Genomic DNA, 72,089 nt, shown 5'->3' on the forward strand with positions numbered 1-72,089 from the left:
GTAAAGTATGTGCCTTTAAAGCCTTGATTTTGATCCTTCCTGGTCCATTGTGCATACCATCTTGAGTAAGTCTAATCACATAACCCTTTTAGTTTTGGACTCCTACATGGTTCATGACATATTCAACTGATGCTACCTAAAACCCCAGAAAGAAGTCTTTAAATTGGCCAATGTCCCCCCAAGGTGGTGACAATGAAGTTTGCATGTGTGGTCCCAGCTAGACCAAGCATTGGTTATGTTGTGTCATTGTTGCGTGCTGGATGGTGGGGTAGTCTCCTAGCCATTGCTTGTGTTTTTCCTATACTAAGTGGTTATGGCCTGGCTTCATACATTATTTCTTCTGCTCACTCATTGAGTAATAGGCATATGAATTGTGCTATGGTTGTGCATGTCGGTAGTCTCCATGCTTGATGCATTAGACTATCAACTTGTCATCCTCTTTAATCTCCCCTCATGTAGTCATCATACCCTAGGGGCGCAATTAAGGTATCAAGGTGCTTGGGCAAGTATGAGCTAAAGGATAGGTGCCTTGAAGTCAGGTACCTGTCAGGTGCTATCAGTCAAAGTCATGAGCAGGCACCCTTAAATGTGTTAATGTAGCAACGAGCCGAATTTGAGAATTATAATGGCTAAGAGATAGGTCACTAGGCCCTAAGCTAGCTGAAGAAAGCTTTTGAGATGGTTGAAAAAAGTGTCCCTGTTTCAGACAGTCTTACATTTCTAGGTAGGATGATTAGGAAATTTCTTAAACTTTTTATAAGGGATGACTGATGTTAGCTCTCCACCACCCCCTTGACTAGTAGGTAGAAGAGGGCCTGGCTAGTCTGGAGTGAGTAACTTTTAGGCATATGTGGTGTCTAGATGGGTGGGTATCATCGGGTCATGAGTATGGCATGATGCCTCCTTAGGTTATGGTAAACTCAAGGATAGTTAGAGTTAGTAGGCCTTGTATTATGCATTTGTGTTAAACCATGGGTTTAAATGCTAGTGTTTGTTATGCCCTTTAGTTTCCCTTCCTTGAGCTAGTTTAATGAGTAACCAAGGATCACGAGATGGTGTTTACATAAGAGTGCACCATCAAGCCTGAAGAATAAGTAAGCTAGCAAGCAAACACACTGCTAGAGCCTTATGGCCAATCGACAGAGGTGTGCTATAGGTAAGGTAGCACACTCAAGTTCCTTGAGGTGGGACAAGCCTCATGTCAAGTGTCCATCATGCATACGAGCAACCTAGGATAAGGCTAAGGGCTGAGGCCTTGAGATATGAGTTTCGTAAGATGAGATTAGCCAAGTGTGGCTTTAAGCTAGCTATTAACTAGCATCTATGTTGTGCCTTAGGGTTCAAGGCACAAAAGCTTGCATATGATGTAGGTTGGCATAGTGTTAAGTTCTCACATGCCAGAATGTGTGCACTACTATGAGCTAGGTGGGTTAGTGGTTAGAACCTCAATGCCTGCAAGTAGATGTGAATGTTTAAGGCCACCTGAGAATCATGGGTTGATCATGCATTGATTATGATAATGGGAGTTAGGTTCCTCCTTACCAAGTTTGAGATTATTGTGAGTAACCCACGAGGTTCAAGCTAAGAAAGGCTCACGAGTATGTACCTTGAAGGATAAAAAATGATCTATCTATGAAGAAAAAAATTTGAGAAAGGTTGACCTCAACTAAGAGTAGTCTTGGTGCTGCATGGACACATGATTTTGGTCTAAGAAATGTACGACCCATGACAACCAGCTTGTAGACTGTGACACATGCACATGCCTTAACCACCATCAGCACCAAATGACCCTCAGTGCATCTTTCATAGTTCACAAGCTAGTCCAAGCCTATGGATTCTCTTCAAGTTGAGTGATAGTTCTAGTTCTACAGGGATAGTGTCTGACAGCCAAGGGGATCAAGCCATGAGGTGCACTAGAGATCCAGGTTACTTAGAACTAGCCTAAAACAATGAGGCGGGTAGTGATTAAGACTCCAGAGGCTCAGAGAAGGTGTTCAAGTTCGGCAGGATTGAGCCAAACCTAGGGGTAGGTGCTGGTGAGAATACGGGGTCACCCAGTCAGACCCAGGTGGAAGCACGATGATTGTGGTGTGGGCATAAGGTTAGGCCTAGGTTTGGCCATGCCTAAACACAAACTTGGTAGGATTAGATTTGGAGGTTTCTAGAAGGCTTAGTGCTCAACATGAATTTTGCAAGTCAAAGATTGTTCAATAGCATCAAATCTCCTAGAATCAAAGGTTGTATCTTTACTCATGGAATCAAGGGATGGCATTCTCTAAAGTTTAGGAATGTATCTCAAGCACTAAATGTAAGGGGGCTTAGCTATAAATAAAGAGTCCTACACCCTCATTGTACACACACTAGAACCATTGAGTAATAACATCCTTATTCTTGACTTAAACCTTTTTGTTATTCTTTTGTTAGCTTTTTTTCTAGAACTTGCTATGCCCTTTTGTTTTGCAACATACTTGGTAGCCAAGCCTTGCAGTTTAGAGTATTTGTGCACTGTTTCTTATGTTAGTCTAATTTGGGATACAGAAGAGTCTATTCCTAGTCCTAGAGCTTGAGTCTCAATCCGTGACAAGTGGTGTCAGAGCCCAGTTCAAGAGAACCTTTTAAAGTAGGTAGGAAAACTAGATACCAAGGTGTATCAAAGCTTGGATCAGACTAGAGGCAGTGACCAAAGCCTTGGTTCAGAGTGTGCAATAGATCTCAACTTATGACATGAGGAGCTAGAGTTACCATGAGAGCCAGAATTGGCATGGGAAGCTAGAGTTGCCATTGATGTAGCTAGAGCGATTTGTGTGTAGGCATCTTGGTGTGGTGTGCATGCATCTTTCTATGTGTGTGGACATTTGACTATGTGGTGCAAGTAGTTTGCTGCTTGGTGCATGCATCCTAGAAGGGTTATTGTGCTCATATGCTGGTGAAACACTCTTGGTGTGCCAAGTTTGAGTGTACTAGAATGCAAGATAGGTTCTCAACAAGTTGTTGTTGTATGCTATAGGTAAGCTATGTGTCACGGTCTATGTACAAGTCCTAAGCCAAGTGGGTCAAAAGACGTAACTTATTTGAGTTGGCATGGGTAAAGGACCAGGAAAGAGTAAGACCAAGGTCTTAAAGGCGTAGGGCCTAGGCTAAGGTGTAAGGGCATGGAGAGTTAAGTAGCCTAGTACTAAGAATAGGGGCTACTCATTGAAAGGATCCTGAATGCCCCAAAAGAATGGCGCGGGAAGGCCAGTACAAAAGGCTCTAAATTAGCCTAGAGATAGGAAAAGTGTGCAACAACAAAATAGTTTAGAAAAGCTTGGAGGTAGGCTATGTGTGTAGGCACTGATGGTTTCAGAAAGGCTAGATGCAGGAACAATGGTAGGTACTATAGCACCTAGATGAGGAAGGCTTTAGAAGGCCCTAGCAACAAGCAAAGCAATGACTAGTCAAGGAACATTTTGGAACCCAGTAGGGGTAGGCACTCAGTGAGAGTGCCCAAACTCTTCCAAACCCGAGGGTTAGTAGGGAGCCTAGAATAAGCTGGATTCTACAAAGGCCATAGCCAACCTAGGAAGTGTCTAGTGACCATGGAATGGTCTAAAAGGCCTATGATGGCCACACACTTGGATCAATAAGGGTCATATGTGCTAGAAAGGCTTAAGTATAAATAGGGGCCCTCCTCCTCATTTGTAAAGAGTTAGAAGCTACACAAGTAAGAAGAACCAAGTCATAAACCTAGGCATTAAGCAATTGTCTATAGCATCAAGTAAATAGAAGTTACAATTGCTTTAACTCTCCTTCATAGCATTCTCCCAAGCTCCTAGAGAGCCAATGGAGTGCATGGCAAAAGTGTTTGGCATATAGTCAAGAGAAAGGCTAACCTAGGAATACGAACGATAGTTTCCTACCTAAGGCCACACGATCGCTAGGATTAAGCTCTTGGCCCATAAAACTATGTAGGTGAGCAAATGTACATATTGGAGCCTAACCAAGAGAGGCTTGTGTATTGAGCCATTATGCAGACCAGTGCCCGATAGTGTGTGCTATGTTGGTGTGCTGTATTGATAGACTAGTGTGCTGGCTTACAAGAACTAAAATCGGATTGCTTGAGTGCCTACTAGAGTTAAGGTAATCTTTTGATTTGTGCATTCATGATCTAATAGTTTGTGCATTTTGAGCTATGGTATAGCTAGGGAAAACCAAATAGGGGGCCTCAGTGAGGTGCTCGAGGAACACCCACCTACAAATAAGTGGCGAAAGGCTTCAACAAGATATGTGCTAACAAGCACTTGGTTAGCAAAGTGTGTAGAGGCCATGCTTCAGATAATAGATCAGTTTAGGACATTAAGGGATCCTTAAATAAGGTAATGGGAAAGCTCATATAGGGTAATGAAGCATTACAGTCCATAGTGACAACCTTATAAGAGGAGTTGGCCAGGCTCAAGATTGACCATGCTGCATTGTGAGCTATTATGGTTGCTATTACGGGCTAAGCTGAGAGTGGAGGTGCCTAAGCATTTCATTGATGGACCAAAGTCATGGGTAAAGGCTAAGCTACAATGAAAAGAGGTACAAGAGTCAAGTCAAGTGAAAATTGCTATTAATCATTGAGTCTGATTGAGTACACCAATTCTCCAAGGCCAAAAGGAAAAGGGCAAAGTGGGGGAGAACCGATGTTTATTCCTCAGAAGAGGAAAGGGTTATAGGGAAACCTAAATTTTGCAAGATCACTAGAGCCACCAATAGGAGCAAAAGGCTTTAAGTTACTATTTTTATGCCAGTCAACATCGGGTTAGGGAGTGATCGAAGCTTTTGGCCCTCAAACAAGCAAAAAGGCTATTTGAAAGCCAAAATGGAAGTGGTAAATAGCACCAGAATAAGCCCAAAGAAGAGCAGCCAGGTGCTAGTCAAGAGTACCAAGGGGTTAGGACCTCTTGAGGAGTTGATGAGGGAAAATCAATGGTAGTGGAGAGCCCTAACATGAGTCCTATAGTACAGGCAGATTCCTCACAAGAGAGTGTACCACAAGTAACTCAATGAAAGCATAGGAAACATCAGTAGCATAGATGGAAAGGGCCATTGTAGTAGAGTATTGAGGAACATAGGATTGTAGCAAAATGTTGAGGAACATAGGATCAAGAATAGCAAAATCCAACAAAGTACATGTTTAGGAATAGGACCAAAATGTTGGAAAATTGGCTCATAGGGTAGGACTCAATACCAGTGTGCAAGGTGGGTGCATCATTCCCTAGCAATAAAGGCATTGCTAGAATGAGTGAGGGAGAATGTCACAGCCCGCAAGTTAGTCCAAGTCCAAGGGTTCTCTCCAAGTCAAGTGACAGTTGTAATTCTAGAAAGATAGAGTCTGATAACTAAGGGGACCACGTCTTGAGCTGCATTGGAGGTCTAGGTCATGAGGAACTACCCCAAAATAATGGGATAAATAGTGATCAAGACTCTAAAGGCTCAAAGAAGGTGTTCATCTTTAGCAGGATTAAGCCAGGCCCAAGGGTGGGTGCTAGTGAGTGATGCACGAGCACCCAATCAGACCTAGCCAGTAGCACCGATGATCGAGGTATGGGTGCATGATCCGACCCAGGTGCGAGCATGCTTAAACATAGACTTGGGAAAATCAAATTTAGGGGCTTCAAGAAGGCTTGTTGCTTAAGTTGATTTTAGCAAGTCAAATATTATGCATTAGCACCAAATCCCCTAGAATCAAGGATTGTAACTTAGCTCCTACAATCAAGGAATTATAATCTCTAGAGTTTAGGAATACATCTCACACACTAAATGTAAGAGGGACTCAGCTATATATAGAGTCCCCCACCCTCATTGTACACACACTAGAACCATTGAGTAACAACATCCTTACTCTCACTTTAAACCTTTTTGTTGTTGTTTTGTTAGCCTTTTCTCTAGCATTTATTATGCCTTTTTGTTTTGTTCTGTATAGGGCAACCAAGCCCATAGTCTAGAGTGTTCGTGCACAATTTCTTATGTTATGCTAAATTAAGATGCAAATGAGTCCATTCGCATGTCCTGGAGCCACACTAGCCTAAAGCTTGAGTCTCAGCCCATGATAAGTGGGGTTCTCTCCAAGTTGAGTGACAATTTCAGTTCTAGCAGGATAGAGTCTAAAATCCAAGGCAACTATGCCCTGAGGTGCACTAGAGGTCTAGGTCATGAGGAACTAGCCCAAAACAATAAAAAGGTAGTGATCAAGACTCTAGAGGCCTAGGGAAGGTGCTCAAGTTTGATAGGATTGAGCCAAGCCCAAAGGCAGGTACTAGAGAACAATGTACAGGCTCTTATTTGGATCTAGACGAGTAGACTGATGATTGAGATGTAGGTGCATGGTCATTCCTAGGTGTTGGCATGCTTGAACACAATCTTAAAAGGATTAGACTTAAACGCTTCTAAAAGGCCTGGTGCTTAGCATGATTTTAGCAAGTCAAGGATTATGCAGCAACACCAAATCACCTAAAATCAACTTCTAGAATCAAGGGATTGTAATCTCTAGAATTTATGAATGTATCTTAGGTAGTTAATGTAAGGAGGACTCAGCTATAAGTAAAGAGCCTCCACCCTCATTGTATATACAATAGAACCATTGAGTAATAACATCTTTACTCTTACCTTAAACCTTTCTATTATTCTTTTGTCAGCTTTTCTTCTGACACTTGCTATGCCCTTTTGCTTTACAACATGCTGGGTAACCAAGCTTCTAGTATAGAGTGCCTATGCACCATTTCTTGTGTTAGGTTGATTTGGGACATGAAAGAGTCCACTTTTATGTCTTGGACCTACTTGAGCTTGGAGCTTGAGTCTTGGCCTATGACATGTGAACATGCATCGACCACTAGCGAAACTTGCTGGCCCTTTGTCTCGACACATGCCTCGACCACCATCGACACATCCTGGCCCTTATATGGGCAGTTCCCTTGAACACTGTCAGCACATGTTGGGTTGTGAACCACATGTGGTTGTCCTACGCTCGAGTCACACACCGTGTACACCATGACTAGGTAATAAATGGGTTCAGGCATATGTTCATACTTTTTCCATGCCAATTGCATTTTTATGGCTTGTAAATTCATATAATGGTCCTCTAACCTTTGTGTGAAGTTTCATGGCAAGATGACTTATTTTCTATTTGTCACAATTTTTAAAATTTTTCGCTATTTAGGATTTTTTGAAATTTTTTTAGGAGTTTTGGCCCCAAATTTGGTATATATGATCCTTGTATTTTTGTTGGAATCTATAAAAAAATTCAATTAAAAAAATCAAAATGTAGAAGATTTTGTGGCCATTTGAAAAAAGCATCCCTATTTTAGACACTTGAATGGTTACTGGCTGAGAAACTATAATAGCTTTTATACTCTTTAAGGGGGTGTGAGTTGTCAAGGTTCCTTAGGGGATAAAGGGCCAACATAATGGGCAAAGACTAGCAACCATTGCATATCATGTGTAAACACCCTCTGACCCCCCACCCCCAATCATCGAAACCCCTAATGCCATCAGTCAAGTTCTATAACGATGCTCCAACAATGGTTCCCTAGGTGAAAAATGTGGCACCAACGCATGCCTGAGCTCAGCATGTGCACCATGGCCTAGAATCAAACTTTAGTTAAGCCCTTGACCATCAATGGCACAAGTTGGCACATGGTGCAAGTACATGCCTTGACCATCATCGAGGGCATTTACCTTAACCACCATTGGCACAAGCTAGCCCTTGGTATAGCACTTGCCTAAACCACCATTAGCACATGCTATCCCTTGGTGTAGGCACATGCCTCGATCAACATTGGCTGAAGATGGCCTATGGTATGGGTAGCTGGCTTAAACACCATTGGCACATACTGGCCCTTGCAGCAGGCACTTACCTTGAACACCTTTGGCACATGCTAAGCCTTGGTGCAAGTACATACCTTGACCACCACTGGCACCTGCGAACCTTTGGTGCAAGATAACCTGTTTGAAAAAAGTGTTCCCATTTTAGACACTTTAATGTCTTTTGCTAGCTTATCTCTAAAACCTCTCATGCTCTCTAAATGGTGGTTGTCCTGGGCCTCCTCTCCCCCTACAAGGGGAGTAGGTGTGTGTGATGGGCCTATAATTGTATACATGCATGGCAATGTCCTTAGAGCAAATTCCAGGCTATGAATGTCTTTTGGCTATGTTGTCCTGTGGCTAGTTGCTTTAGTGACCCACAAATGCCCATGGCCTCTACAGATTGGCATACATGTGAAAAAAAGGCTCAGCTATGCCAAACTTAAGCCTATGCCTGTAGCTGATGTTGGCCTAAACACCAGACCAAGTCCTTAAATCAGGTAATGGCACCCTGAGGTGGGCAAGCAAAATCTACGACCATAGGCCAGGTCTAGCCAAGTCCTTTAGGTATTTGGTAGTCTCATGGTTATGGACCACAAAAATGCCTTAGCCTGGCCAAGCTTATGCATATGTCACACCCCACATGAGCACCGTCGAGGCCAAGGCTTCAGTGCTAGAACATGGAGGCTAGACCCTCACTAAAGCGCTAGGTCACATGAATGAGTCCCTATGAGAGTTACTTGATGTTGAACCTGATGACCATTTGAGAGAAGCTTTTCAAAAGCCCTAAAAAGGTGGTGTGGCACTATAGGTGCGAAGGCTCTAGATAAGCCTAGTTACAAGCCAAGTGCATGGGCATATAACCTTCTAAAAGGGTGAGATACAAAAATGGGTATGGTTACTACAACACCAGGTAGGAATGCTTCCAGAAGGCTAGAGGTGTAGGTACTTTGTGAGAGAGCCTAGAAACTTTTAGACCTGGTGCACCACAATGTGTATAAAACCAACTTCTTTTTAGAAATTCCCTAACCTTGTATGTGTTAAGAGCCTTGCAACCCTTTAGATTGTCTCTAGGGTCCAACAAGTCATTAGTGAGTGGTACACTCACTCAACTCGATTAAAGGATGACTTAGGCATATGTGAATGGTAGTTTCCTACCTAAGGCTACATGGTTCCAAAGCTTAAGATTGAAGCTTGTGATAGTTGGCACCAGTGCACAGTTTAGTGTGCGACCCCGATCCAAGACAATGTCTACTTTTAAAAGAGCCCTCAAAACACTGAGGGACAAGAGACTCATGAGACACACACTGTTGGAATGGGCAAAAAGACACCAATAAGCACATGATCTTAACCTTAGATGCTCAATTGGCCAAGGTGGAATTAGCCATGGCTAAAATACAAGACAAGTACGAAGACTAAATGGAAGAATTGGTCTTGGCTCGAAAAGAGATCATGGAAGAGTTAAAGCAAACTCTTTATGAAGAAATCAAAAGCCTTACCTATACGAACTCTACCCTAAAGGCCTTAGTGGAGGCCATGAGAGAGGAGATAAAGCAACTCAAGAGGAGGCTTTTTGTATACAAGGCAACCATAGGGGGTGGCATACTCACCATAGCTTCTAGGACTAGGAGGGAGGTTTCCAAGTCAAAGGAGTTCAAGGGGACATGATCTTCAAAAGACATAGCCAACTTCTTATGGGGCATAAAGTAGTATTTTCAAGCATTGGGCACCAAAAAGGATGTTGCTAAGGTAAGCATTGCCTCTATATACCTTGCAGACATTGCACTTCTATGGTGGCATTATAGGTCCAATGAGGTTAGGCATGGGGGTGCCACCATTAGAATATTAGAAGAGTTCCAAAGGGAATTTAGGTAGCAGCTTTACGCTAGATATGCTATAGACGAGGCACATACCAAGCTACGATAGTTCACCCAACATAAAGAGGTGCGAGACTATGTTCTGGAGTTCTAAGAACTCATGCTCCAAATTCCCAACCTTAGGGAGGATGAGGCCATTTTTGCATTTATGGATGGGCTCAAGCCATGGGCTAAGCAAGAGCTAAGGAGGATGGGTGTCTAGGACCTCACTCGAGCCATGACCATCACTCAATCCTTAGTGGAATTCAAGAAAAGGTATAATTTTGAGTCTTTCAAGCCCAAAGACAAGGTAAAGGTAGGGGAGACAGGGACAAGAGTAGAAATGGTAAGACACCAATACACAAATGGAAGTCCTCCAAGAAGGGACATAAAAAGAAGGACAAATAGTTAGTGACCAAAGATGGACCTATAACCTATTTTCTATGTGACAGTCAACACTGAGCCAGGGATTATCCTAATAAAGCCAAGCTCATGGCCATCATTAAGGGGTATGAAAAGCAACTCGAGAAAGAGGGACTAAAGCTTGGTTTGATCATGCTAAGTTCTATATTAGCAAAGAAAGGGCATAAGAGAAAAGGGCTCATGTTCGACAAAATCTCAATTATAGGTAAGTACTTGAATGCCTTGGTAGACACAAGTACATTTGATCTCTTCATGTTCGAAGGAGTGGCCAAAAGACTAGGGCTCAAGGCCTAGAAAGGTGTGGGATGGATTAAGAGCATGAACTCTAAAAAGGTTTTGATCATGGGCATGGCACAAGGAGTCGAGCTATAACTTGGAGCATGGAAAAGTAAGGAATCTCTTAAGGTAATCCCTCTCAATGACTATGACTTTGTTATCAATTTAGATTTCCTCTAAAGGATCAATAAACTTCTTATTCCTTTTAGCAATTGCATTTGATCTTAGATGATTAACATCTTGGACCATTGGTGCCAATGCATTGTCTCAATGAAACAAAAGCAAGGGACCAGAACCAAGGCACTATTCGTAATCTAGCTCGCCAAGGGCATGTGAAAAGAGAAGCCACCTTTTTGGTGGCCCCAAAGGAGGATGAGCCTTAAGAATTGAAGGACAACACCTCTTTAGAGGTGTTAAAGTCCTTCAAGGTTGTCATGCCAATAGAATTGTCCAAGAGACTACCTTCCAAAAGACATGTAGACCACAAGATTGAACTAGTGCTTGATCCCAAGCCACTAGCCTGAGCCCCGTATAAAATGTCACCCCCAAAGTTGAAAAAGCTAAAGAGATAGCTCAAGGAACTTCTAGATGCAAGGTTTTATCAAGCCTTCTAAAGCTCCATATGGTGCACTAGTCTTGTTTCAATGGAACCACAATGGGTCTTTACAGATGTTCATCAACTATTAGGCACTAAACAAGCTTACGGTGAAGAAAAAGTATCCCACTCCCCTTATTGTTGACTTGTTCAACTAGTTGGGAGGAATACGATGGTTTATCAAGCTGGATCTAAGATTAGGATATGATTAAGTGAGGATAGTTGAAGGTGATGAACCAGAGATAGCATGTGTGACTTGTTATGAGGCGTACTAGTTCCTAGTAATGCCTTTCAATCTGATGAATGCACCATTACATTATGCACACTGATGAACAACATACTACAACTATTCCTTGACCAATTTGTTATCATGTGCCTTTATGATATTGTTATCTATAGTCAATCATTTGAGGAACATGTGGATCACTTAAGGCAAGTGTTCCAAGTACTAAGCAAAAATGAACTATACATAAAAAAGGAGAAATATTCATTTACCCAGCAGGAGGTCTCATTCTTAGGCCATGTTGTAAGGAATGGCCAGATCCAGATGAATGTGACAAGGTCCATGCAATCCAAAAATAGAAACTGCCAACCAAGGTCACAGAGTTAAAGTTACTCCTAGGTCTAGCAAACTACTATTAACACTTCATAAAATGGTACTCAGCCATTTGTCGCAGTACATGCTTTAACCACCATTGGCACATACTGGCCCTAGTGTGGCTAGTTGCCTTTAACACCATTGGCATATGCTAGGCTATGCACCATGTATGGGTATCCTAGGCCTGGGCTGGGCACCATACACACCATAACAGGGCAATAGGTGGGTTTAGGCACATCTTCATATTTCTGCGGAGCCAATGCCATTTTTATGGCATTAAATTCATATAAATGCTCACCAGTGCTCACATTTAGGCTTGGCTCAATTTTACTAAACATGAACACCATGCCTAGACCATTATTCTGGCAAGTTCTATATGACCTGGGCCTCTAGTAGGCTTCAAGACCTTTTCCCCTAGCTATCAAACCCTATGTCACTAGAACTAGAACTGCTCTATAACTTAAAAAGAACCTTTAGGTCTGGAATAGCTTATGGACTATGACACATGCACATGCCTTGACCACCATTGCGACATGTTGGCCCTCGGTCTTGGCACATGCTTCATTCACTATCGACACATGCTTGCCCTTTGTATGGGCAGTTTACTCAAACACCAATAGCACATGCTAGGCCAGACACCATGCATAAGTATCCTGGGCTCAGACTGTACACCATTTACACCATAATTGGGCAATTGGTGGGTTCTAGCACATTATATTTGTGCTATGCTAAAGCCATTTTTATGGCTTGTAAATTTATATAAACACTCACTAGCACACACACCTTGGCTTGGTTCCCCTAGCTATTGAACCCTATCTTGCAAGAACTAGAATTGCTAATCGACTAAGAAAGAACCTTTAGGCCTGGACCAACTTACCGACTGTGACACATCCACATGCCTCAACCACCATCGGCACCTAAAGACCTGTGGTGCATGTACATGCCTTGACCACCATCGATAAATGCTAGCCTTTAATGTAGGTTATTACCTCAAACACCATCATCAAATGCTGACAATTTGTACGGCATCTGTACCATGACCCTTCCACCACTCTTTTATCCCTTCCAAGGCACTTATCTGCCCCTCAAGCACTGTCAACACAAAATGATGCTCAGTGTATGTGTTATGGGCTCTAGTCTTAAGCTAAAATCTGTGTGGCCTTAGATAGGGAATTGACTCTATGTGCCTAAGTTAGCTTACGAAGCTTAAGTGCTTAGCATAATTCTAGCTTGTCAAAGATTGTGCTATAGTACTAGGCCTTCTAGAAGCCTCAAAATCTTATCCTCCTAGGACTATGTTTAGGTGTGCTTGCACTTGGGTCTAACCATGTACCCATACCTTGATCATCAAGGCCATTGCCTGGGTCTGACTATGTTCCCGTGAATGTTCACAAGCATTTACACTAGGGCCTTTCTTAATTCTACTAAACTTAAACACTGTGCCTGAGCCTTTAGAGTCTTGATCACTACCTATACCATTGTTCTGTGCTAATTCATCATGACACTAGCCTCCAATAGGCCTCAATGCTTGGTCTCTCTAGTTTTCAGATCCTATCATGCTAGAACTGGACTACTCCTTAACTCATAGAGAACTCTTAGGCCTACACCAACTTACAGGTCGTGACACATGCACATGGCTTAACCATTATTGGCACTAAATGACCCTCGATGTATGCACATACCTCGACCACCACAAGACTTGTTGGTCCTTTGTCTTGGCACATACTTTGACCACCATCAATACATGCTAGCCCTTTGTGTAGGTAGTTCCCTTGAACACTATCGGCGCGTGCTAGATCACGCATCATACGCGTGTATCTCGGGCTTAGGCTACGTACCATGCGTACCATGACCTGGTAGTAGGTGGGTTTAGGCATGTCTTAATATTTTTTCCATGCCAATGCCAATTTTATGGCTTGTAAATTCATCTAATGGTCCCTTAAGCCTTCATGTGAAGTTTCATGACAAGATGACACATTTTTTATTTTTCATAATTTTTAAAATTTTTCATGATTCAAGATTTTTTGAAATTTTTTTAGAATACATTTTAGCCTTAAATTTGGTGTACGAAATCCTTGTATTTTTCTTAGCATCCAAAAAAAATTTAGGTAAAAAATCAAAGTATAGAAGATTTTATGGCCATTTGAAAAGAACATACCTATTTTGGACGCTTGAATAGCTGCTATCTATGAACCTATAAAAGCTCTTATGCTTATTAAAGGGGTGTGAGTTTCCAAGGTTCCTTGAGGGATAGGGGGCCAATACAAAGGCCAAAGACTAGCACCTATCACACATCATGTGTGCATACCCCTTAGCCCCTACCCCTTATCACTAGATCCCTAATGATATTGATCAGGTTCTCTGGTGATGCTTTGACGATGGTGCCTTAGACAAAAAAATGTAGCACCATCACATGCTCGAGCCCAGCATGTGTACTGTGGCTTAGAATCAATCTCCAACCAAGGTCTCAACCATTAATGGCACATGCCGGCACATGGTGTGGGCACATACCTCGATCATCATCAACACAAGCTAGCTTTTGGTATAGGCACTTGCTTGAACCACCATTGGTATATGCTAGCCCTTGGTATATTTTAGATGCCTCGATCAGAATCAATAAAAAATGGCCCTTGATGTGGGTAGTTGCTTTGAACATAATCAGTACATACTGGCCCTTGGTGCAAGCAGTTGCCTTAAACCCATTGGCATATACTAGGCCTTAGTGCAAGCACATACCTTGACCACCATCAGCACCTATGGACCCTTAGTGCAAGATTTGCTTGTTTGAAAAAAGTATCCCAATTTCAAAACTTTTTAATGTCTATTGCTACCATATTTGTAAAATCTCTCATGCTCTTTAAAGGGTGGTTGTTTAGGCTCTCCTCACTCCCTTATGAGGGGACTAGGTGTGTATAACGGGCCTATCATTGTGTACATTCATGGCAACATCCCTAGAGTAAAATCTAGGTTGTGCATGCCTTCTAGCCATGTTGTTTGGTGACTGGTTGCTATGGTGAACCACAAACACCCATCACCTCAACTAGTTGGCATGCATGTGAAAAAGGGGCTTGACTATGTTGATTTCAAGTCCATGCCTACGGTTGATGCTAATCTCAAGTCTATGCTTATGATTAATGCTACCTGAAACTATAAACTAAGTCCCTAAATTAGGTAACTACTCTTCAAGGTGGTGCAAGTGGAAGCTAAGGTTGTGGGCTAGGTCTAGCCAAGTCTCTTAAGTATTTGGAAGTTTCATGATCCCTTCTCATAGACCACAAAAATGCCTTGGCTGGCCAAGCCCCTACATGTGTCATAAGCTGGTAGCTTAAGCCTAGCTACCCTGTAACCTTAGGTGGGAAACTACCATCCATAGGCCTAAATCAGCCTTTCCCTTACTCTTTGCCAATCATTTTTGCCATACACTCCATTAGCTCCCTAAAAGCTTAGAAGAAAGCTAGGAAGGAGGGTTAAAGCAATTGTAACTTTTATTTACATGATACTATATACAATTACTTTATGTCTAAGTCTATGACATGGTTTTTCTTGTTTATGTAGCTTCAACTTGTTTACAAATGAAGAGAATGGCCTTTATTTATACTTGAGCCTCACCAACACATATGACCCTTATTGATCCAAGTGTGTGGCCCTTATAGGCCTTTTAGACACTTTCATGGTCCTTAAACACTTTCTAGGTCAACTAAGGCCTTTACAAAATCTAGCTTGTTCTACACTCCCTGCTAAGCCTCGAGTCTACAAGTGTCCGAGTACTTTCACTTAGTGCCTGTACTTAGCAGGTTCTAAAACCTTTCCCGTCTGGTCATTACTCCACATGAAGCTAGGGCCTTTTAGAGCCTTTCTTAATTAGGTGTTATAGTACCTATTACTATTCCTACCTTAATCCCTTTTAGAACCTTCAGTACTTATGCAAGTGGTTAGCCTTTAGGCTTATCTAGACTATTTTGCACTCGTGTACCTAGCGTATCTCTAGGCTAATCTAGAGCCTTCTGTGCCTGCTCGTCTATGCCACTTTTTTAGGGCATTTTAGATCCTTCAAATGAGCAATCTTCATTCTTGGCACTAGGCTGCTTACCCCACCATGCTCTTATAGCTTAGCCTAGGCCCTAATCTACAAACTTGGGCCTCGTATATGCCTTTAGGACCTTATTTTCAATCCTTCCCAATCTTTTACCCACACCAACTTGAACAAGCCACTTCTTTTAACCCATTTGGCTTATGATTTGCACATGAACTATGACACATGCAACTGATGCTACCTAAAAACCCAGGAACAAGTCCCTGAATCAGGTAATGTCCCTCTGGGTGCTGACAATATAGTTTACATGTGCGGTCCCAACCAGACCAAGCATCGATGGTGTCATGTCATTGTTGTTTATTAGATGGTAGATGTAGTCTCTAGCCTTTACTTGTGTTTTACTTGTGCATAGTAGTTGTGGCATGACCTCATATGTCATTTCCTCTGCTCACTTGTTGTATAATTGAATGGATGGGTTGTGGACTGATGTGTGTGGATGCTACCACTTATACACAATGGATATATGAGTGGTGCTATGGTTGTGTATGTTGGTAGACTCCATGATCGATGCATTGAACTATCAACCCATCATCCTTTTCAATCTCCCTCTATGAGGTCATCATACCTTAAGGGTGCCATCGAGATCCTGTGCTGCATACTAAATCAATGGAAACTGGATGTCTTGCCATCCTTTATTGGTTTTATGTCTTTTTGGGCTATACGTCAAACCTCAATCGTGCCCCATGTCCCAAGTGTGCCACGCAAACCTCTATAGCCACATTGGTGCATTAGTGTTTGATCATGCTCTTAGATGTAGAACATTTTGTAAGCATGGTCTCTTAGCCCTTATTCATCCAATTCTATGCATTTTATGTGCTTGACATGCACGATGCTTGTGCTCTATGTTAGCTCTCTCCGTTGTTTAGTCGGTGTGTTAAGGCCCATGTAGTGCCAACATCCCAAAAGAATGCTACCTAGTTGATCCTACCAGTAGTCATATGCTTGTCTAAAAGATTAAGCCATGCATGTGAAAGTTTAAACTAATTCAGACTATGAAACTATGAATGGTTCAACAAATTAGTTATAGTTTGTTTGATGGTATCTAGTACTCGGATAACCGTAGTAATTCTAGAGCTAATATATGCAACAAATCTTGACTTCTAAAAGGGATGCATTATTAGATAAAAGGTCAATGCAGGGTTTGCCTATTACTCAAATGATTCATGATAACATGATGGATCACATGGCCTTTGTATCGATGATGCATCATTCAAATTTTTGCCCTATCAACTTTTGATGGTAGGATAGTGGCTTACTATAGTGGCAACAAGTAACAAAGAATTAGGGTTTGATTCTAGAGAGGGATCCTAAGAAATGGTAGCAGGTGTGCAAATTACCCAATTCTGACTTGAGGAGGTAGTAACAATAAATAACAATACTAGGCTTTATGAGTCTGGTAATTGGAATGAGTATAGTCTAAAACCCTTAATAAGGATCCATTAGAGTTTAAGTTTAGTGCTAGCAGTTATAATAATTCCAGCTCTAATAGTGTATATTTATGTTGTTGCAATTAAAAAACTTGTAGTTAGAACTAAGGTTGGGTTATTCGGTCTACCTCATAGTGAGCATTGGTCTACTCATCCCTGCTGCCATTGATGTACTCTTGGCTTTAACTAGCCGAGTCATTACTTTAGAGTTGTTACTTTGAAGAAATTAGAGTGCTCAAAGCAAGCCTAAGATTGTATACATTAGCATGGATAATATCATAGGATTTTAGTCCTACTGTGTTAGCCTTTGGGATTAGAGTAATGATTAATAGGGATAGTCAAGCGCATTCATATTTCATAGTCAGAGGTGAAATTTTTGGATTTATAAAAAATGAACAATTACAAAAGCATTTACCAAGGATGTTTTCATTAATCAAGAATGAAAGTTGAGGGCTCAAAGACAATCAGATATCATCCTAGTCTCAACCATAAACAATGTTGACCAAGGATCAATAATGTTACTTTTAGAAATCCATCAACACATTATGAGAAATCAAAGTCCTTAGGTTTCGAGGGGAGTATGGTTGCAAGGCTGAAACTTAAAAGGATTGACATAAGGGTACCACCAAGAGTAGAGCCTGTGGCTTAATTTGACTTAACATGGGGGAACTTACCAGGTTTAGACATACTAAGGATTGATAGAATGAGAGCTCTTTCTTGATTCTATAGGTGGTGGTGCATGGCTGTTCTTGGTTGGTGAAGCAATTTGTCTAGTTAATTTTGTTAACAAATGAGACTTCAGCCTACTAACTAGCTATGAAGAGGTGATCCTTCATGGCTACCCTCTTAGAGGGACTATGGTCACTTAGGTTAAGGAAGTTTGAAGCAATAACAAGTTTGTGATGCCCTTAGATGTTCTAGACTACACACACACTACACTAATGTATTCAACGAGTTTATATGTCACTGTCCATAGGAAAGACCAAGCCAAGGGTTCTCATTGAGATAGGGAGCATTTCTAAAGCTAATGAGACCAAGTCAATTTGTAAGGTAGACTAGGCATAGAGGTGTAATAGAGGTCCCAGGGGTAAGACCATGACCCAAAATGGATGCATAGGCACTGAAATGAACTCAAGAAGCTTAAGCCAGTGGATTTGGTTTAGTAGCTTTCAGATAGACCCAGGCATGGGTGCAGGTGTATGCCTAAGCATAGGTAGAACCAAACCTAGCACAAGCCCAAAAAAGGGCCCTACATGGGCACTGCTAAAGAATGAGTCCAATATAATTCAAACTCCTTTGTAATAGAGTCCATGTAAAAATAGAACTCTTTAATGTAATCCTATTGTAATGTCCTATATATATTGGACTCTTTGTAAGCTTAAGATAGGAACTATGTCAACCATTGATTCAAAGGAGCCTTAGTTATAAATAGATGGTGCCCTCAACCTCATTATACTCTCCACAACTTGAGTAATACAAGTTTACTCTTGCCTATCTCTGTCATTCACTATAGCTTTCTATTAAACAGTTTAGGTATAGCCTTATCTAATAGCAGATTGGGGCAACTAGCCTTGGAGTTTTAAGTACCCATGCATCTGTCTAGTTAAAGGATTATCTAAGATACTAGATAAGTCAATTCCAGGGTCTTAGAGCCATACAAGTCAAAGAGTCTCAACCTATGATAAGTGGTATTAGAGTAGGTTTAGAACTGGTTCAGAGTCAGCAAAAACTATTCCAGAGTGATTAATACTATGTGCTGCTGGAACTAAATTTAACATTGGGAGAGGTTTCGAACGTGTTGGTGTAGGCATTCAATTTTTTGGTGTGGGCATCGTAGGTCATTTTTGTGCTTGTGTGCTGGTGATATGCCCCTTAGTGCACAAGATACATGTGTACAAGAGTGTAGACTAGGTGTTCAATCGATTACTATTATGGTACTATAGAAATGCTAGGCATGGTGTGTAGCTGCATAGACTGGTGGCTGACCAAGAATGCAGGGCATGTTAAGCTAATGTGTAGATTGGTGCTTGACAATGTGTGTGTGTTGGTGTGTTGTGCCAACAGATAGGTGTGTTGGTTCATAGGGACCAAGACTAGATCACTGGAATGTGCAAAAGGTTGAGGTAGTCTCTTTGGTTTTGTAAATTGTTTAGGGTTGTTACATCACTAGGGAAAACTAGACTGAAGGCCAGGGTAAGGGCCTTGATAAGTGCCCACCTATAGATGAAGAAAGGAAGGCTAGATTGAGAGACATGGTGATGTCACTAGATACCTAATTGTAAAAGTTCAAGGTAACTATTGTTGAATTAAGGTATAGGTTCAAGGATAAGGAAGGATCCTTGAATGAGGCATTAGAGGTGCTCATGCAGTGGAATGAGGCATTGGAGGCCATGGTGTCAACCTTGCAAAAGGAGCTAGCAAGGCTTAGGGTTGATCATACTACATTTCAAACTGCCATAGTTGTTGGTAAGGGCTTAGGACCTAAGGTGGTGGTCGCTAAGCAATTTTTAGATGGTCAAAAGCTAGGAGTAAAGACCATGCTGCAACAAAGAGGTATGTAAGAGTCAAGTTGGGCTAATGTTGTTGTGGAATCGAAGACTCGGGTTTAGTGTACCAAATCTCCAAAGCTTAGGGGAAACAACCAAAGTAGGGAGACACCAATGTTTGATCCTTAGGGGAGGAAAGGCCTATGAGAAATCCCAAATTTTGCATGGCCACTATTGCCACTACTAGGGGCAAGGAGAATAAACCCTTGAGTTGTTTTTTATGTAACAATTAGCATAGGGTGAAGAAGTGCCCGAGGTGTGCAAGGCCTTCAACCATCAACTACTCAGAGAAGTTGTTTGTAGGCAAGAGTAGTAGTGGTGATGAGCACTAAAATGAGCCTAAGGTGATGCAACTTGACACTTTTTAATTTTGTTGAAAAGGCAGAACCTCTCTAGGAGATGATAGTGAAGTGGTAATGGAGTGCCACAGCATTAGTCCCAAGATGTAGCCATATCCCTCCAAAAAAAATTTTGTAACAGGTAACTTAAAGAAAGTAGAGGGGACATTGGGTGTGTAGGCAAAAAGGACTAGTGCAGCACAAGGTTAATGATACTCGAAGAACAACAGTAAAGTACTTATTTGGGTATAGGACAGACACATGGGAAATCTAGTTCGAGGGGAGAAGACGAAGTTGATTTGCACAGAAGCATGCAGTTCAAGTGTAGCATCCCTCTAGCAATGAGGGTGTTGCTAGAATGAATGGGAGAGAATGTCACAGTCCATAAGAAGGACCAAGCCCAAGGGTTCTCACTGAGATAGGGAGGGGTTCTAAGGTAATCAGGACCAAGTTAGAATGCAAGGAAAACTAGGCCCAGAGGCGTAATAGAGGTCTTGGTGGTAAGACCATGACCTAGAATATATGCATGGGTGTCGAAACAAGCTTAGAGAGCTCAAGCTAAGGGATCTAGTTTGATAGCTTTCAAATAGACCTAGGCATAAGCACGTGAGTAGGCCCAAGCATAGTAGAACTAAACCTGCAAAAAAGGGCCCCATATGGATATTGCTAAAAAAAGAGTCCAAGCTAATTCAAACTCCTTTCTGATAGAGTTTATGTAAAATTAAAACTCTCCAATGTAATCATATTGTAATGTCCTATATATATTAGACTCTTTGTAAGCCCTAAGATAGGAACTATGTTAGCCATTGGTTCAAGGGGGCCGTAGCTATAAATAGGAGAAGCCCCCCACCCTCACTATACACACCACAATTTGAATAATACAAGTTTACTCCTTCCTATCTCTATCGTTCTCTTTAGCTTTCCATCAAGCAATTTATGTGCAGCCTTGTCTAGAAGTATATTAGGATGGTTGGCCTTGGAGTTTCAAGTGTCCATGCATTAATCTAGTTAAAGGCTGCTCTAGGACACCGAATGAGTTAATTCTTGGGTCTTAGAGCTACACAAGTCAAAGCTTGAGTCTCAACCTGTGACATATAGCCTTGGCTAATAGGCCCAAGTAATATTTGAAATTTCATCATCATGGTGATTGATCATTTTAATTCTTGGTATTTAACGAGGAATTCTTAGTAGGCATGAGTCATCAGCTCACACTAACGACATCCTTGCCCTTTGTACATACCACCCATCACTCCTACTGATTGAATGGTCTGATGAAGTGTTTGGATCATGGCAATATGATAGTTCATTGCCTATGATGTCTCGAGAAGTCCACCGAACCTTACATTTAGAGGAAGGAAAAGTGATAACAAGGTTTTCGTATGTGAACTTGTGAAAAGATCATTATTGAAACTTGCTACAATGCATTAACAAAACACTAAGGGGGTAAGGGTACCTTCATGTGTCAAGCCCCTTCCTGTTCTAGCTGTGCATGACAATCGATTCATTTCACTTCCTAAGCGGGTGAAACTATTAGTCTCATTGCTTACGGCTGAATAACGAACCCTTGGTGCCAAACACCCTAGTGAGCCAGAATGAAAAAGAGTATGTGTGCCTTCTCCATCCTGTTCATGGTGCATACATGGGCGACATCATGACTCATTTTTTCATGAAAAACAAAAACAACTCTCAGCAATGGATATCTCAACTCTCACATCGATGAAGAATGTACTAAAATGTGATACATGGTGTGAATTGTAGAATTTCATGAACCATTGAGTCTTTGAATGCAAGTTATGCTACAAGCCATTAGGCCGAGGGCACGCCTGGCTGGGTGTCATGCATTATCTCCCCCTCTAAACCCCCACCCATTAGGCTCTACAGTAAGGGGCTGAAAGTTGCCCCTCATGATCTCATTGATCGTGGTTGGCCCAAAAGCGAGTCCCCGACAATGATAGCATTGTGGTCATTGGTGGTAAAGCTCTTGGCATGCCTCAACTCTAGTGATGCATGCTCGTTGTCCATCTAGACCCCATTGGACCCCTTACATCACTTGATTGATGCTAGCATCATAACCCCAGGTTAAGTAAGATTACATGATGAATTTAAGCATATATATATGCAGAGAAAAAGAAACTTACCAAGATTCCCTTAGCAATAAAAAGCAAACTAGAAAGAGCCCAACTTGAGAATCGGGTGCCCACGGTGTCTGAATTGTAGTTTACAGACGAGTCCTCAGTGGTGGACCAGGCCCAAGTCTCTAGGAATGGGGAGCCAAAAAAGCTGAGAGCCCAGTTATGCCTAGACCCTATCACACCATAAGGCACTATCTGTGGGTCAGGTTGTTTGGGTATGTAGCCCTAATAAGGTAGTAAATTCCATCCAAGGCTGAATATGGGTGAGAAACTGATAGAGAACAAGTATCACGAGGGAAAGATGAAAAGGACTTTGAAAAAAGAGTCAAAGAGTTCTTGAAATTATCAAGAAAGAAGTGAAATGGGGGCCAATGATGCATCTTGGTTAAATGTGGAACAATGATAGCTGATCCGTCGATCGACTAGGGGATGGGCCATTGTGGGTCATGGCGGTGGCCCAAACCTAAGCTTTCAATATTCCTATGGAGACATCGTTACCACAATTATAAAATGTAGCACATGCCATCTCGACATGCCTCAACACTCACATGCTCCTGACATAGGCTTGTAGGTTCCTCATCTGACTTATCTTGAAACATGGACTAAGGAGTCTAACATGTGTGTGAGTCAATGGGGTAGAAAACCTATAAAACACAAAGAAGCTGATTGATGGGATCCCTCATGAGTGAGCTACTGATCGACCTTGATCTTTTAAGAAGGGTTCGAGTGTGAGCATGATTGTAAATACCTAAAAGATAAGGAACTATGCCTAAGTGGGACAAAGCCAAAGGAAACTATGGTGGAGGCCCACAATGATACTATCATGTAAATTGTTCAACTAACTTGTGAATAGGGGTGAAAGACTAATCAACAATTTAATAGCTAGTTCCCTCTGAAGTTGTCCTAAGGATAGTTGGAGCCCTTAGTGAATTCCATCAGGTAAAGCTAATGATTAGAGGCATTGGTGGTAACACCCTCGACCTATTCTTAAACTTTAACTAGGTAGGATAGTGTAGCTTCATTAAGCCATGCCACGAAATTGAGAGCTCCAAGTGAGCTATTTTTGGAAAGTAGAATTGGTGATGCAGGATGAACCAAAAGCCAAGTTATGGTGCCCAACTTTGCACTAACCTAGAACCCAAAAATTGTGTTGGTCGATTAAGATAGTATAATAGTGGTCATGGAAGTTAAAATTTGCTAAGGAGTGTGTAACAACTCACCTACTAAGTCAACTGGCCTTGAAAATGGATGACGCTTAAGCACATGACCTATACTCAACTATCAGGGCAAGGGCCAAGCCCTAATAAGTAACAAGACACATGGTCACTATAAAACCTGAGGCATGAGCTTGGGTGGAGCAGCTCTTAATGTAGATCTTGGCATTAGTAGTAAATATTCAAATGAAAACTTTCAAGGCCAAAGAGAGGAAAGGTTCCATGTGAATGGCACTTGCATATGGGTCAGTTAATCTTAAGAGATGGGGGAAGATAGTCTAATAGTGCATCTTGAACAAGCTTTTAAAAGGGAATAAAGTTAAAATTCTTGAACCGAGATACAGCGATTGATGGCAACATTAAAGAATCTAGAGACATTGGTGGGGTCCTCGAAAAGAGTTATCTTTTCTATTCCATGGCCTCCCTACCTTGGAAATGACTCAACTGTAGGTAGGGTCCAGTAGCCAAATGAGCAACGTATGTTGCTTGCTGTCTGGTGCACCCTTGGCAAGTCTTGAAAATTTGGAGCACCGAGTGCCATTCGTGTATGATCATACTCATAACCACATCAGGTCTCCAAGGTAAACAACCATTGGTCAATGGAACAATGTATGCAAGGGAAGTCAGCAAAATGGATTCGTAACCTCGAGAAAAGGATTAACTCTAAGGGCTATGCATGGAGGTCCTATTTTTGAACCCGTCGACTATCAATGCACTACTGAGCTACTCCCATGGTAAGAGCAAGTCACCATGTGCCAGTTAAGAGCCTTCCCTAAACAATGAATAGTCAACTTTAAACTAGTATGGACTAAGGGAATCTGACTACTTAATTAAAACAAAAAATTGTGATAGTCCCTACAAATGTTCACACAATGTAATTTTTACCCAGTGTTTTTAATGTTAAAGTGAAAAAATTCAGCCAAGCGTAGGCAAATGGTGAGAGTAACTATGACTTTCTTAAGGTAGCCAAATGCCTTGTCATCTAATTATTGATGCGCATGAAAGGATTAATGAGATTCCCACTATCCTTGTCTACTATCTGGTGAAACTACAACCAAAGGAATGGGTTTAGCAGAATCAACAAGGAAAGAAGACCCAATTGAGCTTAACTCTAGTCTGACTTTGTGAAATGACTTGAGAGGTGTAGGGTAAGTGGCAGCCCTTAAGTGAAATTAAAATACCACTACTTTTAATGCTACTTTACTTATTCTGTAAATCAAAGGTAAGGTACGACCCCTTCTTCTAAACCTAAAGCCAGCCTCGATCAGTGAATCTAGGTGAAAAACATTATCAAGTAGAGAGTTTGGTTGGGTGGTACATATGTTAAAAGATAATGCAAGTATCCTAAGATGAGCTCAATGAGAATAGAAATCTCATGTAGAACAAAAGGGTAAAAGCTCATTTGCTTTTGATTTCTAGTACAAATACAAACTATGAAAGAATGGCCTATCGATCCTTTAGACCATCAGAATTTGAAGCTAGAGGTGTTAGAAACCACATGGATAATTGGCTTGTGGCAGCCAAGCATTCATAGTGACTTTGCTTCTTTATCTTTCAATGTTAACTTTTTTGATCATTATGAAGCAAAATTCACCAAGTGTTGGATTGTTCACCAGCCATTGGGAACGTGAACTAGGTTTAGACTATCATGAGATAGGTTAGATTTACCTTACTAATTATAGTGTCGCAATAGTAATTCAACCTAGTATGAAAACAATTGTTTATTTGCACAATAGGTCATCACATTTGGTTGAAAAGCTAAAGGTACAAAGCTACCATGTGCTGGATTATAACCAAATGCCTTCAAGTCAAAATCTAGGCTAAAAGTGATGCATGTGCCTATCACCCAAATGTTGACCCACAGTAGGGGCCAATGCCCCCAAGGGCATGTGTCCTAGGTGTAGCCCCCATGGTGAATAAGCCACACAAGCCTCCTTGGAGCTCAGTTCCCATCGAGTGGCAAGTAGAATCTTTTATAGATGACTTAAATACATGATAGGATATTGTATGTGGTAGAGTAGCCTTGCTACCATATCCATTGAGATTCAACCCTTTATTGCTTCAATTTTTCCCTCCCCCCACCACACCCATCGAAGTCCTTTTATTTTATTTTTTTACACCGTACCCTTCTAGGGTTGGGGATGAATGGGGTTCTCCATTGCAATAGATTTGATCAAGAATTTGTTATAGCCACCAAGTAAACTACAATTGAATACCTTTGGTAGTTGTTATAATGATAGCCTCACCCTTGGTGTTGGCACTTGCCTTGAACTCTATCAGTGCACACCAGCCTCTAGTGTAGGTTGTTGCCTGGAATAGCATCAATAGCATGTGGCCTTTGGTTGGAGTAGGCAATCGCATCCAATACCATCTACTGATGCTGGCTTATTGTTACCCCGACACCATTAATAGATGTTGGCCCTTAGTGTAAGATGTTACCTCGAACACCATTGCCAAATGCTGGCACTTGGTATAGGCACTTGCCTCAACCACCGATAGTGCAAGTGAGCTCTTGGTATAGGTTGTTGCCTTGAACTCCTCTTAGTAGATGCTGGCACTTGGTGCGACTTGTGTATTGTGAACCTCCCACCCATAACACTTACGTACCCCTCGATCACCATCAGCACCAAATGATGCTCGATGCATGTGTTACATGCTCCAATCTTAAGCCAAACTTCATGCAACCTTGGATAGGGAATTGACTTTGTTTGCCTAAGTTAGCCTACAAAAGTCAAGTGCTTAACATAATTCTAGCTTATCAAAAATTATGCTGTAGTATTAGGCCTTTTAGAAGCCCATAAATTTGATCTTCCTAGGACTATGTTCAAGTGTGCCCATACTATGTCTGACTATGCACCCATACCTTGGTCATTAGTGCCCATAGCTGGGTCTGATTGTGTGCCCATGCATCATTCACTAGCATCTACACCTAGGTTTGGCTGAATTCTACTGAACTTGAACACTATGCCTAAGCCTCTAAAGTCTTGATCAGTACCCATACCACTAAAAAAGGCTAGTTCCTCATGACCTAGGCCTCTAGTAGGCCTCAAGGCCTAGCTCCCTAGCTATTGAACCTATCTCACTGGAATTGGAACTGCTCATCGACTCAAAGAGAACCCTTAGGCCAAGGCCAGCTTATAAACCATGATACATGTGTCACTAGTTAAGACTTAAGCTTTGACTCTTAAGGCTCCAGGACCTAGGAATGGACTCATCCAACTTCCCACATTAGCCTTCAACTGAATTCGTGCACAGACACTCAAGACTTTAGGGCCAACCACCTAAGCTACTGCTAGACAAGCCTTCGTATAAGGTGTTTAATGAAAAGCTAAAGAGAACAACAAAGATAGGCAAGAGTAAACTTGTATTACTCAAGTTATGGTGTGTATAATAAGGGTGGGCACACCTTCTATTTATAGCTAAAACCCCCTTGAATCAATGGTTGACATTATTCCTATTCTAATGCTCACAAAGAGTATAATATGTATAAGACATACAATGGGATTGCAATGAATAGTTCTAAATTTACATGTCTACACCTACTTTGGTTTTGCCTGCACCTAGGCTTACTCTCACACTCGTGCTTGGGTTTGTCTAAAAGTTGCCAAACTAGATCCTTTGGCTTAAGCTGCCTAAGCTTGTTTCAATGCCTGCACACCCATTCTAAGTCATGGTCCTGCACATAGGGCCTCCATTGCACCTTTGGACCTAGTTTCCCTTACATTTTGACTTGGTCCATGTTTTCTTAGAACCGCTTCCTATCTTGGTAAGAACCTTTCGAGAGCAGAATGCATACGCAAGCATCAGAACCACTCATGTAAGCTCCCTAAACCAAGGTTAACACTTGTAAATGGGCCTCAAATGGACTAAGCCCCGGTGCAAGTGGACTAGGCCTTGGTGTAGGCACATCATGCCATAGTAGACCTAACTATCATCAGGCCCAAGTAGACCCAATAGGTAGAACTTTCTAGAAGGATCTGGAGACTCCCATGATAATATAGTTCCTTACACAATTCAAACTTTTGACGTATATCTCATGTAATCTCTTTGTAATCTTGGATACTGTAATAGCCATTAGATTAAGTCAATCCTAACCATTGATTCATGGGGGCTTCAACTATAAATAGAAGGCTTCCCCACCCTCATTTGGTATACAAAAACACTTGAGTGAATACAAGTTATAGCATTTCCAAGCATCTCTTGCTTTCTAGCCTTTTCTAGCTTTATAGTGCCTTTCAATGTTGTTTTAAGTGCTCATTGCTTGAAAGTGTTTGCATGCTAACTTAGGCATACAATGAGGGAGTCCAGCCTAAGGCCACATGGAGCATTTGGTTTAAGTCCTAGGCCCATGACACATGTACATGCCTCAAGCACCATCGGGACATATTGGCCCATGGTCTCAGCATATGTTTCGACCACCATCAACATATGCTGGCCCTTTGTGCAAGTAGTTCCCTTAGACACCATCAACATATGTTGGGCTATGCGTACACCATGATAGACAGTATGTGGGTTCAGGCACATCTTCATATTTCTACCATGCCAATGCCATTTTTATTGCTTGTAAACTTGTATAAGAGCTTACTGGTGCCCATACCTAGGCCTGGTTCAATTTTGCCAAACATGAACATCATGCCTGAGCCTCAAGAGTCTTGATCACTACCCATACCACTACTCTAGGCTAGTTCCTCATAACTTGGGTCTCTAGTAGGCCTCAATGCCTAGTCCCCCTAGCTGTCAGACCCTATCCCACTAGAACTAGAACTGCTCTTTGACTTAGAAAGAACCTATAGGCTTGGACCAGCTTGCAAACTATGACCCATGCATATGCCTCAACCACCATTAATACATCTTGGCCCTTGGTCTCGACATATGCTTCATGCACCATCAACACATGTTTTGTCACGCACCACGTGTGGGTATCCTAGGCTCAGGAGGTGTGTCATGGGCTCCAACCTAAGACTCAGAATTCATGCAACCTTAGGCTTGGAATCACCTCCTTCTAGCCTAAGTTAGCCTAGAACACAAGTGTACAGGCAATAGAACAATAGGAAGGACAGAATGCTCAAGTTTGAGAAAAACAAAAGAACAAGAGAATTGTTGGAATATACTTTGTATTTTACTAAAACTAAAGTGTAAGATAATGTACAAAAGAGGGTGGGGCAACCCTCTATTTATAATTGAGGTCCCAGCTACACTTATGGCTAAATCCCTAGAATCAAGGAATTACAATCAATCAAGGATCACATAGATTACATTAATACACAATTTTGCTTTCCAATTTTTAAGGTCAACCAAATCTTCCAAAAGGCTTCTGCTGATCTTGTGTGCTTCTAAAAAATCTTACTAGACACTTCCTCTCCTGTGCCTTCTTGGATATGGTGTGGGCATCTTGTGAGCCTAGCCTTAGCCTTGCGAGCTAACCTACATACTATATAGGCAGTTTGAACTCCTCTCCAAGGGCTAGTGTGCAAACCCTCACCAATGCTCCTAGTGCACGAGCCTCAACCTCAAGTGCTTGAGCTTGTGTGCCTTGCACACCCACCCAGGGCATGACATTCTCCCTCACTTCATTGCGTAATGCCCTCATTATGTCTTCTATATGGTGCTGCTTCATCTAGTCCCAAAATTGCCTAAGTCTTCTGCTAGTTCACAACTTGCCTCACTATTTGGAAGTCCTTTTCAGTGCACCAATAACTCTTGTCTTTGTTGGTAGTTCTTCTACCTTATTTTTTGGTCAACTATGATGTTGTGGACCTCCTTCTCATATAAGACCCTAGCTCCTAATGGCGTATGCTTTGACTCTGCCCATCCTGGATCTCTTTTATCTTCACGGAATGGCTTGAGCATGCTAACTTGGAACATCGGGTGTATTTTCAGCTTGGGTGGCATATCTAAGTTACAGGCAACCTTGCCTACTCTCTTCACTACTCAAAAAGGTCCCTTATACATCTGGACTAGGCTTTTGTGTAGCCTCTTGTGGTGCACAATGGGGTGCAGCTTCACCAACACCAAGTCTCCTACTTGGAACTGTATGTCCCACCTATTCTGGTCTACCCATTTCTTTGACCTCTTTGTCTCTTTGTGTAGATAGACTCTAGCTAAGTTAGCTTGCTCTTGCCAAGCCTTGGCAAACTTGTATGCTACTGGATTTGGCCTTGTATAACTTACAGTAATCAAATCGGGTGTTAGCGATTGCTAACCTATTATGATCTCAAATGGAATCTAGTTCGTTACCTCACTCTTTTACAAGTTGTAAAAAAATTGGGTGACATCTAACAGCTTTGGCTAGTTCCTTTGTGTGGTACTCACATAGTGCCGAGGTAGACCTCTAATACCCTATTCACATGCTCAGTCTGCTCATCGGTCTATGGATGTATGCTAATGGAAAAGTTCAAGTCTGACCCTAAAAACTTGAACAACTTAGTCCAGAACCTACTCGTGAAATGCCTATCCTGATCACTAACAATGGTCCTTGGCACTCCCCAATACTTCACCATGTTCTTCAGAAACAACTAGGCTACTTCTCAATTGGCACTCTTTGGTTAATGGAATGAAAATCCCATACTTGAAAAATCTGTCCACCACTACCACGATGCTTCCAAACCCCTTTGCCTTAGGTAGACTGACTATAAAGTCCAGAGTGATGCTCTCCCATGGTCGCTTTGGCACTGGCAATGGCTCTAAGAGACCACTTGGTTTCTTGAGCTTCACCTTGTCCTATTGGCACACAAGATAAGTCTTCACATAGGCCTCCACATCTTCCCTCATGTACGGCTAGTAGTATCAGTCCTCTATTAAAGCTAAGGTACAACTTACCTCTGGGTGTCGAGCCAACCTCGAATCATGGCACTCTTGCATGACTTCCCTACAAAGCGTCTTATACTACGACACAAATAGCCTACTGCCTTCAGTGTACAATAAACCATCCTACAACCAAAATCGCCTAGTCTTACTTTGCTAAGCGTACTCTATGAAAGCCTTAGCTGTAGCATCATGCACAAGGCCTTCCTTGATGCGCAGCACCAAAGACTTCTTTTGTTGGCTAATGGTAGCAAGGTTTGCCTTTCTGATTAAGGTGTCAACCACTAAGTTCACCCGTCCTGGCTTGTACTCCATATAAAATTCAAACTCCATAAGAAAATCTTACCACCTTACCTACTTTAAGGATAGCTTCTTCTGTGACTGGAAGTAGTTGGTCACCACATTATCCATTCTGACCATGAACCTCAACCCCAACAGGTAATGGCGTTAAGTACACAAGTAGTGCACCATTGTAGTCATCTCCTTCTCTTGGACCGTGTATCTACACTCAGTCTTATTGAGCTTTCAGCTCTCGAATGCAACTAGATGTCCTTCTTACATCAACACACCCCCTATTGCATAATCTAATGCATCTATATACACCTCATATGACTTGGCATGGTCTAGCAAGGCTAAGACTGGTTTCTTGGTCACAATATGCTTCAACCGATCAAAGGCTTCTTGGCACCCTATGCTCCACTCCCATGCTCTTTCTTTCTTAAGCAAGTTAATAAATGACATGTGGCTGAGTGGCTTTTGATAAAGGGCCTATAGCAGTTGACCAGCCTAAGGAATGATCAGTGACCTTGGTTGGTGGTTCCCATTCCAAGATGGCATGCACCTTGCCTTCATCCATGTGAATCCTACCACCTCCCACTATGTGGCCTAAGAACAAGATCTCCTGCTAGGCAAATGAGCACTTCTCCTTATTGACATACAGCTTGTGCACTTACAACACCTTAAACACCTGTCTCAAGTGGTCTACATGCTCTCCTAACATCTAGCTATAGATCACAATGTCATCTAGATAAATCATAACAAATTGATCAAGAAACGACTGAAGTACCTTGTTCATGAATGTACAGAAGGTTGCTGGGGCATTGGTAAGTCCAAATGGCATGACCAAGAACTCATACAAGCCATACCAAGTGACACACGCTATCTTGGGCTTATCTCCCTCCATGATCCTAACCTAATAGTAGCCTGACCTCAAATCCAGCTTAGTGAACCACCTTGTGCTCCCAAGTTGGTTGAACAATTTCGTAATGAGTGGGATAGGATACTTGTTCTTGATGGTCAACTTATTCAAAGCCTGGTAATCTATACACAACTGCAATGACCCATCATGCTTGCACTGGAATAAAACTATTGCACCATATGGCACCTTAGATGGCCTAATAAAGCTAGCATTAATCAACTTCTTGAGCTACTTCCTTAACTCTTCAAACTCTGGTGGGGACATTTGGTAAGGGGCTCTAGCTGGTGGCTTGGCCTTGGGCACTAGCTTGATTTTATGGTCTACCTTCCTCTTAGATGGTAGCTTGCTAAGCAACTTTGCAGGCATCACATCACTAAAGGACTCCAGCTCCTTTAGCACCTCCAAGGGGGTATTAAACTCCTCTTCTCTTGGCTCTTCATACTTCAGAGCTGCCAATAAGGTGTCTTCATCCCTGTTCACTGCCTTGGCAAATTGAATGCTAACACCACTTTAGACCCAATCTAAAACCCTTCCCTCAATGGTACAAGGCATTGGCACTGTGCATCCATAATGCAAATACAATTGGCAATAAGCACAAAGAGGGCATTAATTTGAACAAGGAAATGCAACCCAATCACAAACTCATAGTCATCCAAGGGTATTACCTCATTGGTTTCTTTACCCTTCCAATCTCTAAGCTATAACTCCACTCCTTATGCTACTCTAATGGCTGAAACTTCCTTGGAGTTCATCGTCTTGATGGTACTAGTTCTTTTCTACACCTTTAATATGAGCTTTTAGGTTCAAACCCATGAAATAAACAAGTGTGAGGCATCTGTGTCCACTAGTGCACTCACCTTCTGACCTGTAACCATCAAATCAGCAAACATCAAGCCTTTGGTTTATAGCTCCCCTTACTCTAGATAGCATTGAGCACCAATGACCTAAGCTTTGCTGCCCTTACCTTTGACTCCTCATCAAACTCTTTGTATACAATAGCTAGCTTGCCTTTCTATGGGTAGTTACATGTTATGTAGCTCCCTTCACATAGGTAGCATGCAAGCGGCTTTTGATCCCTCTTTGCCTTCCACTTCCTTACTAATGGCTCGCCATCTTTGTCTGAATGGTCTCGGTCCCCATCCTTGGACTATTGGTCATAGTCTCTTCTCTTGGACTATTTCTCCCTGTCTCTTTTATCCTTACCCTTACCCTTTCCCTTGGGCTAGGATGACTCAAACTTGTTTAATGGTTTGAACTCCACCAAGGACTCCGCAGTAGACATGGCTTTAGCCAAGTCATGAACTCCCTACCTTTGTAGCTCATGCTTCTATCATGGTCCTAAAGTAAAGTCAAGAATCCCACATCAGTTAAGTACTAGAGCTGGTCTTGGGATATAAAGGTTCACACCTCTTCCTCCTTGTGAGGCACCTTTTATGGGAAAAACCCATGAGGCCAAAAGAGCCAGAGCAGACAATACCTTACAAGGGTGTGAACTGTAGTAAGTAGGCTGATCTAGGATGCTGGATAGTGCATTATTGAGTCTTGGAGCCATATAGGCTTGGATATTAAGTCTTGGTCTATGACAAGTGGAATAAAAGCCAACTCTATAAGGTACTAGAGATATGCCATGAAGGATGGTGGGCCCTCATTAGAGTGGGGAAAGATGTCATGGTCTTGAAGTGAAGTCAAGAATCCCACATTAGTTAAATACTATAGTTGTCTTGGGATATAAGGGTTCACACCTCTTCCTCCTTGTGAGGCATCTTTTGTGGGACAAAACTATGAGGCTAGAGGGGCCAGAGCGAACAATACCTCACAAGGGTGTAAATTGTAGTACGTAGGCTGATCTAGGACATCGAATGAGTGCACGTCGAGGCCTTGGAGCCACATAGGCTTAGAGATTAAGTCTTGATCTGTGGCACTTCACCCACAACTTTAACCTATCCATGAAAGCAAGTAGGCCCTTTATCTCACTCAAATCTTAGATCTGAAGCATCAGTTCAGAGAATTTTTAAACATAGTCCCTTATCTCTCATTACTGGGTAACCCTACACAACTCTGCCTGTGCCTCATCATTGGCAGACTCTGAGTTGAATTGCTCTTTAAACTTTTTTTTAAACTCTACCCAAGTTCCAATCATGGCACCTCACACCTTACATCATTACACCCGCACCTTCACCACAACAAGGCAACATTAGTAAGATACATTGATGTAATGCTTACCTTGGTAGCCTCATCTTGCATGCTCGTGGCCTAGAAGTACTGCTCCATGCCCTATAGAAAGTTGTCTACTTTCCTGGTTGCCCTGGTCCTCTTGAACCCTTTGAGCTTAGGGATCTCCACACGGGTCTTAGATGCTCCAACAAACATGCCATTCCCTATGGCAGTCTTGCATGCAGTGAACTCGTTCCTGAGCTCCTCTATCTCTTTGAGCATGGCCTGCATCCCATCATGTATGGTCTCTACCTAGGCCTCCAAAGTCTTATTCCTTTGGGTGATCAAATCCAAGCCTTGATTGAGAATAGTTTCTAACTCACCCTTGAGCTTTTCCTCCAAAGAGTCTAGCACTTTAATATGAGCCTCCATATCATCAAGCTTCTCTTTCATGTCACCCACGGTCACCTCCACCTTAGATAGCCTCCCATCCATGGCAGACCAGATGTCTCTTGAACTGGCCTTTTTTCCCCTTCTGTGCCCTTACTCTTAGGCCTATGGTTGTTGGCTAGCCACATCGTTCTGGGATGCCATCTCTTTGATTGCAATCTAACCTGCACATACATAAACAAGCAGAACCAAAACTACTCTGATACCAACTGTCACAGGCTCCGACCTAAGACTCAAAATCCATGCAACCTTAAGCTTGGAATCACCTTTTTCTAGCCTAAGTCAGCCTAGAACACAAGCGTGTAAGCACTAGAACAATAGCAAGGATAGAATGTGCAAGTTTGAAAAAAACAAAAGAATAAGAGAATTGCTAGAATATGCTTTGTATTTTACTAAAGCAAAAGTGTAAGATGATGTATAAAAGAGGGTGGGGTGACCCTCTATTTATAGTTGATGCCCCTAACTACACTTACGACTAAATCCCTAAAATCAAAGAATTACAATCAATCAAGGATTACATATATTACATTAATACAGGATTCTATTTCCTAATTTTTAGGGTTAACCAAATCCTTTAGAAGGCTCATATTGATCCTATATGCTTCTAGAAGATCTTATTACGCACTTCTTCTCTTGGGCCTTCCTAGACGTGGTGCGGGCATCATGTAGGCCTGGCCTTGGCCATGTAGGCTATCCTGCATCCTGTGTAGGTGATCTGGACTCCTCACCAAGGCCTAGTGTGCAAACCTTGACCAATACTCTTAGTGCGTAAGCCTCAACCTTGGGTGTTTGAGCCTGTGCACCTAGTGTGCTTGCCCAGGGCGTAACACATGCACCATTTACACCATAACTAGGTAATAGGTGGATTTAACCACATCTTCTTATTTTTGCCATGCCAATGCCATTTTTATAGCTTGTAAATTCATATAAGTGCTCACTAGCACCCATACCTGGGCCTAACTCAATTCTGTCAAACATGACACCATGCTTAAGCCTCTAAAATCTTGATCACTGCCAATACCTTTATTCTAGGCTAGCTTTTCACAACCTGGGCCTCCAATAAGCCTCAAGGCCTATCCATCTAGCCATCAAACCTTGTCTGGCTAAAACTGGAACTACTCCTTGACTTGTAGAGAACCTATGGGATTAGAATAGCTTATGGACTGTGATACATGCACATGCCTCAACCACTATCGGGATATGTTGACCCTTAGTCTCAGGTCATTCTTTGACCACCTTTAAAACATGCTGGCCCTTTATGTGAGTAGTTTCCTTGAACACATGCTAGGCCACTCACCACACATAGGTATCTTAGGCTCGAGATATGCACTATGCATACCACGATCAGACAGTATGTGGGTTAAGGTACATATTTATATTTCTACCATACCAATGCCATTTTTATGGCTTGTAATTCATATAAGCACTCACTAGTGCCCATATATAGGCTTGGCTCAATTCTACCAAACCTAAACACCATGCTTGAGCCTTTAGAGTCTTTATCACTACCTATACCACTATTTTGGGGTAGTTCCCTACAAAGCCTCAAGGCATGGTCCTTGTGGCTGTCAAACCCTATCCTACTAGAACTAAAACTATTCATTGACTTAAAAAGAACCCCTAAGCTTGGACCAGCTTGTGGACTATGGGACATCTCATGCCTTGACCTCTATCGACATTGAAAGACCCTTAGTGCATGCACATGCCTCAACCATCATCGGGACTTGATGGCCCTTTATCTCAACACATACTTTGACCCCCATCGACACATGCTAGCCTTTGTGCAGGCAATTCCTTCAAATATGATCAGCACATGCTGGGCCCACACTATGCACAAGTATCCTAGGCCTAGGCCACACACCATGTGCACCATGATTGGGCAATAAGTGGGTTCAAGCACATCATCATATTTTTGTTGTGCCAATGACATTTTCATGGCTTGTAAATTCATATAATGGTCCCTTAAGCCTTCATGTGAAGTTTCATGGCAAGATGACTCATTTTTTATTTTTCATAAATTTTAAAATTTTTCTCAATTTAGATTTTTTGATATTTTTTTAAAAGGAGTTTTGGCCCTAATTTTGGAATACATGATCCTTGTATTTTTATTGGCTTCCCTAAAAAAATTCAGCTAAAAAATTGAAGTGTAGACGATTTTTTGGCCATTTGAAAAAAGTACCCCAATTTTAGACTCTTGAATGGCTACTAGCTGTGAACCTGTAAAAGCTCTTACGCTCTTTAAGTGGGTGTGAGTTGTCAAGGTTCCTTAGGGATATAGGGCCAATATAAGGGTCAAGGACCAGTGCCCATTGCATATAATGTATGCACACCTCTCCCTACCTTCAATCGTTGGAACCTCTAATGGCACCAATCAAGTTCTCCAACGATGGTGCCGTAGGTAAAAAAAAGTTAAAACAGCACATGCTTGAGTCCAATATGTGCACCATGGCCTAGAATCAAACTTTGACCAAGGCCTTAACCATCAATGGCACATGTTGGTGCAGAGTGCAGGCACATGCCTCAAACATCATTAGCACAAGTTAACCTTTGGTAGGGGCACTTGCCTCGACCACCATCGACACAAGTTGGCATTAGGTATGGGCACTTGCCTTGACCACCATTGGCATATGCTGGCCTTTGGTGTGGGCACATGCCTCGATCAGCATTGGTAGTAAATGGCCTTCGATGCAAGTAGTTGCCTTAAACACCATCACCACATGCTAGGCCTTGGTGTCCGCACATACCTTAACCACCATCAAAACCTATGGAATCTTGGTGCAGGATATACCTGTTTGAAAAAAGTGTCCCTATTTTGAATGCTCTAATGTCTACTACAAGCATATTTATAAAACTCTCATGTTCTTTATAAGTTGGTTATCCGAGCCCCCTTTCTTCTTTATGAGGGGAGTAGGTGTACACTATGGGCCTATCATTGCATATATCCATGATAATGTCCTTGGAGAAAAATCTAGGCCATGCTTACCCTCTCATCATGTTGTCTAGCAATTAGTTAGTCTAGTGACCTGTAGGCACCTATGGCCTTGACTAGTTGACATGCATGTGAAAGAAGGGCTTGGTTGTGCTAAGCTTAAACCCATGCTTGTGTCACAAGCCAGGAGCTTATGTCATGCCCTGAACGGGTGCGCCAAGCACATCAGGTGCACCAATAGGTGAGCCAAGTGTTGAGGCTCGCAGACTAGGTGCACTGGCGAGTATTTACACGCAAGGCCAAAGAGATGAGGCCAAAACGCCTGCCCAGCTTGTAGGCCAGCCCGTGAGGCCAAGGCCTGGCATTCAGGCTACCCACACCATATCCAGAAGGGCCCAAGGTGCTAGATATGCAAGTGAACATTCTGAAAGCTTGTAGGATCAGTAGGAGCCTCCTGGCAGATTTGGTTGACCATGGAAATCAGGAGTTAGAATCCTGATTGATTGTAATCTGTGTAATCCCTTGATTTTAGCCTTTATTCTAGGGATATTGCCATTAAGTGTAGCTAAAGCCTCAACTATAAATAGAGGGCTACTCCACCCTCATTTGTACACCATCAAACGCTTTTGTTTCAGTGAATACAGAGCATATTCCAGCATTCTGCCTTGTTATCATGTTTTTCTTTAACTTGCATAATCAGCCTTTCCCATTATTCTAGTGCCTGCACGCTTGTGTTTTAGGCTGACTTAGGCATAAAGGAGGAGATTCCAAGCCTAAGGCCACACGGATTTGAGTCTAAGGTCGGAGCCCGTGACAATTGGTATCAGAGCAAGTTTGGTTCTACGTGTTTATGTTGTGCAGGTTAGATCGTGATTGAGGAGATGGCATCCCAAAGTGACGTTGCTAACCAACAACCTGAGGCCCAGGAGCAAGGGCATGGAAGTGGTAGGAAAGCTAGTTCAAGAGATATCTTGTCTACCATGGACAGAAGGCTGACCAAGGTGGAGGTGACCATGGGCGACATGAGGGAAAAGCTTAAGGAAGTGGAGACTCACATTGCATCGCTAGACTCCATGGGGGAGGAGATCCAAGGTGAGCTACAAGCTGCTCTTAACAAAGGCATGGACGTGATCACCTAAAAGAATGAGGCATTGGAGGCTGAAGTGCCAACCTTGTGTGATGGCATAGAGGCCATGTGCCAGCGGATGGAGGAGCTTGCCAGTGAGCTCGTTACTTGCAACACTACCATTAAGAATGGCATGTTTGCTGGAGTGTCCAAGTCCAAAGTGGATGTACCCAAGCCTAAGGAGTTTAAGGGGACTAGGGTGGCCAAGGAAGTAGACAACTACCTATGGGGTATGGAGCAGTATTTCTAGGCCATGGGCATGCAAGATGAGGTGATAAAGGAAAGCACCGTTGCTATGTATCTCACTGATGTAGCCTTATTGTGGTGGAGGCACAGGTGTGATAATGTCAAGCGTGGGAGTGCCAAGATTGGAACTTAGGCAGAGTTCCAAAAGGATTTCAGAGAGCAATTTTACTTGAAGTATGCTGATGATGAGGCATGGGTAAAGTTACATGGGTTGAATCAACAAGGGGACATAAGGGAGTATGTCTAAAAATTCTCTAAACTGGTGCTATAGATCTTGGATCTAGGTGAGATGGATGCCTTATTTGCTTTCATGGATGGGCTGAAGCTGTGGGTGAAGCATGAGCTACAACAGAGGGGAGTTCATGACTTGGCTAAAGCCATGACTACTGCTAAGTCTTTGATAGAGTTTAAGCCTCTGAACAAGTTTGAGTCTTTCAAGCCCAAGGGTAAGGGTAGGGACTAGAAGAAGCAGTACAAGGGGAAGGATCATGATTGGGAGTCCAAGGAAAGAGACCGAGACCGTTCAATCGAGGATGGTGAGAGGAAGCCACCAGCACGCAAGTGGAAAGAAAAGGGGGACCGAGAGCCATTAGCATGTTACCTATGTGGAAGGAGCCATATAGCACGTAATTACCCACAAAAGGGCAAGCTGGCTACTATAAACAAGGAGTCTGACGAGGAGCCAGAGACAAGGGTAGCAAAGCTTGGGTCGTTGGTGCTCAAAGTTGTCCAGAGTAAGCGGAGCTACAAGCCAAAGGGCTTGATGTTTACAGATCTGGTGGTGGACACAGGTGCCTCACATCTTTTTATTTTAGGTGATGGAGCCCAAAAGCTCAGACTGAAGGTGCAAAAAGGGACTAGTACCATTAAAATGGTGAACTCCAAGGAGGTTTCAGCCATTGGAGTAGCATGAGGAGTCGAGTTACAGCTTGGAGACTAGAAAGGCAAGGAGACCATAGAGGTAATACCCCTTGATGACTATGAGTTTGTGATTGGGTTGGATTTCCTTGTTCGGATTAACACCCTCTTTGTGCCTTTTACTGATTGTGTTTGCATCTTGGATACACGGTGCCAATGCCTAGTGCCATTGAGAAGAGGGTCTGGAGTTGGGTCGTGGGTGGTGTCAGCCATCCAATCTACCAAAGCGGTAAACAGGGAAGAAGACACCTTTTTGGTAGCCCCAAAATATGATAAGCTAAGGGAAAAGGAGGTCGAGTCACCCTTGGAGGTCTAAAAGTGTTGAAAACCTTTAGTGATGTGATGCCCGTAAAGCTGCCTAGCCAGCTACCACCTAAGAGGGAGGTAGACCACAAGATCGAGCTGGTGTCCAAGGCCAAGCCACCAGCTAGAGCCCCTTACCAAATGTCCCCACCAGAGTTGGAAGAGTTGAGGAAGTAGCTCAAAAAGTTAGTTGATGCTAGCTTCATCAAGCTATCGAAGGCACCCTTGGTGCACCGGTTCTATTCCAACGCAAGCATGATGGGTCGTTGTAGCTGTGCATAGACTACCAAGCTTTGAATAAGCTGACTGTCAAGAACAAGTACCCTATCCCACTCATTGCAGACTTGTTCAACCAACTTGGGAGTACAAGATGGTTCACTAAGCTAGATTTGAGATCGGGCTATTATCAAGTTAGGATCACGGAGGGAGATGAGCCAAAGATAGTATATGTCACTTGGTATGGTTCGTATGAGTTTTCGGTGATGCCTTTCAGACTCACGAATGGCCTAGCAATATTCTGCACCCTTATGAACAAAGTATTTCAGTCATTCCTTGATCGATTTGTTGTGGTTTATTTAGATGACATTGTGATCTACAGCCAGATTTTGGGAGAGCATGTAGACCACTTGAGACAGGTGTTTGAGGTGTTACGGGCACACAAGCTATTTGTCAAGAGGGAAAAGTGCTCATTCACCCAGTAGGAGATCCCATTCCTAGGCCACATAATGGGAGGTGATAGGATACGCATGGATGAAGGCAAAGTGCACACCATCATGGAGTGGGAATCGTCAGCCAAGGTCACTAAGTTGAGATCATTCCATAGGCTGGTTAACTACTACAGGTGCTTCATCAAAGGTCACTCAGCAATAGCCATGCCATTGACTGACTTGCTCAAGAAAGGGAAAGCATGGGAGTGGAGCGTAGGGTGCCAAGAAGCTTTTGATAGGTTGAAGCAGGCTATGACCAAAAAGCTAGTCTTGGCCTTGCCAGACCATGCCAAGCCATTTGAGGTGTGTATGGATGCATCAGGCTTTACCATAAGGGGTGTGTTGATGCAAGAGAAACATCCAGTCACGTTCGAGAGTAAGAAGTTAAACGAGACTAAGCATAAGTACACGGTCCAAGAGAAGAAGATGACTGTAGTGGTGCACTGTTTATGCACTTGGCGTCATTACTTGGTGGGGTTGAGGTTTGTGGTTAGGATGGACAATGTGGTGACTAGCTACTTCCAGATGCAGAAGAAGCTGTCCCCTAAGTAGGTGAGATGGCAAGATTTTCTTACAAAATTTAATTTCCAGATGGAGTACAAGCCAGGACAAGCGAACCTAGTGGTAGATGCCCTAAGCAGGAAGGCTAACCTTGTTGCCATTAGCCAACCAAAGGGGTCACTTGTGTCGCACATTAAAGAGGGACTTGAGCATGATCCTACAACCAAGGCTCTTATGGAGTATGCCCAGCAAGGTAAGACTAGGCAGTTTTGGATGCAGGATGGTTTGTTGTACACCAAGGGTAGTAGACTATTTATGCCGCAGCATGAAAAGCTCCGCAAGGAAGTTTTGCAAGAGTGTCATGATTTAAGGTGGGCTGGACACCTAGGAGTGAGCTGCACCTTGGCGCTGATCGAGGACCGGTACTATTGGCCGCACATGAGGGACGATGTGGAGGCCTATGTGAAGACTTGTCTTTTGTGCCAATAGGACAAGGTGGAGCTCAAGAAACCAAGGGGTCTCTTGGAGCCATTGCCAATGCCAAAGTGACCATGGAAGAGTGTTTCTCTAGACTTTATAGTCGGTCTACCCAAGACAGAGGGGTTTGGAAGATTATGGTAGTGGTGGATAGGTTTTCCAAGTATGGAATCTTCATTCCAGCAACTAAGGAGTGCCCAACCGAGGAGGCAGTTCGGTTGTTCTTGAAGAATATGGTTAAGTACTAGGGAGTGCCGAGGACCATTGTTAGTGATCGAAACGGGCATTTCACGGGCAGGTTCTGGACTGAGTTGTTCAAGCTGTTGGGGTCAAACTTGAACTTTTCCACCAGCATGCATCCATAGACCGATGGGCAGATAGAACGTGTGAATGGACTATTGGAGGTCTACCTCAGGCACTATGTGAGTGCCACACAAAGGGACTGGCAAAGCTGCTAGATGTTACACAGTTTTCCTACAACTTGTAAAGGAGCGAGGCAACAAACTAGAGCCCATTTATGGTTGTGACAGGGCAACAACCACTAACACCCGATTCGATTGCTATAGGTTATACAGGGCCGAATCCAGCAGCATACAAGTTTGCCAAGACATGGCAGGAGCAAACTGACTTGGCCAGAGTTTGTCTACATAAGGCGGTAAAGAGGTCGAAGAAGTGGGCAGACCAGAATAAGCGGGATGTGCAATTCCAAGTTGGAGACTTGGTGTTGGTGAAGTTGCATCCCATTGTGCACCACAAGGGGCTGCACAAAGGCCTAGTCCAGAGGTATGAGAGACCTTTCCAAGTAGTCAAAAGGGTAGGCAAGGTTGCCTACAAGCTGGATATGCCACCCAAGCTGAGGTTACACCTGGTGTTCCATGTAAACATGCTCAAGCCGTTCCATGAGGATGAGGGAGATCCAGGATGGGTAGAGTCAAAGCGTGTGCCATTGAGAGCTAGAGCCTCATATGAAAATGAGATCCACAGCATCATAGCTGATTAAGAGGTGAGACAAAAAAACTACCAACCAAGATAAGAGTACTCGGTGCGCTAGAAGGGACTTCCAGACAATGAGGTGAGTTGGGAACCAGTAAAGGACTTATGGCAGTTCGGGGACCAGATCAGGTAGTACCATACAGAAGATGCAACAAGGGCATTGCACAATCAGGTGAGGGAGAATGTTAAGCCCTGGGTAGGCATGCTAGGCACATCAGGTGCACCAGCAGGTAAGCCAAAGGTTGAGGCCCGCAGACCAGGTGCACTAGCGGGTATTTGCATGCAAGGCCTAGGAGACGAGGCCAGAATGCTCGTGTAACTCACAGGCCAGCCCGTGAGGCCAAGGCCTGGCATTTAGGCTGCCCGTACCACATCCAAAAGGGCCCAAGGTGCTAGATATGCAAGTGAACATTCTGGAAGCTTACAGGATTAGCAAGAGCCTCTTGGCAGATTTGGTTGACCATGAAAATCAGGAGTTAGAATCCTGATTGATTGTAATCTGTGTAATCCCTTGCTTTTAGCCTTTATTCTAGGGATATTGCCATTAAGTGTAGCTGGAGCCTCAACTATAAATAGAGGGCTGCTCCACCCTCATTTGTACACCATCAAACACTTCTATTTCAGTTAACATAGAGTATATTCTAGCATTTTGCCTTGTTATCATGTTTCTCTTTAACTTGCATAATCAGCCCTTCCCATTGTTCTAGTGCCTGCATGCTTGCGTTTTAGGCTGACACAGGCATAAAAGAGGAGATTTCAAGCCTAAGGCTGCATGGATTCTAAGTCTAAGGTTGGAGCCCGTGACACTTAAGCCTAGCTACCATGCAGCCTTAAGTGGGGAACTATGGTCTGTATGCAAAGTTAACCTTTAAACCAACTTGGTGCCATGCACTAATTGACTATGTCATACACTTGTGCTAGAACTTGACTAACATCCTAAGAGTTTAGAAGAAAGCTAGGAAGAAAATGGTCAAGGCAAGAGTAGTTTATTTACTTGATTAGGTATGTACACTTGCTATTGGAACATAGTCCCTATGTGTTCTCTACAAAGGCTTTCAAGGCCTATGTCCCTAATGCTCACACTCTTGCTTCATTATGTTGTCACTTGGTTATGGTTTATGTACAAATGAGGAAAAGGCTCTCCTATTTATACTTGAGCCCCCTTGGTACTTATGGTTACAATGAATCCAAGTGTATAGCCTTTAAGAGCTTTCTACATAGTTTTATGGTGCCTACACTTTAACAAGGTAGGCTAAGACCTTTTTAGAGATATGCTGGTTTCAAGCTCCTTATTAAGCACTTGGGTTTGGAAAAGCCCAAGCATTTTCACTCAATGCCCATGCCTAGTGTGTTCCAAAGTCTTCTCTATTTAGGTGCCACTCTACCTATGGCTAGAGCCTTCTAAAGGCTTCTTCATCTAGATGCTACAATGCCCATCACTACGCCTGTGCTTGGTCTTTCTAAAACTTTTGGTACTCGTGCACCTAGCCTACCTATAGGCTTGTCTAACCCTTCTATGTTCTAGGCCTTTATATGTCTAACTACCTACACCACATCCTGGGGTATTCTAAACCTTTTAGCAGGCAATCCTCATGCCTGACACCTTGTAGCTCACCATGAGGGTACTCCTACACTCTAGCCTTGGCCTTGGCCCACACACTTGGGTAAAGTATGTGCCTTTAGGAACTTGGTCTTAAACCTACCTAATGCTTCACCTCACCATCTTGAGCAAGTCCCATTATGTGACCTTCTTGGTCGATGACTCATGCACGATCTATGACATTCTCCCTCACTCGTTCTACCAATGCCCTTATTGCTAAAGGAATGCCAATCCTTCACTATACGTGCATGCTAGATCGATGTTTGCCTCTTATCCTAATGGCCTTTGGCACTTAATCATGATTTTTCTATTACCTTGACACTGATATGTCTACTATTAAATTGGCTTTCTCTTTAAAGTCACCCACTGTGCACTTTGATAAAAAAGGTTTAGTTGATCTCTTTACTTTGAGTGGTGGCTCTCCATGTCCACACTCTACTGATCCTATTGGCTTGATTGGTGGCTCTTTGTAGCTATACCATTATCACTTTCATCAAAAGCTTGAGAGGTTTGCTCAGTTTGGCTCAATTGAAGAGCACTAAGCCTCAACACACCATTGGACTCTTCAAGGTGCTGATGCTACCATTATTCTTGCCATTAGACTCTTTATAAGTCTTTACAATGGCTACAAGCTTTTTCTATTATGAGCAATCTCTGAGCCTATGTGATCTTAAATAGAAGAAGTATGTAATGGCCTTCTTACCTTTGTCTTTGTTAGATTCCTTGACCATCTCTCTGTGAAAACAAAGTTTCTTCTTAACCTCATCTTTTGATGAAGAGTGATTACTCTTGTCTTCCCCACTTAAGTTATTATCCCTAGTCTCAGGAGACTTGGTACACTCATACTTGACCAATGATTTGGAAATTACAATTGCTTAACTCAAGTCTTAAACCCTCTGCCACTTTAACTTGATTCTTGCCCATGGCTTTAACCTATCAAGGAAGTAGAACAATGCTTCTTACTCACCCACGTTGGGAACCATAAGTGACAATTCTAAGAACTCCTAACAATAGTCTTACACTCTTTCCATTTGAGTGTGTTGACGAAGCTTCACCCAAGCTTCTTCTTCTCATACCCTAGTTTAAACTATCTTGTTAGTTCCCTTATAAATTGATCTCATATGGTGTTGTAGTCTCCCCTCACTGCATGTTATTGCACCTTTGACAACACCATAATAGGGCCACATCAATTAAGTTCATGGTAACAGTGCTTACCATAGCCTCCTCTGCTATACTAGCCACTCAAAAGTACTACTCTATGCCCCACATAAAGTTGTTGACTATTTTGGTTGAGTGACTTCTCATGAATAGCTTTGGCTTAGGCACTTTCATCATTGGTTTGAAACCCCTGTTTGCAACTATGGTAGCTTGAAATGCAATAAACTCCAATTCGAGTTGCTTTATTATTTCTAGTAAGGCTACCACTTAAGCCTCTAGAGCTTTATTATATTGCATGAGCACTTCTATCTCTAGAGTCAAAGCATCGTGCATCTCTTCTTTGAGCTTTTACTATATCAAGTCTAACTCTTGGATGTAATCCTTAGTGTCCTTGAACTAATCCATCAAATCTCCCATGGGTAACTCATATTTTACCAATTGAGAGTCCATGGATGACAATAGATCCTTCGAACTAGCCTTTTTCCTCTTATTGTGGGACTTGACTAACCTCCTAGGAGTTTAGGAGAAAACTATGAAAGAAATGGTTAAGGCAAGACTAGTTTATTTACTTGATGAGGTATGTTAGTCCCTATGTGTTCTCTACAAAGGCTCTTAAGGTTTAAGTCCATAATGTTCACACTTGTGCTTTCATATGTTTTTATTTAGTTATGGCTTTACTTGAGCCCTATTGGTACTTATGGTTACAATGAATCAAACTATATGGCCATTGAGGCCTTTCTAGATAGTTCTAGGGTGACCAAGCTCCAACAAGGTCGGCTAAGGCCTTTTCTAGAGATATGCTAGTCTTTGGCACCCTACCGAGTCCCTAAGTTTGGAAAAGTTCAGGCACTTCTGTTGAGTGCCTATGCCAAATGGGATCCAAAGTCTTTTCCATCCAGGTGCCACTCTACCTATAGCTAGGGTATTCTAAAGGCTTCTTTGTCTACGTGCTACAGTGCCTATCCATGTGCCCATGCCTAGCTCTTTTAAAACCTTTAGTGCCCATGCACTTGGTCTACCTCCAAGCTTCTCTAAACCCTTCCATACCTACATGCATGGCCTATAGGCTTTTCTATACCTAACTATTTATCTTACATCTTGAAGCATTCTAGAACCTTCTAGCAAGCAGTTCTCATGCCTAGCACCTTGTAGCTCACTATGAGTGTACTCCTACACTCTAGCCCTAGCCTTGGCCTGCACATTTAGGTAAAATATATGGCTTTAGGACCTTGGTCTCAATCTTTCCTAGTGCTTCACTTGCACCATCTTGAGTAAGTCCCATCATACGACCCTTTTGGTCTAAGACTCATGCACAGTCTATGATATTTTCCCCCACTTATCCTAGCAATGCCCTTGTTGCTAAGGGAATGTTGATCCTGCACCTCACATGCATGTTGGTTCATTGTTTGTCTTTTATCTTAATGGTCTTTGGCACCTGATCATGATCATCCCTTTCTCTTACTTTGACAATGACATGTTTGTTGCCAAACCAATTTTTGCTTAAGTGTCACCCCTGTACACTTTAATGAAAGGGTTTGCCTGATCTCTTTGGTTCAACTAGTGGCTCTCTATGACCACACTCTACTAATCCTATTGGCTTGACTGGTGGCTCTCCGTAGCCACACCATTATTGCCTTCATCGAGAGCTTGAAAAGTTCACTCTTTTTGGTTTATCTAAATAACACCAAGCCATAACACACCATTAGAGTCCTCAACGTGTTGATTGCTAGCCCTAGCTTTGGCCTGCACACTTAGGTAAAATATGTGGCTTTAGAACCTTAGTCTCAATCCTTCCTAGTGCTTCACTTGCACCATCTCGAGCAAGTCCTATCATACGACCCTTTTGGTCTAAGACTCATGCACAGTCTATGATATTCTTCCCCACTTATCCTAGCAATGCCCTTGTTGCTAAGGGAATGTCGATCTTGCACCTCACATGCATGTTGGTTCATTGTTTGTCTTTTATCTTAATGGTCCTTGGCACCTGATCATGATCATCCCTTTCTCTTACTTTGATAGTGACACGTTTGTTGCCAAACCAATTTTTGCTTAAGTGTCACCCCTGTACACTTTAATGAAAGGGTTTGCCTGATCTCTTTGGTTCAACTAGTGGCTCTCTATGACCACACTCTACTAATCCTATTGGCTTGACTGGTGGCTTTTCGTAGCCACACCATTATCACCTTCATCGAGAGCTTGAGAAGTTCACTCTTTTTGGTTTATTTGAATAGTACCAAGCCTCAACACACCATTAGAGTCCTCAACGTGTTGATTGCTACCACTATTCTTACCATTGGACTCCTTATAAGTCTCTATAATGGCTACAAGCTTCTTTTATTATAGGCAATTCCTAGGTATATATGATCCTGAACATAAGAAGTAGCTAAAGGTAATAGCCTTCTTACCTTTGTCCTTGTCAAGCTCTTCGACCTTTGCATTGTGATGTCATGGCTTCTCCTCAACCTCATCCTCTAATGAAGAGTAGTTACTCTTGTCTCCCTCATTTAAGCTGCTGCCCCTAGGCTTATGCTAATACTTAACCAATGATTTGGTAACTGTAATTGCTTGACTCAAGTTTTCAACCTTACATTGGTTTAGCTCAATTCTTGCCCATGACTTTAACCAGTCAAAGAAGTAGAACAAGACTTGTTGCTTGGCCATGCTGGGAACCGTAAGTGGTAGTTCTAAGAACTCTCGATAATAGTCTCACACTCTTTCCTTTTGAGTGAGTTGGTGAAGCTTTGCTTAAGCTTTTTCTTTTGCATACTCTAGCTTTATCTTATTAGTGCCCTCACAAACTGAGCCTAAGTGGTGATTGCAATGTACCTTTGCTACATGCTATTGTACCTTTGATGCCACCACAATAAGGCCACATTAGTTAAGTACATGGCAACATGCTTACCATGGCTTCCTCCATTGTATTAACCACTAGGAAGTACTACCCCATGCCCCACATGAAGTTGTCAACTTCTTTAGCTGAGTGACTTCTCATGAATGGCTTTGGCTTAGGACTTTCACCCTAGGTCCTAAACCCTAGTTTGCAACTATGCAACCTAAAATACAACAAACTCTTGCTTGAGTTACTCTAGTTCTTCTTGTAAGGCTACCACTTAAGCCTTTAGAGCTTCATTATGTTGCGTAAGCACTTCCATCTCTTGAGTCAAAACATTGTGCATCTCTTTTTTTAAGCTTTTCCTATGCCAAGTCCAGCTGTTGGATGCAATCCTCAGTGTCTTTAAACTGATCCCTCAAATCTCCCATGGCTAACTTTCATTTTGCCAATCGAGAGGCCATGGATGACAATAGCTCCTTCGAACCAGTCTTTCTCTCTTTGCTTATGGGTGGGTTGCCCTCTTGCACTTCACTCATGCACTCCACTTAAAAGTTACTAGCCTTGCTTTTTCATGCACACCATAATTACAAAGCTTGTACTAAGGATTTCCCACAATTTACTTAGAAGCACTCACATGTATTTATGCCCCATTCTTGGCATCGAGAACCAGCAATCACCCACACAATACTTCCCACTACAAGTTTACAACACAACTGACACACTAACATACAAGCTACCCATGCACTTGAATCGATACCAACATTGATCATAACCAAGGTTTGAAATTTACTCTTATACCAACTCTAGTTAGAAATAGCACTGAAACCAACTATCATGGGCTGGGAGCTTAAGCCTAGCTACCATGCAACCTTAGATGGGAAACTACCATTTGTATGCCTAAGTTAGTCTTTAAACTGACTAGGTGCCATGCACTAATCGATTATGCCGTTCACTTGTACTAGAACTCAACTAACCTCCTAGGAGTTTAGGAAAAAGCTAAGAAGGAAATGGTTAAGGCAATAGAAGTTTATTTACTTGATGGGGTATATACACTTACTCTTAGAACACGGCCCCTTATGTGTTCTCTATAAAGGCTCTTAAGGCCTATGTCACTAATGCTTACATTCTTGCTTCTCTATGTTGTCACTTGGTTAAGGCTTACGTATAAATAAGGGGGAGGTTCTCTTATTTATACTTCAGCCCCTTTGGTCTTATGGTTATGATGAATCCAAGTGTATGGCCATTAAGGGCCTTTCAAATAGTTCTAGGGTTTCCAAGCTTTAACAAAGTCAACTAAGGCCTTTCTAGAGATATACTAGTTTTAGGCTCCCTACCAAGCCCTTGGGTTTGGAAGAGTCAGGGCACTTTCGGTGAGTGCCCACACCTAATGGGTTCTAAAGTCTTTTCCATCTAAGTGCCACTCTGCTCATAGCTAGGGTCTTCTAGAGGCTTTTTCTCTAGGTGCTATGGTGCCTATCACTATGCCTATGCCCAGCCTTTCTGGAACATTTGATGCCTACACACTAGACTACCTTTAGGCTTTTCTAGGCATTTTCATATCTATGTGCATGGCCTATCTCTAGATGGTTCTAGGCCTTTTTATGTCTGACTACCTATGCCACATCCCGGGGTGCCCTTAAACCTTCTAGCAAGTAGTCCTCATGCCTAGCATTGTGCAACTTACCATGAGTTTACTCTTACACTTTGGCCTTAGCTTTGGTCTTCACACTTGGTTAAAGTATGTGCCTTTAAGACCTTGGTCTCAATCCTTCCTAGTGATTCACCCGTACCATCTCTAGCAAGTCTCAACCATGACCTTCTTGGTCTAGGACTCATACACAGTTAATGACATCTATGGCTGATGGTGCCCCAGAACCTAAACTAAGTCCCTAAATTAGGCAATGGCTCCCTAGGGTAGTGCAAGTAGAAACTGTTATCTCAGGCTTGGTCTTGCCAAGTTTCTCAAGTATTTGGTAATCTAGTGGTCCTTTCTCATCGACCACAAAAATGCCTTCGTCTGGCCAAGCCCATGCATGCAACTAATGCTATCCAAAACCTCAAGAACAAGTCTCTAAATCAGGCAATGTCCCCTTAGGGTGGTGGCAGTGGAGTTTGCATGTGAGGCCCTAACCAGACCAAGCATTGGTGGTGTCATGTCATTATTGCCTATTGGTTAGCAAGGGCAGTCTCATGGCCATTGCTTCTATTTTTCCCATGCCAAGTGGTTATGGCATGGCCTTGTACATCATTTCCTCTATTTACTCATCAAGTAATCGATTGGGTAGGTTATGGACTAGTGTGCATGGTTGCTACCACATGTATGCAATAGGCATATGAGTGGTGCTATGGTTATGTGTGTTGATAGGCTCTATGCTTGATTCATCAAACTGTTGACATGTCATCCTCTTCAATCTCCCCTATGTGGTCATCGTATCCTAGGGGCACAATCAGGATCTTATGCTACATACCTAAATCGATTGAAACTAGATGTCTTGGCATCCTTCATTTGTTTTGTGTCCTTAGGGCTATGGGTTAGACCTCGATCATGCCACATGTCCTAGGTGTGCCACCCAAACCTCTGTGGCCACATTGGTGTAATAGTGTTCAATCAAGCTCTTAGATGTGAAATGTTTTATGGGCACATGATTTTAAACCTTGTTCATTCGATGCTATGCATTTTACATGCTCAACATGCATAAGACTTGTGCTCCATGTTGGCTCTCTTTGTCACTCTATTAGTGCATTGAGGCCTATGTGGTGTCAACATCCTAAAGGAATGCTACGTGGTTGATCCTGTTAGTGTCAAAAGCTTGTCTCAAAGATTAAGCCATGCATGTGTAAGTATAAACTAATTCAAACTGTGAAACTACAAATGGCTCATTAAATTAATTATAGTTTGTTTGATGGTATCTACTACTCAAATGACCATAGTAATTCTAGAGCTAATACGTGTAATAAACCCCAACTTCTAAAAGGGATGCATTTATCATATAAAAGGTTGACGCGAGCTTTGACCATTGCTTTAATGATTCATAGTAACTTAACAAATCGTACAGCCTTTATGCCGGTGATGCATGATTCAAATTTCTACCTTATCAAATTTCAATGGTAGGATAATGGCCTACCATGGTGGTGAAAGGTAACAGAGAATTAAGGTTCAATTTCGAAGAGGGAGCCTAAGAAATGACTAGTAAATCTAAAGAAGGTAGCAAGTGTGCAAATTACCTAATCCTGACATAGGGTGGTAGTCATAATAAATAATGATATCAGGCTCTATGAGTTTGGTAATTGAAATGAGTACAATCTAAATCCCTTAATAAGGATCTATTGGAGGGCAAGTCTGGTGCCAGTAGCTATGGTAATATCAATTTTAATGGGATATATTTAAGTTATTGCAGTTAAAAAGCTCATGGTCAAAATTAGGGTTAAGTTATTTGGTTTGCCCACAGTGAGCATTGATCTACTCATCCTTCTGCTAGAGATGTGCTCCTAGCCTTACTAATAGAGTCATTCCTCTAATGCTATTATTTTGAAAAAATTAGAGTGCTCAAAGTAGGCCTATGCTTGTATACATTAGCATACGATAACATCATAGGATTTATATCCTATGATGGTGGCCTTTGAGATCAAAGTAATGATTAACAAGGATAGTCAAGGGTATTCGTATTTCATAGTCAGAGGTGAAATTTTTTGATTTATGAAAGATGAACAATTGTGAAAGCATTTACCAAGGATGTTTTCATTAATCAAGAATGAAAGTTATGAGCTTGAAGATGATCAGATATCATCCTAGTCTCAACCATAAATGATGTCGACCAAGGATCGATGGATGTTACTTTCAGGACTCCATCGACACCTTATGAGAAATCAAAGTCTTTGAGTTCTGGAGGGAGTATGGTTACAAGGCTAAAACTTCAAGGAATTGATGGAAGGGCACCACTAGGAGTGCAACCTATGGCTTAATTTGACTCAATGCAGGGAAACTTACCAAGTCTAGACATAGTAAAGATTGATAAACTGAAAGCTCTTTCTTGATTCTATGCTTGATTCTATGGGAGGTGGTGCATGGTAGTTCTTAGTTGGTGGATTGATTTGTCTAGTTAAATCCATTAACGAACAAGACCTCTGCTTGCTAGCTAGCTATATGGAGGTGATCCTTTATGGCTAGCTTCTTAGAGGGACTATGGCTACTTAAGCTAAGGAAGTTTAAGACAATAATAGGTTTATGATGCCCTTAGATGTTTTGGGTTGCACATGTGCTACACTGATGTATTCAATGAGTCTATAGCCTTAGCTGACAAGTCCAGGTAATCTTTGAAATTTCATCATACTGGGGATAGTAAGTATGAGTCATCAGCTCATGTTGACTACATCATTGCCTTTTTTACACACCACCCATCCTACTAATTGAATGTCTAGTGAAGTGTTTGGATCATGGTGACATGGATGGTTTGTTACCTGTGACATCATGGGAAGTCCACTGAACCTTATCATTTAGAGAAAAAAGAAGTTGTAACAATGTTTCTATAGGTGAACCTGGGGAAGGATCATTGTTGAAACTTGCTCAATGAATGACCCACAAATGTGTTAATGAGACACTAAGAGGGCAAGCGTGCCTTCATGCCATAAGCCCTTTCTAGCCCTGGGCATATGCGACGATCAATTTGTTTTGCCTATCAAGTGGGAAAAATGATTGGTATCATCGTCTGTGGCCAAATAACGAGCCCTCGATGCATATCACACTAAGGAACTAGAATGAAAAAAACACGTGTAATGTTGCTATCCCTTTCATAGTGTGTTCGCAGGTGGCACCGTGACTCTTTTGTCATGGAAAACCAAAATGACTCTCAGTAATAGATATCTCGAGTCTCGCATTGATGAAGAATGTAGCAAAATGTTATACTTGGTGAGAATTGCAAAATCCCATGTGTAGAAAAATTCTTGTATTTTTGTTGGCATCTACAAAACATTTAGCTAAAAAATCAATGTAGAAGATTTTGTGGCCATTTGAAAAAAGTGTCCCCATTTCAGACACTTGAATGGCTATTGACTGTGAACCGTAAAAACATTGATGCTCATTAAGTGGGTGTGAGTTATTAAGGTTCATTAGGGGATAAGGGGCCAATATAAGGGCCAAGGACCAGCACCCATCACACATCATGTGTGCATACCCCCTGGCCCCCCACCTCTAATCATTGAAACCCCCACTGCTGTCGATTCGGTTCTTTGATGATGCTATTGTGATTGGAGTAATGATTAATAAGGATAGTCAAGGATATTCGTATTTAATAGTCAAAGGTGAAATTCTTGGATCTATGAAAGATGAACAACTGTGAAAGCATTTGCCAAAGATGTTTTCATTAATCAAGAATAGAAGTTGAAGGCTCAAAGATGATTAGATACTGTCTTAGTCTTAACCATAACAATGCCAACCAAGGATCAATGGATGTTACTTTTAGGACTCCTCTTGCACCTTATAAGAAATCAAAGTCTTTGGGTTTCAAGTGGAGTATGGTCATAAGGCTAAAACTTAAAGGAATTGATGAAAGGGCACCATTAGTAGTGGAGCCTATGGCTTAATTTAACTCAACACATGGAAACTTGCCAAGTTTAGACATATTAAGGATTGATAGATTAAGAGCTCTTTTTTTATTCTATGGGTGGTAGTGCATGGCCATTCTTAGTTGGTGGAGTGATTTGTTTGGTTAATTCAATTAACAAATGAGACCTCAGCCTACTAACTAGCTATGCAAAGGTGAACCTTCATGGCTAGCTTCTTAGAATGACTATGGCCTTTTAGCCTAAGAAAGTTTGAGGCAATAACAAGTCTATGATACCCTTTGATATTTTGGGCCACACACATAATACACTAATGTATTCAATGTGTCTATAGCCTTGGCTGATAAGGTCAGGGAATTTTTGAAATTTCATCATGATAGGGATAGATCATTGCCATTGTTGGTCTTCAATAAGGAATTCCTAGTAAGCATGAGTCATCAGCTTGCATTAACTACATCCCTACCCTTTGTACACACCACCTATTACTCCTACCAATTGAATGGTCCATAAAGTGTTCAAATCATGGCAACGTGGATGGTTTGTTACCTACGACATCATGAGAAGTCCAGTAAACTTTATCATTTAGAGGAAGGATAAGTCATAACAAGGTTTTCATAGGTGAACTTGTGGAAGGATCATTGTTGAAACTTGCTCAATGAATGACACATAAATATGTTAACAAAACATTGATGGGGTGAGGTTGCCTTCATGCCCTAAGGCTATTTCGATTATGGCTGTGCACGATGGTCACTCTGTTTTACCTGTCAAGTGAGCCAAACAATCAATGTCATCACTTGTGGTTGAATAACGAATCCCTACATGAATCGCACTAAGGGATCGAAATGAAAAAAAGCATGTGTACCATTGTCATCGATTCACATTGCATGCATGGGTGGCACTATGACTCTTTTTGTCATGAAAAACCAAAATGACTCTCAACAATGGATATCTCGACTCTTGCATCGATGAAGAACATAGTGAAATATGATACTTGGTGTGAATTGTAGAATCCCATGAGCCATCGAGTTTTTGAATGCAAGTTTCACCCCAAGCCATTAGGCCAAGGGCTTGATTGCCTAGGTGTCATGCATCATCACCCCCTCTAACCCCCCACCCATCGAGCTTCAAGCGAGGGGGAAAAATATGGCCTCCTATGATCTTGTCGGTTGTTGTTGGCCTAAAAGTGAGCCCCCGACAGTGATAGTGCTGTGACTATTACTGGTAAAGATCCTAACATGCATTGTCTCTAGTAATGAGCATTTATTTTCCATTTGAACCCCATCAGACCCCTTGCATCACTCAATCAATGCTCGCATCATGACCCTAGGTTAGGTAAGATTACTCTTTGAGTTTAAGCATATCAATAAGTAGAGGAAAAGAAACTTACCAAGATTCCCCTAGTAACAACGAGTGAATTGGGAAAAGCCTAACTTGATAATCAAACACCTTCGATGTCCAAATTGTAGTCTAGAGAAGCATCCTCAATGGTGGACTGGGCCCAAGTCCACTAAAAAGAGGTATCAAAGAGGGTGAAAGCCTTGTTATACCTAGACCTTGTCACACCAGGAGGCTATCTGCGAGTCAAGTTGTATAAGAATATAGCCTTAATCGGGTAGTAAATTTATCCAAGGCTGAATACAAGGAAAAGACCAATAACAAACAAGTATCATGAGGGAAAGATGAAAAGGACTTTAAGAAAAGAGCCAAAAAGTGCATGAAATTATCGGTAGAGAAGTAGATAGGGTCTAGGGATGTGCCTCAGTTGGATGTGGAATGGCCATAACTGGTCCACCAATCGGCTTGGGGCATGGATCGATGCGGATCATGGCAATGGCCCAAGCTTGAGCTTTTTATATGCCTACAGAGATGTTGTTGCCTCTATCATGGAATGCAACACATGCCATCTAGATGTGTGTCAAACCACATGTGCTCCTAGGGTCAACCTATAGGCTCCCCATCTAGCCCATCTTGAAATACAAACCAAGGAGTTTGACATTTGTGCAAGTCAATGAGCTAGAAAACCCATAAGGTGCAAGGAAACTAATTGGCAAGATCCCTCACAAGTGCACTACCAACCAACCTTGATCTTTTAAACTACGCCTGAGTGAGGTGAAGGCAGAGAAAACTCTAGTGAAAGCCCACAGTAATACTAACATGCAAATCATTCATCTGTCTTGGGTATAGGGTGAAAAATAAATTGAAATGTCTAGTAGCTAGCTCCCTCTAAAGTTTCTCTCAGGATAGCTGGAGCCCTTAGCAAGTTCTATCAAGTAAAGCCAATTATTAGAGGCATCAGAGGTGCAACACCTTAACCTATTCTCAAACTTTAAATAGGTAAGAGGGTGAGGCTACTTCATGGAGCTATTCCATGGAATCGTGAGCTCCAAGTGGGCCATTTTGTTAAGCAAAACTGGCGATGCAAGATGAACTAGAAGCTAGGTTATGATGTCTAATTGTATGCTAACCTAGAACCCACAAGGGGTGTTAGTCAAATAAGACAATAGGACAGTGGTAATAAAAGTCAAAATCCACTAAAGAATGTGTAATAACTCACCTGCCAAATCAACTAGTCCTAAAAATGGATGGTGCTTAAGCACATGACCTATATATGGCTGTTAGGGCAAAGGCCAAGCCTTAATGAATAGCATGGTGTGGAGGCACTGCAAAACCCAAAGCATGAGCAGAGTGACCATCAGTATAGATCTTGGTGGTAGTAGCAAATATTCAAATAAGAACTTTAAAGGCTAAAAAAAGGAAAGGCTCCATGTGAATGGCACTTGCATGTGGGTTAGTCGATCCTAAAAGATGGGGAAGGGTAATCCGATAGCACATCCAGCATAAGCTTTAAAAGGGAATCAAGCTAAAATTCCTAAACCAAGATGCGGTGATTAATGGCAATGTTAAGGAGTCTTAAGATGTTGGTGAGGGCATCAGGAAGAGTTATCTTTTCTATTTAATGGCTTACCTACCTTGGAAATGGCTCAACCAAAGGTAGGGTCCAACAACGAAAAAAGCACTACACATTGCATGGTGTTTAATGTGCCCCTGGCGACCTTTGAAAATCCAAAAGATGAACTACCATCCATGCCCAGTCATACTCATAACCTCATCAGGTCTCTAAGGTGAACAACCTCTAGTCGATGAACCAATGTAAGTAAAGGATGTTGGTAAAATGGATTTGTAACCTTGGGAAAAGGGTTGGCTCTGAAGGCTAGGCATGAGGGTCCCAATCTTGAACCCATTGGCTACTGGTGCACTACTCGAGCTACTCTTACAATGAGAATGGGTCATCATATACCAGCTAGAGGATGGACTAGGAATGGCTCCCTTCAGGGTCTTTCTTAGATGACAAATAGTCGACTCAGAACTATTATGAACAAGGGGAATCCAACTATTTAATTAAAATAAAGCATTGCAATGGTCCCCATGAATGCTCACTCAATGTGATTTTTGCCCAGTGCTCTGAATGTCAAAGTGAAGAAATTCAACCAAGTGTAGGTAAATAACAGAAGTAACTATCACTCTCATAGGGTAACCAAATGCCTCGTCATCTAATTAGTGATGTGCATGAATGGATTAACGAGATTCCCACTATCCCTATCTACTATCCAACAAAACCATAACTAAGGGAATAAGCTTGGCAGAGTCCAACTTTGTGAAATAACTTGAGAGGTATAGAATAAGTGGGAGCCCTTGGGCAAAATTGAAATATCACAACTTTTAACATTATTTTACTTATTTCATGAATTAAAGGTAGGGCATGACCCCTTTTTTTGGAACCAAAACTGCCCTTGGTCGATCAATCCAAGTAGAGGACCTTTTTAGGTGGAGAGTTTGACTAAGGCGGCACATTTGTTAAAAGATAATGCAGGTGTCCTAAGATTAGCTCAACAAGAATAGAAATCTTATGTGGAACAAAAGGGTAAAAGCTCATTCGATTCTATTTTCTAGTATAAATATGAATCATGAAAGTGTGGCCTATCGATCTTTTAGACCTTTAAAATTTGAAGCTATAGGTGTTAGAAAAGTTACCAGAGGGAGAATTGGCTTTTGATAACCAAGCATTCATAACGACATTGTTTTTTGATTCTTTGATGTTGGCTCTTCCTATCATTGTAAAGCAGAATTCACCAAGTGTTAGATTGTTTGCCCACCACTAGGAAACACGAGCTAGGTTTAGACTACCATGAGTTAGGTTAGTTTTACCCTACTAATGGTAGCGTCACACCTAGTATGAGAGGAAATGTTGATTCGCACAATTGGTCATCATGTCTGGTTGAAAAGCTAGTAATGTGAAGCTACCATGCACTAGATTATGACTAAACACCTCTAAGTCAGAATCCAGGCTAGAAATAATGCACACACCCTTTGCCTGATTGCCAACCTGTAGTAGGGGCCCATGGCCTTCAATGGCACATGTCATAGGTGCAGCCCTTACGACAAACAAGCCAAACGGGCCTCCTTAGGGCTCAATTCCCATGGAGTGGTGGGTAAAATCCTTTACAGATAGCTTAAATATGTGACAAGGTATTGTAAGTGGTAGAGTGGCCTTGTTACCATGATCCACTAAGATTCAGCCCTTCATCGCTTTGATTCATCCCTCCCTCACTTCACACCAACCAAAGTCCACTCACTTCATTTTTACACTGCATACCTCTAGGGTTGCGAATGAATGATGTTCTCTATTGCAATCAATTTGGCTAGGCGATGACATCCCACCCTCAGGAGTCCAAGTAAACAACAACCAAATGCCCTTCGTATTTGTTAGAAGGAAGGGCTTGCCCTTGGTACAGGAACTTGCCTTGAACTCCATTAGCACACACTGGCCCTTAGTGCAAGTTGTTGACTCAAACACCATCGACAACATCTGGACCTTGGTTGGTGCAGACAATCACATCAAACATAATCGATAGATGCTAGCCTATTGTTACCTTGGACACCATATGTAAATGCTAGCACCATGGTGTGGGATGTTGACTCAAACACCAACGCCAGATGCTGGCACTTTATGTGAGCACTTACCTTAACCATCGTCGGTCCAAGTGGGCCCTTGGTGTAGGTTGTTACCTTGAACACCTCTTTGGTAGATGTTGGTACTTGGTACGGCATGTGTATCATGACCCTCCCACCTAAGGCACTTGTTTGCCCCTTGATCACCATCAACACCAAATGGTGCTTGGTGCATATGTCACAAGCGGTCTTAAGCCAAACCTCGTGTGACCTTGGATAGGGAATTGACTCCATTTGCTAAAGGGGTAAATGATACATTAGTACTCACCAGCTATTTGGGTCCAACTCAAATAAAATTCAAATTTGGCTTGGTTATTATCAAGTCAAGCTCAAACTTGAGTAGCTGGACTTATCGATCGAGCCAAGTTCAGTAATTCTTATTCCTAACTCAAGTAGCTCACAAGCCTAATTGACCTTTTATATTTTAATTATTTTAATTAATAAAATATCTTGAACTTGAGTTTGAGCTCAAGCACAACTAATTGAGCATTTGTCAAATAAAAGAATCGAGCCTAATCGAGCAAGCTTAAGTAGCTTAAATTCTATCTTAAGTCAAAATTAAGCTAAAAAATAAAACTTAATGGAGTTTGAGCTTCAAATTTTGAGTTGAGCTTGAGTCAAGTTTTGAGCTTTAAATTTTGAGTCAAGCTTAAGCTTGAGCTTAATGCTATATCGGCTTAAACTCGATCGATTTCATCTTATTGTCTACCTAAGTCAGCATACTAAACTCAAGTGCTTAGCATAATTCTAGCTTGTCAAAGATTATGCTGCAGTGTTGGGCCTTCTGGAAGCCCACAAATACTGATCCTCCAGGATTGTGTTTAGGTGTGTTTGTACCTTGGTCTGACCATTCATCCATACCTAAGTCTAATTGTGTGTCTGTGCATCACTCACTAGCTTTTGCACTTTGTACCTAAGTCTTGGCTCAATTCTGTCAAACTTGAATACTATGCCTAAGCCTATGGAATCTTGATCACTACCCATACCACTGTTTTAGGCTAGTTCCTAATGACCTGGGCCTCTAATAGGCCTCAAGGCTTGGTCCCCATAGATGTCATAGATGTCAGACCATATCCCTTTAGAACTGGAATTGCTTCTAGACTCAAAAAGAACCCTTAGGCCTAGACCAGCTTATGGATCATAACACATACATAAGCATTGCCTACCTTTAGGACATGTAGGCCAGTGGACTTGGCACATGCTAGCCCTTTATGCGGGCAGTTCCCTCAAAAAGAATCAGCACATGCTAGGCTACACACCATATGCAGGTATCTTAGGCCTGAGCCATGCACCATGCACCATGCACCATGCACACTACGATTGGGTGTAGGTAAGTTCAGGTACATCTTTAATTTCTACAGTACCGATGCCATTTTTATGGCTTGTAAATTCATATAAATGATCACCAATGCCCACATCAGGGCCTAGCTTAATTATGCCTAACTTGAACATTATGTCTGAGCCTCTGTAGTCTTGATCACTGACCATACCACTATTCTAGGCTAGTTCCTTAAGAATTGGGCTTTCAATAGGTCTCAAGGCTTGGTCCCCCTAGTTGTTGAACCCTATCCTACTAGAACTAGAACTGTTCCTTGACTTGGAAAGAACCTGTAGGCTTAGACCAGCTTGTGAACCGAGACACATACACATTCTTTGACTACCATCAGGATATGTTATCCCTTGGTCTTGACACATGCTTCATCTCGACACATGCTTTGACCACCATCAGCACATACTGGCCCTTTATATGGGTAGTTCCCTTAAAAACCATCAGCACATGCTAGGTCGAGCACTACACGCAGGTATCCTGGGCCTTGGCCATGTACCATGCATAGCATGACCAAGTAGTAGGTGGATTCAGGCACATCTTCATATTTTTGCTAAGACAATGCCATTTTTATGGCTTGTAAATTGATATAAGCACATAACAGTGCCTGCACTTGGGCTTCACTCAACTCTGTCAAACTAGCCTAGAATAGTGGTATGATTAGTCTGCAATACTTGGCCTTCTAGAATAGCACCATGCCTGAACCTCTAGAGTCTTGATCACTGCCTGTACCATTGTTCTGGGCTAGTTTCCCATGACTTGGGCCTTTAATATGCCTCAAGGCCTAGTTCCCCTAGCTGTCAAACCCTATCCCACTAGAATTGGAACTATTCCTCAACTTAGAGAGAACCCTTAGGCCTGGACTAGTTTTCAGACCATGACACATGCATATGCACATGCACATGCCTTGACCACCATCAACACCTAATGAACTATTTTGCATACACATGCTTTGACCATCATCAGGACATGTTGGCCCTTGGTCTCGATACATGTATCAACTATCATCAGCACATGTTGGCCTTTGGTGTGGGTTGTTGCCTCAAACACCATCGTTAAATGTTGGCACTTGGTGCAACATCTGTACCATGACCCTATCACCACTCTTTAATCCCTTTCAAGGCACTTGTTTGTCCCTTGAGTGCCATCAACACCAAATGATACTCAGTGCATGTGTCATGGGCTCTAATTTTAAGCCAAACTCCGTGTGACCTTAAACATGTAATTGACTCTATGTGCCTAAGTCAACCTATGAAACTCAAGTGCTTAGTATAATTCTAGCTTGTCAAAGATTGTGCTGCAATACTTGGCCTTCTAAAAGCCCCAAAATTTGATCCTTCTAGGACTGTGTTTAGGCATGCCCACACTTAGGTCTAACCATGCACCCATACCTCAATCAGTAGTGCCCTCACTTTGGTTTGGCTGTGTGCTTGCATATCACTCACTAACAACTGCACTTGGGCCTAGCTTCATTTTGTCAAACTTGAACACTATGCCTAAGCCTTTGGAGTCCTAATTGCTACCCATACCATTGTTCTATGCCAATTCCCTATGACCTAAGCCTCTAATAAGGCTCAAGGCCTGGTCCACTTGGATGTCAAACCCTATCCTATTAGAACTAGAATTGCTCTTTAACTCGAAAAAAACCTTAGGCCTAGAAAAGCTTGTAGACCATGACACATGCACATGCCTCAACCTCCATCAACATCAAATGACCCTCGATGCATGTGTCACGGATCACACAAAAGTTCAAGACCAAAAGGGTCATGTAACGAGACTTGCTTATGATGATATGGGTAATGAACTAGGAAGGATTGAAACAGAAGCCTTAAAGGCACTTACTTTACCTAAGTGTGTGGGTCAAGCCAAGGCCAAAGTGCAGGAGTGCACTCAAGGTAAGTTGCACAGTGATAGGGATGAAGGCTACTCATTGGAAGTTTCTAGAAAGCCCCAAGATGTGGCACAAGCAGTCAGGCACAAAAGGCCTAGAACCACCTAGAGATAAGCTAGGCTTACAAGCATGGAAACTTTTAGATCAACCTAGAAATAGGCCAAATAGGTGGGCATGAAAGGGCTAGAGAAGCTTGGAGGCAAGTGAGGTGTGAGGGCACTGAAGGTTCCAAAAGGGTTAGGCACATGCATAGTGATGGGCACTATAAAGCCTAGATGGGGAAGCCTCTAGAAAGCTCTAGTTGTAGGTAGAGTGGCACCAAATGGAGAAGGCTCAAGAACTAGCTAAGCATGAACACTCAAGGGAAGTGCCTAAAATTTTCCAAATAAGGGGCTCAACAAGGAAACTGAAACTAGCATATCTTTAGAAAGGCCTTAGCCAACCTTATTAGAGCCTGGGCACCCTATAAATGTCTAGAAGGCCTTTAATGGACATACACTTGGATTCATTCTAACCACAAATGCCAAGGGGGCTCAAGCATCAATAGGTGAGTCTCCCCTTGATTTGTACAGAAGCCATAATCAAGTGACAACAAGAGAATCAAGCGTATAAAGCATTAGGGACTTAGGCCTTGAGAGCCTTTGTAGAGAACACATAAGGACTGTGTTCCAAGAGTAAGTGTACATACCCCATCAAGTAAATAAACTACTCTTGCCTTAACCATTTCCTTCCTAGATTTCTCCTAAACTCCTAGGAGGTTTGTCAAGTTTCAGCATAAGTTCATAGCACAAAGAGTCGATTAAAGGCTAACTTAGGTATACGGATGATAGTTTCCTACCTAAGGCTACACAATAGCTAGGCATGTAGATGGTAGTTTCCTAGGCTACGCACCATGCAAACCAAGATCGGATAGTAGGTAGGTTCAAGCACATCTTCATATTTTTGCCATGCTAATGCCATTTTTATGGCTTGTAAATTCATATAATGGTCTTCTAAGCCTTCATGAGAAGTTTCATGGCAAGATGAACCATTTTCTATTTCTCATGATTTTTAAAATTTTTTATAGTTTAGGATTTTTTGAAATTATTTTAAGAGTTTTGGCCCAAATTTTGGTGTACATGATCTTTGTATTTCTTTTGGCATCCACAAAAAAATTCAGCTAAAAAATCAAAGTATGGAAAATTTTGTGGCCATTTGAAAAAAGCATACCCATTTCAGACACTTGAATTGCTATTAGATGTGAACTTATAAATGCTCTTATGCTTATTAAAGGGGGAGAGTTGTCAAGGTTCCTTGGGGGATAAGGGCCAATATAAGGGCTGAGGATAGCACCCATCGCACATCATACAGTCACCCTCTAGCCCACCACCCATAATTGTTAGATCCCTCAATGCCATCGATCAGGTTCTCTGATGATGCCCTAATGATGGTGCTATAGGCAAAAGAATGCAGTGCCAGCACATGCCTGAGCCCAACATTCTCATTATGGCCTAAAATCAAACTTTGGCTAAGGCCTTAACCATCAATAGCATATGCTACTGCATGTTACGGGCACATGCCTTAACCATCAATAGCACAAGTTGGCCCTTGGTACAAGCACTTGTCTTAATCACCATTGGCATAAGTTGGCCCTTGGTATGGGCACTTGCCTTGATTACCATCAACACATGCTAGCGCTTGATGTAGGTACATACCTCGATCTAGCCTTTGGTACAGGCACATGCCATAATTAGCATTGGCATAATCTAGACTTGGTACAGACATATACCTCAATCAGCATTAGCACAGGATGGCCCTTGGTGTGAGCAATTACCTCAAACACTATCAGCACAAGTTGGGCCTTGGTATGAACACATGCCTCGACCACCATTGGCACTTATGAACCCTTAGTGCAGGATATGCCTATTTGAAAAAGTGTCTCCATTTTAAACACTTTAATGTCTACTATTGAAATATTTGTAAAATCTTTCATGCTTTTTAAGTGGTGATTTTTTGGGCCCCCCTTTCCTCCCCATAAAGGGAAAAGGTGTGCATGATGAGCTTGTCATTACATATATCCATAACAACATATTTGGAGCAAAATCCAAGCCATGCATGCCTTCTAGCTATGTTGTTAGGTAATTGTTAGGTGATTGGTTGCTTCAGTGACCTGCAATCATCCATTGCCCTAATCAATTAGCATGCATGAGAAAAAGGCTTAGCTATGCCAAGTTTATACCCATGCCTACAGCTGATGTTGTGCTAAACCATAAACCAAGCCCTTAAATTGGCCTTTTGTCTATTGCATGGAGCTTAGACACTTCCTAGGTTGGCTAAGACCTTTGCAAAATCTAGCTGGTTCCAAGCTCCCTGTTGAGCCTCATGTCTGAAAGTGTTTGGGCACACTACTTGAGTGCCCATGACTAGCAGGTTTTAGAATATTCCATATTTAATCACTGTTTTTCTTAGAGGTAGGGCCTTCCAAAGCCTTTCTTATCTGGCACTATAGTACCTATTGCTATTCCTACACATGGCCCTTCTAGAACCTTTAATGGCCATGCATGTGGCCTACCTCTAGGCTTTTCTAGACTCTTCTACACTTGTGCACCTAGCCTGTCTCTAGGCTAATCTAGAGCCTTTTGTGCCTACCTTCTCATGCCACTTTTTTAAGGCATTCTAGATCTTTCCAATGAGTAGTCCCCATTCTCAATACTAGGCTGCTCACCTCACCATACTCTTGCACCTTAGCCTAGGCCCTAGTTTGCTCACTAAGCCTAGTATGTGCCCTTAAGACCTTAGTCTCAATCCTTCCAGCTCTTTCACCTACACCAAGTTGAAAAACCTGAATCTATCAACTAACTTGGCTTAGGACTTTGTGTGCAGACCATGACATTCTATCACACTTGTTAAATCGATGTCCCACTCTCATCTTAATGGTCTTTGGCACACAATGGTTCTTGGTACAACATCATAGTCATCTTTTATTCTGGTCATAATCCCAATATGATTCCTATGAAACCAATGTTTGTCAATTTAAGTAGTGCCTTAGTTGGTGATATGCCATTACCTTCTCTTCATGCTTAATTGGCCCTTTGGGGCATGCAGCACTTGTATCACATAGGCTTCTATGATCCTAGCTTGTTGAAGCATGCAACACCTCTATGCCTAACGTGCCATTACTCTCTTCTCTACACCATGGGGTCTTTACCCTCTTCTAGCACTCAATGGGCCTTTTTAGGTGTACAGTGCACAAGTGTAGGGTGTCCATGCTTATGTCTAGGCCATTACCCTTTCTTTAACAAACCATCCATCTCCAGGGCCGGTGTCACCTATGCCTCTACCTTAATAAGGCAACATCAGTAAGATACATTGAAGTGGTGCTTAGCTTAGTAGCATCTCCTACATACTCGTGGCCTAAAAGTACTACTCCATCCCTTATAGATAGTTGTCTACTTCTTTGGCTATCCTAGTCCCCTTGAACTCCTTGGGCTTAGGAATCTCCACACAAGTCTTAGACACTCCAGTAATCATGCCATTCCCAATGGCTGTCTTACAAGCAGCAAACTCCTTCTTGAGTGCCTCCATCTCCTTATGCATGGTCTCCATCTAGGCCTCCAAGGCTTCATTCCTCTAGGCGATCATGTCAATGGCCTTATTTAGAGCCGCTTGCAACTCACTTTTGAACTCTTCCTCCATTGAGTCTAATGCCTTGATGTGAGTCTCAACCTCATCAAGCTTCTCTTTTACGTCACTAGCTGTCACCTCTACCTTAGATAGCCTCCCATCCATGGTAGACTAGATGTCCCTTGAACTAGCTTTCTTCCCTCTTCCATAGCCTTACTCCTAGGCCTCTGGTTGCTGGCTAGCAACATTACTCTGGGATGCCATTTCTGCAAATGCCTTAAGTGTGATCTGAATATCACCGAACAGAACCTACTCTGATACCAACTATCATAGGCTTGGACCTTTAAACCAAAATACAAGCAGCCTTAGACTAGGAATGAGCTCCTTATGTCTAAGTCAGCCTATGAACTAAGCATGTGGGCACTAGACCAACTAGAAAGGCAAAATATGCAAGTTTGAGAGAATAAGAGAATGTTGGAATATGTTGTATATTACTGAAGACAAAATGTGTTTGATGATGTACAACTAAGGGTAGGGTGACCCTCTATTTATAGTTGAGGCCCTAGGACTAATTATGGCTACTTCTTAAAATCAAAAGATTACATTATTCCAAGAATTAAGGGATTTACACATTAATACATAGATTAAACCCTGATTCTAAGGACCTCTTCCTGATTCTTAGGGTTGACCAGATCTTCCCACTGAATGCTACCAATCTTGGATGCCTCTAGAAGATTCTGGATCTGCCAATCTCCCCTGGATCCACCTAGTTAAAGTGCGAGCATGTTGCAGGCTAGGTTCTGGTTGGGCGGTCTAGACATTTCTCCCATGCTTATTATGCCAACCCCTGCAATAGTCCCTAGTGCTTGAACCTATTAATATTTAAACAATTAATAAGTAAAATATTTAAAAAATAAATTTGTTTATCGAATAAGTTTAAATAGTTATGTTTATTTTAACACTTATTTATTTTAAATCGTTATGACTTTTAGTTTTCTCATATAACAATTGTTTTTGTTCATACAAGCTTATTCAAATTAAAATAATATTAATTTATTACTATTTCGACAATTAATAAGAAAAAATTTTTAAATAAATATGTTTACCAAACAAGTTCAAATAGTTACAACTATTTGAGTAATTATTTATTTCAAATTGTTATGACCTTTTGTTTTGCCATAAAACAATTGTATCAATTCATATAAACTTATTCAAAATAAAATAATACTAATTTATTAATATTCCCAAAATTAATGAGTAAGAGATTTAAAAAATGAATCTATTTACCGTACAAGTTCAAATAGTTATAACTAATTGAACAATTATCTATTTCAAATCATTATGACCTTTTGTTTTGTCATAAAACAATTGTTTTTGTTCATTCAAGCTTATTTCGAATAAAATAATATAAATTTATTAATATTTCAAAAATTACTAAGTAAAAATTTAAAAAATAAATCTATTTTCTGAATACATTCAAATAGTTATAACTATTTGAATAATTATCTATTTCAAATAGCTATGACCTTTTTTTTTGTCATAAACCAATTGTTTCTATTTATATAAACTTATTTGAAATAAAATAATACTAATTTACTAATATTTCAAAAATTAATAAATAAAAGATTTAAAAAATAAATTTATTTATCGAGCAAGCTCAAATAGTTATGACTATTTGACAAAACAAAAGTCATAACGATTTGAATTATATAATTGTTCAAATAGTCATAACTATTTAAACTTATTTGGTAAACAAATTCATTTTTTAAATCATTTACTTATTAGTTGTCTGAATATTAATAAATTTGTATTATTTTAATTGAAACAAGCTTTTATGAATACAAAATAAATATTTTATAACAAAATAAAAGGTTATAGCAATTTTAAATAGGTAACTATTCAAATAGTCATAACTATTTAAACTTGTTTGATAAACAGATTTAGTTTTTAAATCTCTTACTTATTGATTTTTGAAATATTAATAAATTAAAATTATGTTATTCTTAATCAGTTGTATGAACAAAAACAATTATAACTATTTGTACTGGTCATGCCAATAGATTCGTTTTTTAAATCCATTATTTATGAATTTTTAGCATATTAATAAATTAGCATTACTTTATTCCAAATAGGATTATGTCAACAGAAAATTTGTTTTATGATGAAACAAATGGTCATAACAGTTTGAAATAAATAATTGTTCAAATTGTTATAACTAATTGAACTAGTTTCATACAGATTTATTTTTTAAATCTCTTATTAATTATCAAAATATTAATAAATTCATATTATTTTATTATAAACAAACTTAGATGAATAAAAACATTTGTTTTATGACAAAACAAAAGGTCATAATAATTTGAAATAGAGAATTGTTCACAAAGCCGTTAAATCTCTTAGTTATTAATTTTCATAATATTATTAGATTAGATTACTTTATTCTGAATAAGCTTGTATAAACATAAATAATTATTTTATGACGAAACAAAAGATTATAACTATTTGAAATATATAATTATTTAAATAGTCATAATTATTTAAACTGGTTCAGTAAGCATATTTATTTTTTAAATCTCATACATATAAATTTTTGAAATATTAATAAATTAGTATTATTTTATTCTGAATTGGCCTGTATGATGAAGAACAATTGTTTTATGACAAAACAAAAGTTAATAATGGTTTGAAATAGATAACAGTTTAAATGTGTTAGCTTTATAGGTGAGATGGTGATCTAAGAGGGGGTGAATTAGATTGCTCTAAATTCTTCCCAAACAATGATTTCAATATAATTGAATGGAAATTAAAATAATAAGCACTTTTGATGAAAATATAATCCAAACAATAACAATTAATGAACCTAAAATCAAATATAAGCAACAATAAATTGTAAAAAGATAGGGATAGAGAAATCAAACACAATGATTATAAAGGTTTGGTCCTTCTTCATAAGGCACCGACATCCTCTCTTCTTGGTTGTCCACACCAAGGCTTCAATCCACTATTCTTGAATTGAAAATACAACCTATCTTTTTCTTTCTAAGGCTTAAGATAAAAACCTCTACCCTTTGTAGTATTTTACCCAATCTCACTACAAAGCTCTCAAAAGGATACCTCACCTCTTGTTCTCTTCCACCCTTGTATATCAAAGTTAATTTTGCAAACAACAGACCAACTTCTCTAAGGCTAAGTGTTTGCTAAGTTTAAGTACAAGACAATGATGAATGAACAACAAATAAAAATTGGATACAATAAATACAAAGATATGGACTTTGAATCTCTAAAAACTCTTGATTTTTTTGATAGAATGAAAATATAGCTTGTTGGCTCTTGCTCTCTTGATTTATCAATCCTCTTGGTGTGTTCGAGTGCCCAATTTATAGAGAAATTGAAGAAGTAGCCGTTGGGGAAGCTTGGGAAGTGAAAGCAGTCATTCAATGCATGAAAAAAATAGCCGTTAGTGTGATTCTGCCCAAACCTGATTGATCCCTTCCTTGAGGGGATCGATTGGTTCAAGTTTTATGCCATTTCATGCTTAAAAAACATGACCCAATCATCCCTTCCATGAGGGGATCGATCCTGTCAATGGTTAGGTGGTTGTCTCTTATTTTGCACTCTACTCACTACATTGATCATATCTTGAGTTACATAAATCCAAATCACAAAAGTTTAAATATTTAGAAACTAGACTTAAAGATCTTTCTATCCATATAAGATTCATCACCTAATTCATTGAGTACAAATTATAGTGAATTTTCAAAGTTACCCCTTGTGCAGTTTTTCTGACAACTACAGAGTGTCTAGTAAAAATTCAAAATCTTTTCTTAGAAAATTTGGATTTTGATTTTTTTTTATCCATTAGAAAGTAGACTCAAAGAGCTTTCCAAGTATATAAAATTCAAATATTAAAACTTCATGAATTAATATAGAAAAATAAAATAAATTCAATGTTGGAAAACTTTATTCTTGTAAAACAACTTTCTTAAGTTAATCTTTTTCTCAAAACCAATATTATCAAAATTGTATTAAGTCCAAAATAAATAAATTCACTTTGAAAACAATAATTGGACTTTCATTTAAGCTCAAATAAATAACCTTTAAAGATAGATTTGGTTTGAGAAATATGAAACCAAGAAAGGTTTGTTTAAACTTTGAAAATCATATTATTTATTTAGTACCAAAATATAAAACTTAAGAACATGTACTAAATAAATCTCTTTCAAAATTTTGATCAAGTTTATTTATCTTTAATGTTTTGTCATTTCAAAATAAGGATCAATTCAAGGCTAACAAAATGGCTATAATTATTTAAACTGATTTATTTTTTAAATCTCTAACTTTTCAATTTTTGAAATATTAATAAAGAAATATTATTATATGTTGGATAAGCTATTATGAGCTAAAACAATTGTTTTATGATAAAACCAATGTTCGATAAATATATATTTTTTTTAATTTCTTGCTTATTAAATTTTTGAATGTTAGTAAAATAGTATTATTTTATTTCAAATAACTATATATGAACTGAAACAATTATTTTATGACTAAACAAAAGGTCATAACAATTTGAAATAGATAATTGTTCAAATAGTCTTAACTATTTAAACTAGTTCAGCAAACATATTTATTTTTTAAATCTCTTAGTTATTAATTTTTAAAATATTAGCAATATTTTACTCCAAATAAGCATGTATAAACAGAAAACAATTTTTTTATAACAAAACAAAAATCATAATGATTTGAGATAAATAATTGTTTAAATAGTCATAACTATTTGAATTTGTTCAATAAGCAGATTTAGTTTTTCAATCTCCTATTAATTTTTGAAATATGAATAAATTAGTATTATTTTATTCTGAATAATTTTGTATGAATAAAAACAATTTGTAAACAAAATGTCATAATGATTTGAAATAGATAATAGCTCCAATGGACATGATTATTTGAACTTATCTAGTAAATAGATTTTTTTTTTGAATTTCTAACTTATTAATTTTTAGAATATTAATAAATTAGTATTATTTTATTTCAAATAAACTTGTATGAATAGAAACATATGCTTTATGACAAACAAGAGATCATAATGATTTGAAATAAATAATTGTTTAAATAGTTATAACTATTTTAACTTGCTAGGCAAATAGATTTATTTTTTTAATTTTTTACTTATTAATTTTTGAAATTTTAATAAATTAGTATTATTTTATTCCGAATAAGCTTTTATGAATAGAAACAATTAGTTTATGATAAAACCAAAGGTAATAACGATTTGAAATAGATAAAATCATTATAACCTTTTTGTTTTGTCATAAAACAATTATTTATGTTCAAAGAAGCTTATTCAGAATAAAATAATACTAATCTAATAATACTATGAAAATTAATAACTAAGAGATTTAAAAAATAAATTTGTTTGCTGAACCAATTTAAATAATTAAGGCTATGTGAATAATTTTCTGTTTCAAATCGTTATGACTTTTTGTTTTGTCGTAAAACAAATGTTAAGTTTGTCCAGAATAAAATAATATTAATTTATTAATATTTTGAAAATTAATAAGAGATTTAAAAAAAAATGTTTACCAAACTAGTTCAATTAGTTATAACAATTTGACAATTATTTATCTCAAATCTTTATGACCATTTGTTTTGTCATAAAGCAATTGTTTCTATTGATATAGTCTTATTCAAAATAAAGCAATGCAAATTTATTAATATTCTAATAATTAATAAGTAACAGATTTAGAAAAATGAATCCATTGGTTTGACCCATACAAGTAGTTATAATAGTTTGAACAATTATCTATTTCAAGTCATAATGACCTTTGTTTTGTCAAAAAATAATTATTTCTGTTCGTACAAGCTGAATCTTCAAAATATTAATAGATTAGTATTATTTTATTCTAAATAATTTTGCACGAATAGAAATAATTGTTTTATGATAAAATAGGAGGTCATAATGATTTGAACTAGATAATTGTTCAAATGGACATGACTATTTGAACTTGTTCGGCAGACATATTTAGTTTTTAAATCTCCTACCTATTAATTTTCAAAATATTTATAAATCAGTATTATTTTATTCTGAATAAACTTATATAAATATAAACAATTGTTTTGTAACAAAACAAAAAATAATAACTATTTGAAATAAATAATTGTTCAAACAGTGATAACTATTTGAACTTGCTCAGTAAATAGATTTATTTTTTAAATCTTTTACTTATTTATTTTTGGAATATTAATAAATTAGTATTATTTTATTTCAAATATGCTTGTATCAATAGAAACAATTGGATTATGACAACACAAAAGGTCATAACTATTTGAAATAGATAATTATTCAAAGTATCATAACTATTTGAATATGTTCAAAAAATATATTTATTTTTAAAATTTTTACTTATTAATTTCTAGAATATTAATAAATTTATATTATTTTATTCAAACTAAGCTTTTATGAATAGAAACAATTATTTTATAATAAAAACAAAAGGTCATAATAATTGGAAATAGATAATTGTTTAAATAGTCATAACTATTTGAACTTGATCAGAAAATAGAATCATTTTTTAAATATCTTACTCATTAATTTTCAGAATATTAATAAATTAGTATTATTTTATTTTGAATAAGCCTATATGAATTGATACAATTGTTTTATTATGAAATAAAAGGTCACAACGATTTGAAATGGATAATTATTCAAATAGTTATGCCTATTTGAGCTTGTTTGATTAACATATTTATTTTTAAAATCTTTTGCTTATTAATTGTCAAAATATTAATAAATTAATATTATTTTAATTCGAATAAGCTTGTGTAAACAAAAACAATTGTTTTATGACAAAACAAAAAGTCATAAGAATTTGAAATAAATAATTGTTCAAATAGTCATAGCTATTTGAACTTATTCGATAAACAGATTTATTTTTGAAATCTTTTATTTATTAGTCATCTAAATATTAATAAATTTGTATTAT

The 72,089-nt window shown here is 40.4% G+C and overlaps 2 non-coding genes and 5 pseudogenes across 2 annotated transcripts; all 7 read left to right on the forward strand.

The window, feature by feature from the left end:
• Positions 1 to 16,579: 16,579 nt before the first annotated feature.
• LOC149517809 (18S ribosomal RNA) lies at positions 16,580 to 17,664 on the forward strand (annotated as a pseudogene).
• Positions 17,665 to 21,657: 3,993 nt separating this feature from the next.
• On the forward strand, positions 21,658 to 21,813 carry LOC149517810 (5.8S ribosomal RNA). The gene has a single exon (XR_016344385.1). It is a non-coding gene; the product is annotated as a 5.8S ribosomal RNA (ribosomal RNA).
• Positions 21,814 to 22,045: 232 nt separating this feature from the next.
• On the forward strand, positions 22,046 to 25,392 carry LOC149517811 (25S ribosomal RNA; annotated as a pseudogene).
• A 25,107-nt stretch (positions 25,393 to 50,499) lies between these two features.
• LOC149517812 (18S ribosomal RNA) lies at positions 50,500 to 52,272 on the forward strand (annotated as a pseudogene).
• A 347-nt stretch (positions 52,273 to 52,619) lies between these two features.
• On the forward strand, positions 52,620 to 53,919 carry LOC149517813 (18S ribosomal RNA; annotated as a pseudogene).
• Positions 53,920 to 54,208: 289 nt separating this feature from the next.
• LOC149517814 (5.8S ribosomal RNA) lies at positions 54,209 to 54,364 on the forward strand. The gene has a single exon (XR_016344747.1). It is a non-coding gene; the product is annotated as a 5.8S ribosomal RNA (ribosomal RNA).
• A 232-nt stretch (positions 54,365 to 54,596) lies between these two features.
• LOC149517815 (25S ribosomal RNA) lies at positions 54,597 to 57,876 on the forward strand (annotated as a pseudogene).
• The last annotated feature ends 14,213 nt before the right edge of the window (positions 57,877 to 72,089 follow it).

The sequence above is a fragment of the Durio zibethinus genome, chromosome 8, assembly GCF_047325235.1.
Source record: "Durio zibethinus cultivar Kanyao isolate XHJ-2024 chromosome 8, ASM4732523v1, whole genome shotgun sequence".
Lineage (NCBI taxonomy): Eukaryota > Viridiplantae > Streptophyta > Magnoliopsida > Malvales > Malvaceae > Durio > Durio zibethinus.